Here is a 67598-nt window from a genome sequence, read left to right as displayed (position 1 = left end):
ACCCAAGCAGAGATTTCTTAGGAGCCTTTAGTTAAATTCTGAATCAGTCAGGGTTTTTACCTGCATAGATTGGAAGCCACACTCTGAAGCCAGTTTGTTAAGGGATGGTCGGTATGTCAGAGAATCCCCTGGAAGAACTCCCAAAGAAGGAGGCTGGCAGGTCATGCAGCTGGAGGAAGTCCCATGCTTGCCATCATCTGTGGGCCAAGGTTCAGTGGCATGTTCTCCTCGGTGCTACCGCTAAGGCTTGGGCAGTACTGCTCTGGGTGTCTCTGTGGCCGCTCCTGCCAGAACGGATGCCATGGACACCTCCTTCCTCAGATTATTAGCTCTTAGTTTGCAGGCTTAGGCCAGAGGTTTAGGTTGGGAGCTGGGGTCAATGTGGAACCCCCCCCCACCCATGGATTTGAGTCATGCATCTTTGTTCCAGCTGCCAGGGAGCCTGGAAGGCTAATTCTGGCTTCTACACTGGGGAGGTACAGCCACCACGTGGAGATTCCCTTTGCAAAGGAGCTGGGTGACAAAGACCAAGAGCAAGAGAAAGGGGCAGGGAGAAATATTTATCAAGCTCTTAGCCATCAGCAAGGCGCCGTGCTAAGCGTTTCCTATATATGACCTTCCTCAGTCCTCCGAGTGACCTCATGATGCCGTTCGTGTTTTCGTTTCATGCAGGAGGAAACATGTTTCAAGGGAGTCAATGACTTGCCAAGAAGATTGCGCAGCCTGTAAGGGGTGGAGCCAAGATGTGAATCTAGAACTCTGTTCCAGCAAAGCGGAGATGATTATGCCCATTTTACAGAAGAAGACACTCTAGCTCAGAGAGCTCAGGTAACTCATCTGAGGTGGCACCGCTTCTAAGAGACTGAGCCTCAAATCCAGCTTGGCCTATCTCCAAAGCTGCTGCTCTTCCCACCCTGTCCCACCTCAAATAATTATTGAGCCTCTGTGAACACAGAGGCAAGCAACGCCGGTAAGCAGAAGCTTGTCAGAGATGTCCTGTGTGGGAAGCAGTGACGGCACAAAGAACTGAGAAGATGGGCAGCCTCGCACATGTGGGCTCTTTCCTGGGACCTCAGTTTCCCCCCTGCCAAGAAGGCCCTAGGTCTGTGCCTGCCAAAGGGAAGAAAGGGTATGAGTGGATGGCGGAGGAATGAGGAGTGACAGCTGGATGGCCTGGAAAACCCTCTGGGCTCCAACGGTTCTTGTTCCAAGACTCGTAACTCTCCGGAGCTTTGATCTCACTGAGGCCCCTGCCCCTGCGAGTCTCTCCTGCGGGTAGAGGCTGCTGCCGGCCTCATGGCTTGGGGCTCTGGTGCTCTCTCCCCACCTCAGGTCCAGGCAGGAGCAATGTTTCCTTCTCTGCTCCTCTTACTAGGCTGGGGACCACTGGGACTGAGGGGGGAGTCTCATGAAACCAAGGGGAAGTTCAAGGAGATGGACACGTCCACCAAGTACAAGCCAAGACGCATGGTACAGCATGAGGTTAGACGTTGGTGAGGAAAGGGCTGTCTGGGTGGCTCAGACGGTTAAGCGTTGGATTCATGATTTCGGCTCAGGTCACGATCGCAGGGTCGTGAGATTGAACCCCGTGTCGGGCCCTTTGCTCAGTGGACTGTTGGCTTGGGATTCTCTCTCCTCCCTCTGCCCTTCCCCACTATGCTTGCTCTCTCTCTCAAATAAATAAATCTAATAAAAAATAATAAATAATAAATAAATAAATATTAAAATAAAGTTAGGAAAGGCAAGGCGGGGGTGGGAGTCTCAAAGCAGCCTCTTTAGGAGACTCTCATTAGAGCTTCTATTTTCATCTCCTCTTCAAATAATTTCATTAATCTATTCCTTCATTCCACAAATCTTTCTGGTGACTTTTCTGCATTGGGGCCAGAAAGAAACAAAACTGGGGGGAAAAGGGATACAGTGTCTTTCCCCGTGGGGCTCTCCATCTCATGCTGGAGGCAGACGTGAGGGTCGGAAATTGCAGAAAGGTGCTGTGAGCTTGGTCCATGGAGGGTCGAGCCTGGCCAAGGCAGCTGGGGAGCATCCTGTGGCAGGAGCAGGACAGGGACGTTCCGTGTGTCACCGTTTCTCAGAACACCTCATTTCTCACAACAGCCATGGGAAGGAGATACTGTTGCTTCCATTTGTTAATGAGCAGACAGGCTCAGAGAAGGGGAGTCACATGCCCAAGTCACATATACCAAGGCATTGCCCACCAGGACTCTAACAATTTTTGGAACTTTCTTAGGTCAGTGATAGGCTTCCGATGTTTTGAGACAACCGTGCAAACAACCAAGAGTGAGATCTGTAGTTTCTGGTCTCAGTTTCCCCCTGAGGGCATTTTGTCTGAACTTGTTAAAGGAATGAGTGAGGGGATGAAGCCACTGGAACAGTTGGTGCCTAAAAATCCCTCTGCCCCAATGGTACCTGCTTTTGACCTTCATACATTGCTGGGTGGCTTTGATCTTCCTGAACTTCCTAGAATCTCTCCCCCAGTAATCTCTGAACCCATCTTTGCTGCCACCAGCACCCTCAGCATCAAGGACATGCCATTTTTACTTGGACTCAGACCAAACCGAGCAGAACATGATCCCTTTCGTGGGTTCCCCTCAGCATGGCTGAGATGTGTTGGGGACCTCAGAGCAGGGAAGCACGAAAACAAAAACCCCATAGGAGAGTGTCAAGTTTGCGACAGACCCAAAGGTGAGGTGGGGGTGGAGAATAAGTTGGCGCCTCCGGGCTCCCTGCTCACGGAGAGCCCCAAGTGGAGCCCTGATCGACTTTGATCAAGTCATTGTCCCTTTCATTCAGCAGGTGCTTATTGAAGGACTGCTCTGTGCCTGGCACGCCACGGGAGTGCCCCATGCAGACACAGGCTCTGCCCTGTGGGGTCTTGTCAAGGAGACCAGTGAGGACCAGCAGCCATCGTGCAGCGTGCTGAGAACCTGCCGGGGGAAGTCTGTGGGGGCTCTGGGACATAGCGGGAGTGCCTGACCTAGTCTTGGAACATTCCGTGGAGGAAGTACTGGTCTAGGACCCAACGCATGATTGGGTTTATCCAGGTTGTGCTGGGCTTGCTGGGGTGGAAGGGTATATTTTAGGCTGGGGGACCTGCACCTGTCAAGGCCTGGAAATGGCACTGAGTGTGGCACAAGAGAGGACCCAGACCATGCTTCCCAAGGCAGAGTGTGAGGAGGGGCTGCTGAGAGACAAGGGGGATTGGTGGGGACGCTGAAGTCTGGGCTTGTTCAACACATGTGCTCAAGTGTGACAGATGCAGGAACCCCTGGCTCTATTGATTAGTGATTCTGAAACTCATCAATTTCTTTTTCTTTCTTTTTTTTTTAGGATTTTATTTATTTGACAGAGAGAGAGCAAGTATACAAGCAGGGGGAGCAGTAGGCAGAGGCAGAGGCAGACTCCCCACTGCAAGGAGCACGAGGACGCGGGAAATGATCCCAGGACCCTGGGATCATGACCTGAACCGAAGGCAGATGCTTAATCTGAGCCACCTAGGTGTCCCTGAAACTCATCAATTTCACAGAAAAGTCGCATTTCCCAAGCTTTCTCCTTCCTGCGGGGCCTCACCTCTCTCTCCAATGTCATAGCTCTCCTCTGTCACAGGGAAACGCTGCTCTAGTTTTCTCTTGGGTCCGAACACCAGGAAAGCAAAATACTCTTTTTTCTTACCTTGGTTCCCTTCCTTTCTCTTCTTGCTGATGTCTGAGATGCTTTGGAATTTTCAGACGAAAGTTTGGCAACCCAGGGAAGGCTTACTAAAAAGCAACGAGTATTCAGAGCGGATGTAACCCTATGAGATGGAGTCAAGCTTGCAGGATTCAGGGATCGGGAAAGGTTTAGAAAACCATGCAAGGGAAGTGGGACCACTGAAGGTCCTGTGTTCGGGCTGTGCAATCTCCCAATGTCAAATTACTCGAAGGCTTCTCCATTGCCCACATTTCTTACTGTGTGGGGAAAATGCTGGGGGATGGGAGATCTTGGTGGAGGGTCCCCTGTTCCAAACACAGACCCACCACCTCTCCCGCAGAATGTCTACTCCCATTGGGCGGTTCTGGGAGGTTCAGTGACTTGTCTTAGACCAAGAGCTATGGAGAAACTCACGATCCTCCTGGATTTGAACCCGAGTACATGGGATTCCGTGACTAGTGGCTTTTCTTTTGGTCTCAGCCCTTTGCAAAAGATTTAGGGCTGTTTCTAGGTCTCCTTGGATATAGGCTCCTATCTGCCCTGCTTTCCTTGGGTTGATCTCCAAGAGTCGTAATCAATTCCACTCCCAATAGAACTGGATTAGGAAGATTGTCCTATTCCTGGAAGTGCTTAACCATTCGGGTCACACTGTGATTCCGGCAGGTCTGGTACTGGGAGGCAGGAGGCTGAGCTGAAGCCACAGGGGCACTAAGGGCAGGGAGTTGGGCTGGGGAGACGCGGGTGCCAGCTTCCTTCACGGCTGTGGCTGCAGCGGCCTCTTGTGGCCATTTTACACACGGGGAAACTGAGTGTTAGATAAGGGGAAGTACCTTCCCTTAGAGAGATGGCCTCCTGCGCTCGTTTGTTGCCCAGAGATGGAAGGACGCATGCCCGGGGTCGCACAGCTGGAATCCAGATCCTTGGACTTCCAGCAGTCCCCGAACTCCTTCTCCTGTTGTCTCTCTCAGCTCAATGACCTTTCGTTGTGCGTAGGAAGGCCGGGGAGTAGCCTGAAGTGTGGGGTCTGCCCTTGCCCACATAGGTCCCCTCTGGTCCTTCTTCTCGCTTCAGAAATGAGCAGGATCAAGGGTCCGCAAAGAGGGGTCAGGTGGCAGGAGGGAGGGCGCCTGGTGGCAAGGCAGCTTCTCCGAGCGGCCTCTAGGGGCCGCTGTGGCACCGAGTTGGCCGCCCCTGGGCTCCCGCTGCAGGGGCGGAGCAAGCTCGGCACGGGGAGGACAGAGGGCGGGCAGCCGGCCTGAGGAGCGTGGGGGAGCCCGCGCAGGCGGCAGCCTGCCCTGTGCAATGCTGTGTCTGGCTCCACAGTGGACACCAACACGTCTTTCCGTGGCTCAAGATGCCAGACCTCTAATCCACCTTGGGACCCCCTCCTCGAAACTGCCCTTTCCAGAAGCTACCTCTTCTTGTTGAGTTTCCCCACATCTAGGGAGGTGGGCAGGCAGGACCACTGTCCCTGTTACTAGGATGGCAAACAGTTTCAGAGAGGCAGAGGTCTTGGCCAGGTCCTCCCAGCTGATAAGGGGGAGGCTGGCTTCCAACCAGAGCTTCAGACTCGAAATCCAGTCCTGTTTTCTACACTCTCAGGTTGCTGTGAGTTTGGCTCGGGGTTAATGGGAAGGTGTGCTGCGATGGGAGAGGGGGCTTTGAAGTCCCCTCCACTACTACCTGCTGAGGGGGCCTTGGGCAAGTCACTCAGCCTTTCTGTACCTCCTCTTCTCATCTGTAGAATGGGTGGTCATCATTTCCCTTGGGAGGTGGTAGTAAGAAATGGACATAATGATGGAAAGAGGCAGCCGGGTACCTGGTCTAGGATGGCCAGTGTTGTAAATGCTGGAGCCACTAGGCCCTGTCCTCTGTATAACCTTCTCCCTAGGGATCCAGGCTGGGAATGGCAGAGCCCTGCTGTGCCTCTCTGAGGCAGGGGTGTGCTGGTCTGGACTCTGGGGTGCAGAGCGTGGGGCAGGCATTGCTCAGATTGCTGGAGCCACGCAGCAGTGGAGCTGAGAGGGGCCAGGTTGGCTGGGGTCAGGGACAGGGCAGGGTGTGAGGGATGCAGGGTGAGTCACTCACCAGCCCAGATGCTGCAGAGTGAAGGGGAAGGAGTGTGGGGGCTGGCCAGGCCTGGCAGCACCAGGCACCAGGATACCAGGCAGGGAGGGTGGCTGCCCGGCAGTGGGATAATCCGATAATCCAGGATATTCTCTCCAGTGCAAGACCCTTAACTTCATTGCATCGACAAAGTCCCTTTTTGCCACAGAAGGTGCGGGTTCAGGTGTTCTAGGGACATGTGTCTCTGGAGGGCCATTATTCTGCCGACTGCAGGTGGCGCTGGAGGCAGGGTGGGGCTTAGCCGTGTGAGGGCTGAGGGAGGGGCCGACCGGGACCTGAGGACGGAAGCAGCACCAACCAGCTCCTGGTGTGTGGCTGTAGGAAGCTGTGTTTTGGGGGAACAGCCCTGGGGAAGCTGAAAGGCCAGGGCCCACTCCATGTCTAAATAAACCCAGCCTGCCTCCGAGGCGACAAGGCCGACTGGCCCCTGAAGGGTGGTGGGGCTGGGGCAGGACTGTTCCTCCAGGACTTAGCACTGCTTTTTTCGGGTACGGTGCCCAGAATACCCTGGTAATTGTTTCCCAGGGGTGCCCTCCATTTAGCCCTGCCCCCTCCCACCCATGTGACTCCCACAGCAGACTTCCTCAGAATCCGCACCATCCACTCCTTCCCTCTCATCTTTCTTTCCTGCTCCAAATGGTGGATCTGAAGCCTGTTTCCCCTTTGTGGCCTGCGCCAGCCTCCAAGTTCGGATTATTTCTTCCAGCTTGACTCCCCAGCCACCCTGAACGGTTCCCTGCTCCTGAACAACCCCCTTCGGCTCACTGGTTAGACCCAGACCATTCTAACAGCCCCTCTCCCCCTTCCCCACTATTCAGCCTCGAAGCCTCAGCTCTTGGGAAGGCTGCCTCGCCCTTACCTCCTCTTCACCAAGCGTGGAAGCTGTGAGCAGCTTCCAAGGGATCTTATATGATAGCCCGTGCCTGCTGAGTGGCCGTCCAGTGCCTGGATGATGGACACATCACCTTCAGTCTTCCTGCCAGGGGTGAGCACTGTTGACTCTTGAAAGCTTACTGTGTGCTGGGCACTGTTCTTCTTCTTCGTCGTCCTCCTCCTCCTCTTCTTCTTCTTCTTCTTTTTTTAAAGATTTTATTTATTTACTTGTCAGAGAAAGAGAGAGCACAAGCAGGGGAGCGGCAGGCAGAGCAGGCAGAGGGAGAAGCAGGGCCCCCGCTGAACAAGGAGCCTGATGCAGGGCTCGATCCCAGGACCCTGAGATCATGACCTGAGCCAAGGCAGCTGCTTAACCGACTGAGCTACCTGGGTGTCTCCCCGGGCACTGTTCTTGATGCACCGTTTTGACTTCTCCCCAACAAACCCTCTGAGACTGATCTTATTGGCTGTAACTGGCCCAGTTATTAAATCTCCCCTATAAAATGGCTTATATGATAGCCCGTGCCTGCTGAGTGGCTTTAAAATAAATAGTGGATCCATGAATTAAATCCAGGCCTCATTTTATAGGGGAGATTTAATAACTGGGCTAGCCTAAGGAAACCAAGGTGTGGCTCGTTTCGAAGGCCACGCTTGTCGCTGTCTCACTACGTGGTCACTCATTAATCTTAATGGCCACACAATGCCACTTAGCCTCTGCCTTGTTGTTTGTACAGATCTCTCCTACCCCACTTTCCCCTTGGCGACTATCTGCGCAGCTGGTTGGGTGCTGGGCCTGGGTCTCTCAGCTCTGTGTTCCATACCCAGCACAAGTCTGGCTCAGAGCACAAGCCTGGTCAGATGAGTGAATGGAGAAGTAAATGATGCTTCCCTGGTCACGGCTCTGGGCAGAGGCCACCAGCAGCCACTGAGATCCGGAGGGGCTGCAGGCTTGAGGTACAGACCCAGGGTTCTGGCCCCTCCACATTTCTTGGCAGATTCAAACATTCAAGTCTGCTTTTTTAAAAAAAATTTACAAATATGTTTTATGCATAGTTCTGGGAAGAGGTAATACACGCTCAGTAGAATATAAAATTGTAAAAGGACAAAAAGGATATACAATGAAAGGGTCATCTCCCTGCCTCCTGTGAATCCTGTGTTCCAGCCCCGGCTACAAGCAGCAGTCTGTGCTGTCACTTTCTTATGTGTCTTTCTAAACATATCCCTGCACTTAAAAACCTGTTTGCGGCTATGTTCTCCCCAGGAGCACGCATACAAGGGGTGGCCATTGATGCACATGGCTCTGCGGTCTTACTTTTTCATTTAATAAAATATTTTGAAAAAATCTTTCCTATCAGTCTGCTGGACACATTCTTTCCGGAGGTTGCACAATATCTTATTGTACAGGAGGTATCCTATGATGAATATACCGGTGTTTTCACTCTCGCAACTACAAATAATGTGTCGATGAATATCCTGGTACGTGGTGTCATTTTGCACGTGTGCAAAACTACACCTGAAAGATAAAACACCTGTAAGAATGGTTGACAGGACAAAGAGTGAGATTTAAAATCTTGATAGATATTGCCAATCACTGTTCATGCAGGTTCTCCTGATTTTACCTCTACTGACAACGTGTGGGTATCTGGCTCCCCCTGTTCTCAACATACAGTAAGATATCAACCCTTTTCCTCTTTGCTGATCTGACACCTGTAAAAAATGAGATTTTAGGATGGTCTAAATTTGCATTTCTCTTACTCTGAGGCCGGATGCTTTCATGTATCTAAATGCCGTTCGTATATTCTCTCCTAGGAACTGTTTGATTTTATTTTATGCTCTTTCCCTCCTGGGTTATGGATCTCTTATTCAGTTCTTTGTAGGAAGTCTTTATATGTGTTAAGGATATTGAACCTTGGCCCATGATGAAGGTTGCAAATACCTTCCCTATTGTCATTTCCGCAAAGTCTGTTGTGAAAGGCTAGCTGCTTATCACTTTCCACCTTTGACTCTGGTGCCTTGCCTCCCTGCCTTATCTCTTCCATAATTATGTCTCCTGGGCTGGGTGTCTTCCTCTTGTGAGACCTGGTTTACAGCTTCTAAGCTCCATGCACTAAGAATTCCCATTTATGTTGGGAGACAATTATCCACAGATCTGTCCCATGTATTCTGTACACCTCGCAACCAGGGGCACTGAATGGCTTTCGATGTGGTCTGTCTTCTCCAGAATGTTTTAGGAGCTGACTGCCTTGGAGGGTAGAGAGAGCACCTTCCACTGTTCCGCGTAATAATGACAATGCTTCCCGCTGGAGCGAAAACCTCCCAGGTCTGCTTGCTGCTCCTTAAAAAAGATCTGGTTTCCCAAAGCTTGGGGTTTCTCACCTGTGAATCAAAACCCATGGCAATATAGAGCACCCAGCTGGGTCAAGCTTTGCATCACCCCATGGTCCCTGATGGACAGGGTGAGGGGCGTCAGCAGCGCAAACACCACACTGCAGCTGCTTGCTATGCCTTGAGCAATCAGATCCTTTGTCTCTGACCCAGGAATCTCTGGTCTGTCAGCACCCAGAAAACTGTGGCAGGCTAACTTGTCAGGTTGCCGAAAGAGTAAATCTCAGACCCTTACGGTTGTTGACAGTTCGGCAGCTGGACAAGGTGAGGCTTTGTTCACCTGAGCCCAAGGTCACCCAGATAGAACGCAGCAAAGCTGGGCCTGGAATTAGGTCTCTTCCTTCTGAGCTTTGGCTATGCATAGCCTTCCCTCGCTGGCAGGGAAGCTGGCTACATCTAGGCTCTTGAGGCAGATTTATCTTCGTGTCTTTCCTATGCCTCCTGCATGGTTCCAGCATGGCGGTTCGATGAATCTCATTCTGACGCTAGTGGTTCTCAAGCTGCAGTGAGCCTCAGAGCCATGGGCATATAGAAGCTGTGGACTGGGGGCGCCTGGGGGGGGGCTTCGTCATTAAACGTCTACCTTCGGCTCAGGTCGTGATCCCGGGGTCCTGCAATTGGGCTCCCTGCTCGGCAGGAGGCCTGCTGGTCCCTCTCCCACTCCCCCTGCTTGTGTTCCCTTTCTTGCTGTGTCTCTCTCCCTGTCGAGTAAATAAATAAAGTCTTAAAAAGAAAAGAAGATGGGTACTTATTGAAAATGTAGGTTCACTGCCAGGGATTTGATTCAGTAACCCTGGGGCGGGGTGGGGGGCACCCAGGCATCAGCGTTTTAAACAAGCTCTTCTGGTGATGCTCCCGCAGGGGGAGTCTAAGGACCCCAGGCGGGGAGTCACTGCTGTGAGCTGGCGGCCACTGCAGTTTGTGCGCAGAGTGACTTGAAGGAAGCTGGCTGGAGACAGAGGAGCCTGGTACTGGGAGAGGCACGGGGGATCAGCCCTGAGGGAGGCACCGCTGTTGCTGGCTCTTGAGGTGATAAGGCTTGGACTGGGGGGGGCGACAGAGGGAAGGAATGAAGGGGGGTATGGGGATGCTTAGCTGGGATCATGGCCCTGGGGTCCCAGCTTCAGGGCATCCTGCAGTGGCTGTCTGAATCATCTGACACTTTGCATGTGTCACCTTGCTTCTGCATTCCAAAAAAAAAAAAAAAAAAAAGAAGGAAAGAAATCCGGTAGTCTGGTCTGCAAGGTCCTTCCTTGTCTGAGTCAGCTCTGCAGCCTCCACTGTGCTCATCCTTTTTTGGCACAGAGGTTAGACCATGAATCATAGGGCCAGGCCTCCTGGGTTCAAACCCCAGCTCTGCCACTTACCAAACTCTAAGCTTAAGCCAGTTGGCCTCAGTTTCCTAGTCAGTGAAAGGGGGAGGTTGCTATTGGCCACAGTGTCGACAGCATAGGAGGCCTGATGATTTAAACAAGTCAGTGTATGTCGTGCACTTAGAGAGTCAGGCCCGTAGTAAGGACTTGATAGATTTGGATCCTTTGTTCCTGGGACTTTCCGCCCATCTGCCACCTCCGTGAGCTCACTCCCTTCACTGTTTATGGTGGTTCGCCCCGGGCTCTACTCAGAGCCCTCCTCCTCTAGGAGGCCCTCCCTGCTCACCCTAGGCCTCCCTTGGGGCGTTGTCCTTCCCTGAGCCCCAGGAGCCCTCTGATTTGCATCCCTTCTCTAACCCTTGTCCGGAACCTGTGGTGTTTACCTTACTCTTCTGTGAGCACGGATCTTCCCTTAGGGGCAGACAGTCCGGATCTGGGACACCTGCCTGTGGGGCCCAAGTTCAGCGGGAAACCAGCTGTGTGAGCAGGGCCAGGTGGAATATCAGCTGCTGCATCAGTTTTCTGATCTGCAGACAGAGGGAGTTGGGCTGATGCACCAGCTACGGGAGTTTCAAAGAGGGAGACCTTCTGCTTAAGCAAAATCCTATGGGAAGCGGTATGTATGTATGTATGTATGTAGCGCAAGGGAGGGCTGAGCTGCCCTGGGTGAGTGTGCACACGTGTGTATGAGCGTTGAGGTTGTGAGTGAGCGTGTGAGCATGTGAACACATAACAGTGAGTGTGGAGGGTAGGCGAGGGTGTGCGAGCGTGTGTGCATGAGTGAGTAGAGTGTGGGCGAGTGTGTGTGTGACTACACGTGACTACACGTGTGTGTGAGTGTGGCTGGTCAGCAGCTGCTCTCTGCTGTGGGCTTTGCGGGCCACGCTTGGAAACCTCTGGGTGAGGAGGTTCCGACACTCCCATCTTACAAGGGTAGGAGTTTGTCTGATTCATCTCGCTAGGCTCCTAGTAGATTTTTTTTTTTTAAAGATTTTATTTATTTATTTGACACACAGAGAGAGATCACAAGTAGGCAGAGAGGCAGGCAAAGAGAGAGGGGGAAGCAGGCTCCCTGCTGAGCAGAGAGCCCGATGTGGGGCCCGATCCCAGGACCCTGAGATCACAACTTGAGCTGAAGGCAGAGGCTTAACCCACTGAGCCACCCAGGCGCCCCTCCTAGTGGAAGCTTAATGCTTCTCAGTGGTCAGGAGGAGGAGAAGGACAAGGGAAAACAGGCCTGGCAAAGCTGGCAAGTTCTATGTTCCTGAAGCCTCCCCCTCCCCTTCCTGAGCTCAAACCCTTCCTTCAGAAACCGCAGATACCGATCTGTGTGTGTGAAGGCGTCTGTTTGGTTTCTGTGTGCCGGGGGCCCTAGCTGTGTGTTTACTGAGCTAGGGCTGATGTCTTTGCTGGATGTTCTGGTCTCCGCAGGCCCCTGCCCTAATCCCAGATGAGGTCTGCAGAGGAAGTATCCCCTCCCCAACTCTAGCACATTCCAAGGGTGGGGGGCTGAGTCTCAGGTAGGACTGGAGGGCTTCCTAGCTGCTTCCCAATGCCTTTTCAGTGTTGGCCTGGTCGGAAGGCCTCAGGCTGGTGCTCAGGCACCTTGGTGAGGGCCGGGCTGGATAGGTCCTGCCTCGACTAGCCGTGAGGTGCCCATGGGAGCCAATGAGGCTTTGTCCTCTGGTAATGGTGTGTGTGTGTGTGTGTGTGTGCGCCTTGGCTGGGGTATAGATACCCTTTCTCTCCCAATCCACTGTCCACTGATACCAGGCGCCTGGCAGAGGGTGGGGCCTCAGCTGTTCTTTCTCTGAATAAAGGGCATCTCACCCATCAGACCCCAGACCTGGGCACTCCTAGTGTTCCCAGCTTCTGGCAGCCCACCTTGCCATGGGATTCTTTGCGGTGTCTGCTAACAAATGTTTATGCTGCAGCCGGCTGGAGCCAGGAGGGGCCAGGCGAGGCCAGGAGAGGGGGGCTCAGCATTTTGTCTCTAGAGCAGCTCTAAATTCCAGCTGCTCTCAAGAATGCCCCCGCGCCCCCCCCCCCCGCCTGTCTTCCTTTCGGAGGAAGAAGCAGCTTTTCCAGAAACTCAGCTAACCTGACCATCCCTACCCCAAGGCTGTGGGGCCCCACTTGCCAACTTGAAGCCAGTGGAACGTGGGGCAAGTCAGAATTGAGAATATATAAACGCCCCTCATCTCGGATTATAGAGGTGATACCCGTTCATTGTAGCTTTGTTGACAATGGAGAAAACCCTAGGTCAGAGATCACCTCCCTACTCTTTCCCCGATCTGTGGGCTTCCTGGGTGGGTACAGCCTTCGTCCTTCCTCTCCTTCGGGGGGTGTCAGCGTTGCCAGGCTTGGGCACAGTGAGGGCTTGGTGCTTGGTGAGAGGAACCCAATGAGAACCTAAGGCTGCTTGAGGACCCAGCTCTGGGGATGACCCTGGGGTGACCACTGTCTATCTGGAGGGGCATCAGAGAAACCGTGGCCCCTGCCGACCTGTCCTCTGACTACAATGCAAAGGCCAGCCTCAGACCTCAAGTTCGGAGTCACCTGGATGCCTCTTCTTCCCTCTGCTGCAAGGGAACGCACCCGTTCCCCCTGTTCAGAATGCCCCCAAACCACCTCTCACATGTACGCATGCACGGTTTCCCCCATGGCTCCAGAATAAGCTCTCAGCATCTCTAACTTTATAAGAGTCTCTTATTAGATTTCCAGCTTCAACCCTTGCCCCCCACCTAGCTCCAGAGAGCAGCCCCAGCGGTCCCAGTGCTGCTCTGAACAAAGCTCTCAGGACAAAGTCCAGCCCTTGAGAACAGGACTGCAGCCCCTGCTCTGTGCTCTGGCTTGGCCTCCTCTCCTGCACACCCCTCCGACAGGGTACCCCTCCCAGGCAGGGGGTGATGGCAGTTCCTGGGACACACCCTGCTCCTTCTTCCTCCAGGACCTTGCCCCTGCCTTGCTCCCCCAGGGGCCTGCAGGCTCCTTTGCCTTATTGAGGTTTCTCTGTCCATGTGCCACTTCCTCTGTTCTGGCCCTCCCGAATTCAATGGCCACTCTCCGTTAGTGGCTCTTCACCCCTTCCCCGATCAACTCCTCCCCATGCACCCTTGTATGTTCGCCCCACCCAGATTGAAAGCTCAGGAGGGCAGGGAGTTTTTGACCATTTTGTTCCCGATGCCCAGAATCTGAAAGGTGTGTGGCACAGAGAGGGTGGTCCATAATTATTGGTTGAATGAAAAAAAAGGGTTTCTCCGTGTCCTCCTTCTCAGCAAATCTTCATTAATCATTCGCTAGGGCTGGAGTCAGCCCCTGGGCCAGAGGTGGGGTAAGCTCCGAGGTCATCTAGTTGGGGAGACAGGGCTGTGCCTCTAATGTGGAGAGTTCAGGGGTTGTTGGGGGAGGGGGGCAGTAGTGGGAAAAATTGGCCTGGCCTGAGTGCATCAAGAAGGACGTCCTGGAGGAGGTGATGCCCAGGCTGGGCTCGGAAGAGGAGCTGGAGTTCCTGACATGGAGGGAAGGGGAAGAGGCAGGTGAGGAGCAAGGATTCTCCAGGCCTGAGGAAGGGCCTGGTCCCTCCTGGAGGGCAGGGATGTGGCCCTCATGGCCACATGTTGGCCTCTGGCTCACAGTAGGTGTTCCCAGAAGCAGCTGAGGCAGCCAGTGTGATGGAGCCACACCTGATCTTGAGGAAGACCATGTCAGCTGCCGGATGGGAGTCCTGTGGGGGTGTGGCTAGCAAGGGCTCTGTAGAGCTTTTACTTAACGGGATCCGGTGAGCTTTGAAATGGACAGTGCCCCAGGTCTGAGAGTCTCTGTCCTGGAGGGAGGCAGCGCAGCTTCCCTGGTGGGAAGGACTAGCTGGCTGGAAAGGGAGGACCATTCGGACAGAATCAGGGCAGACACCAGACACTCTTCTTTCTAGACACTCTTCTTTCTCTCTGTCAGTCTCGCGTCTGGCCCTCTTGGTGTCCCAGCCCAGGTGGGATGGGCTGAGGTTTGGCACAGAGCTCCAGATGGGGCCCAGAGAGCCCACGGCCAGGACAGATGCAGAGAGACGCACCCCTGGCCAACAGGACGCCTAGTCCCTCCTTGTGTGCGGAGGAGCCTGAGGCTGGTCACGTACTCTGAGCCCCTCAGGAGGGGTGGGGTGGAAGGGAGAGGCAGCCGGTCTTCCCAGAGTGTGGAATGTGGCACCTGGGGGGGGGGGGAAGCTGACCCTCTCCCTTCCCCCACTGCCTGGACAAGGGGCAGTTCCCTAGGACTCAGAGAGCTTCTTCCCTTCCGCCAGGATTGGCTCTGGTTCCTGTCAGGCTGGTTTTTCCTCCCCTGGGGCTTGAAGAGGAACACCAGGGGCCATCCTGACCTGGCCTGCCCTGCCTCACCTGGCTTCCCATGGTGCGGGGAGTGACTGAGATGAGCTACCACGGAGGCAGCCAGACCTGGGTTGCTGGCCTTGGGGCCCTATAGCACCAGGCACCTAGCTGGAGCAAGGTCTTGAGTTCCTCCACCCCTGGGTGGGGGGGGGTCTCTCTTTTCCCCACATCTGCTGCTGCCCTTTCCAAAACTTCCTCCCTAGTGTATGAGACAAGGATGTCAGTGGTGCACCGATGGAGAGGAGTCAAATGAGGTTGGTTCTCAATGTCAATCGTATAATGTTTCTTAAGATATTATTACCTGTTCATACATAACATGAAACAGGTTCCACATGAATACATCCTTATAAAAATAAGAACAGCAGAGATAAGTGTGGGTTCCCCTTGACACAAACCTCCCCTTGACTATGAGCCTTCATTCGGCTTCTCTCAAAGGAATCCCTTGTTTTCAGGCTGGTGCATCTCCTCCCACATCTATATGCTTACATGCATAATCATATGTATATCATATATGTTTATGAGCACAATCATATGTACACCACATGTACTTATGGGCACATAGGCACATCATATGCTTACATGCATTATCACAAGCAACCATATGTGCTTATGTGCATAATCATACTGTGCATATGTGCATAATATGTACATCTATATGTGCTCACACACAGTCATATGTATATCACATATGCTTACACGCACAATCATATGTACACCATATGTACTTATGGGCACATAGGCACATCATACATGCTTACATGCACAACCATATATAATCATATGTGCTTATGCGTCTAGTCATATGTACACATGTGATATGTATATCCATACGTGCTCACATGCAGTCATATGTACATCACATATGCTTACATGCACAACCACATGTAATGTGTGCTCACGTGCATAATCATATGTACACATGTGCATATGTGCATAATATGTACATCCATATGTGCTCACACGCAACCGTATGTATACTACATATGCTTACATTCACAATCATATTACATCATATGTACTTACATGCACAATCACATCATATATGCTTACATGCATAATCATATGTACATCATATGTCACTGAGTGCATAATCATATGTGCATCACACACATATGTGCATAATCATATGTACATTAATGCCAGCATTAATTTATCATGTGTGTTGCTCTCTTGCCGCTTTTATCTACAACTTCATTCTTTAGGGATTTCTGTGTCACTGTATATTGACATTACTCATTCTGTTTATGTTACCCAGTTGACTCAACTGTCACCAGCGGTTCGTCTTTCCACCCTGACAAACGGCGCTTCCGAGAGCATCCTTTCATACGCCTCCCTGAACACAGGGTAGAGCGGTTCTTTGGGGTAAATGAGAAAGTGTGGCACTGGTGGACTTTTGTGGGAAGAACCTGCCCAGTCAGCCCGCAAAGTGGCCACAACAGACCCCCTCCTGCCATGTTTAAGGGAGTTCATTGGCCCCCCAGCTTCCCCAACACCTTCCATGATAGGACTTTGTAACTCTGCCTTGGCTGATGGGAAAGAGTGAAGCTGCTGTCTTCTCCTGGCTGCCCTTGGTTGGGGAGGGAGTCTGGGAAGGGAGCCTGGTGCTGTTTATGGAAACTTACAGCCAGACTGTTCAATCCGAGCCTCCACGGCCCCACTCAGGGGACCTGGCACCCCAGTTCCTGAGCTCTGAGCTTCCTGCCCCGCCCTCCTCTCCCTATGCTCCCAAGCTCTGGTCTCAGCTTTCTCCTGTCTCTTGTGAGTTATCATTTTGGGGGTTTCAACGTTTTGTAGGAGTTAATCATCCTCTCTTGCCTCTTGTTTTATTCTCTCCAATATTCCTTAACTGTCAGCTTAACACGGTTTCAGGAAGGAGTGGAAATTAATGTGAGTATTCAGTCTAACACATTTCATCAAAACTAATCCATCTCTATAATCCCCTGTGGGGATTGTTAGCTTCTGAGAGGCAGCAAAAGCTTGTATATCCTTCTGTATCTCAGCACCTAGTACTATGCCTGGCAGACAGGGGACAGATACAGGGTCGATGAATGGAGGCACAGGTCAGAAAGTACCTTTAGCATCCGTGCTCACCGTCCCTGGAGAAGGGGATGGTGTCTAGGGAAGGGTTGCCAATTTACACAACAAGCAAGTTCATGAGATCTCCACTTTCTTTCTTTCCTCCAGCTTATGAATTCTGTTCATGTGCACGAGCCCACCTCCTCTGTGGGGCTGATCTTAGAGCTTCGCTTGAATGACTCACTGACTAAATAAATAATTGCATATTGGAATAGGAAGGACAGGTTAGGATCTTAACAGGTGACCCTATGTCTTTCCCGGCTTGATGGCTCTTGCTCCAGGCCAGTGGATGAAGGACCCGACCTCCATCCTGTGAGAGGAACACAGCTTTCCTTTGGTGCTGTGGCTTTAGGGTATTAAAGGTCTGGGCTTGAATACTTATAATGATAATAAACAAATACATGTAAGTATTTATTATATAATATTATGAAATATCGTGATATTACTATTTCAGATTATATAATAACATTTTTTGGTACTCAGTATGTGTCAGGCACCCTTACAAGCACCATCTCATTTAACCCTCAAAACAACCCCATGAATCAGGTTGTTACTATTATTACTTTTATCTCTATTTTATAAGTGACTCAGAGCATCAGAGACTTGGGTACCATGCACTGATACTCTCTAATGAGCAGTGTTTCTGATCTTATTGGATGGAGCCCCACTTTCCTGAAGGGACCTCATGATTTCAAATTCCTGGGGCAGCCGGTTGGGGGCAGCTGGGAAGGATCCACTGTGGGGTCCCTTCATGCTTTTATATTCCCTTCCCCCTCCTGACCCTGTGTGCACCTGCCATGGAGAAGACAGAATCCTGGCTCAGGGACCAGAGCTTGGGAAGGGAGTGTCTCTGGTCAGGTTTTGCCTTCAAACAGCCAGGAGCAGATCTGAGACTCCTGGTGGTGGGCAGTCCATTACTGAAGCCCTCAGTTCCATCTCTGGGGAAGGCAGCCTGTAGAGATTGTTCTCCTGAGTTCTTGATGAATCAGAGAACTGGTCAGAAGCCACAGGTCATGGTGGAAGATGCTGGGGACTCTGCTGGGAAGAGACTGGGAATGGGGGATTCCTGCTGACTCCACCTGCATTTCAGTCTGGGGCTTCCTGCCCTGGCAACTGGTATACGACTTTGGAAATGGGACCCAAAGGAGTGGTTCTAGAACTGGGACCTCTTTGGAGGGGAAAGCAGAGCCTCTGTCACATTCAGGAACCCAGGCCACAGGGCTGAGGGTTGAGAGGCTGGAAGCCGGACTCTGACACACCTGGCTGGGGACCCAGCAGGTCACTGCTCCTCTTGAAGCCTCTGTTTTCTCTTGTGTGAAATGGGCGGGGCTACCAGAGGATCCGATGAGACCTACGGAGACTGTAACCTGGACACCCCCAGTCAGTTGTTCTTAGGACTATGGCCCTGGGGTGGGCACTGGGACCCGAAGCTCCTCTGGAGTTTAAGGAACTCACAACCCCTTAATATCTGGGGGTGGGGATTGTTGGTTCTGTTATTTTGTTTCTTAACACAAAGTCCTTCCTATCAGGCCAGAAAACCAGAGATCCCAACTGGGGCTTGGTGTGCGTAGCAACTATCTGGCCCATGAGGAACAGGCCTCCTTCTCAGGGTCAAATAAAGGGTTACTCACCTCAGACCAGCCCTGGCGGCTACAACCTTTGTGAAGGCCCAGCCGCACCCTACTTTCATGGCCAGCTTGGATCACGCCCGTCTCCTTTCCCTTTCGGGCACCTCGGACCCACTTGTAGGTCTGATTCACTAGTTTAAACAGCCTCAGGCTGGCCTTCCTGAGTGGGTCAGGGCTGCTCCGATGGATTACGGGGTGTGTAGGCAGTTTCCTGCCCCTGTTCCTGGATAAGTGGGTGGCTGGAAGGCAGTTTATTGGGGAATGGTGAGGCTAGGACAAGTCTTCCTTTAGCCACAGGTGATCCAGGTGATGATGTGTAAAAGGAGGGCTGAGATTTCACTGGGGGAAACTGAGGCCTGTTGCTGGCCCACCTCCCTAACAGCGTCTCCAAAGGGCTTGGGGCCCCCATCTTGCAACTATGTGACTGCTCTGACCTAAGGAACCACTGGAGCAGTTCTGAGGAGGGGTGAGGTCCTTGGGGACAGGAACTGGGGTGAGGCGCAGGCAGTGTCTGGTCGGGGGCCCGGCCCTTTCAAGTGATCAGAAAGGATGGGTAGAATTATTGAGCAGGGTGAAGAGCGGGGATCATGGAGAGGAGGGCTCCTTCCTCTTATTATCAAAGCTGTTTGCTTTGTCTGGGAGCACCCTGCAGGGCCTAGCAGCCCACTCACTGATCCAGGGACTAGATCCAGGACTGAGCCTGACACACTCCTTCCAGATGCTCACAAGGAGGGAGGGATCCCAACCTGTTTTCCCTCTCTGGGTGGCAGGTGCTACATGTCTCATGGGCAAGTTATTTGCCTCCTTTAGGCTCAGATCCCCCCATCATGATTTCAGGAAATCTGTGATGAATGAATGCATGATTTTGGAGCTGGAGGTTGGGGTTGTTCTGGAGGGGTGGGAGGTAAGAGGCCCCCAGTGGGGGTAGGTGGGGGCAGGCTTGAGCTTGGGGTTGCCAGGAAGTCCCTTACAGTCCAGGGACAGAAGCCTCCCTGCAGCTGTCCCCAGGAGCCTCTGGTGGCCCCTGGGCTTTGTCTGGCTCCAGCAGGGTGGGGCAGCTTTGTCTCTGGAGGCCAGCGGCCAGGGCACCCTCCTCTGGAGGACTGAGAGGAAGTCAGGATGTGGGTGAATCCCCAAGGGGCAGGCTCTGAGAGGTGTAATTCCAAGTGGGGTTTAGGAATCTCCTGAATGTATTGAAGGAAAGTGTTTAACTCCAATCCCCAGAAAGGGGCTTCAGAACACAATTCCAGAGGGGGGGGGGTCTCTGAGTGACGCGGGTTTAGAGGGAGGACAGGGTTTAGGAGTCTACTCTCTGGGGCACTTAATTCCTGGGGGGTTTCAAGCCTGGGGAGGGTCAGAATGTGAACGAGGGCGTCTCTGTGTGTGATGGGGGCGAAGAAAGGAATGAGTGCGCTGGGAGGTGAGGAGCAGTGCAGTCGGGGCTCCGGAGGAGTTGGGGTGGGGCAGTTCCCCGCAGGGCCGCGGGAAGGAAGAGCTGGAGGTAGAGCCGCCAGGAACTGACCAATTGGAAGAAAGCCCATATTTGTACCCAGGAGCCTGCAAATTCCTCGGGGCTCAGATATCCGCCCCTTCTCCCTCCCCCTTTCCCCGCCCGCCCCGGGCATAAAAGGCGCCAGGTGAGGCCCTCGCCATTCCTCTCGCCTACCGCTGCTCCTCTGACCAGTGTCGGCCGAGTCCTCCTTCGCCATGACTTCCTACAGCTATCGCCAGTCGTCCGCCACCTCGTCCTTCGGGGGCCTGGGCGGCGGCTCCCTGCGCCTCGGGGCGGGAAGTGCCTTCCGCGCGCCCAGCATCCACGGGGGCTCGGGCGGCCGCGGCGTGTCTGTGTCCTCCGCCCGCTTCGTGTCCTCGTCCTCCGGGGGCTACGGCGGGGGCTACGGCGGGACCTTCGGCAGCAGCTTTGGGGCCCGGTCCGACGGGCTGCTGGCGGGCAATGAGAAGCTCACCATGCAGAACCTCAACGACCGCCTGGCCTCCTACCTGGACAAAGTGCGCGCCCTGGAGGAGGCCAACGGCGACCTGGAGGTGAAGATCCGGGATTGGTACCAGAAGCAGGGGCCCGGGCCGGCCCACGACTACAGCCACTACTTCAAAACCATCGAGGAGCTGCGGGAGAAGGTGGGCGGCGGCCCAGCTGCGGGAGGTGCACCTGTAGCGCAAACCTGGCCAGCCCCGCGGGCGGGGCGAGGCCGGAGGAGGGACCCGCGCCACCACCCGGCCGGGCGGGAGCTAGCCCGTTAGAAGGTGGGAGGGCCGCAGGGTGGGGCCGAGAGCAGGGGCAGGTAAGGAGGGGTTGGACAATGGGGCAGGAAGTGGAGGTCTAGGTATCGGGAAGGGGGCGGGTTAGTGGGTGGGGTTTGCCGAGGCCGCGGGGGCGGGGCTGGTGGGTGGGGAGGCCTGGGAGATGGGGTCCGGAGGAGTGGGAGGAGGTGGGACCAGGCTGTAGGCTGCCCAGGGGCCTTGGCTGGGGGCGCAGTTGCAGCAGGGACAAGCAGGAATTTGGCCTGAGAGGAATGCAGTCCACCCCGGGCCGAACCTACCCTCTGCTGCCCCCGGTATGGGCCCGTCTGCATTCCTTTTCTCTGGTGGGGCAGCTCTGGTTTCAATCAGGCTCAGGCTGAAGCCCCTCCTGCCCCGCCCGGGCTGGGGGCAGGAGGGCACCGCATAGTTAGAAACTTCAGAAAAGAATGGGAGGGGACATATGCTAATGGCCTAAGGATCTGGTAAAGGCGAGATAACACACGCAGAGCCACCCCCCCCCCCTCAGCCCCGTCCTTTTCGGGGTTGGGGGTGCTGGAGCCATAGGTCTAACAGGGAGCCCCTAAAGGCATGCAGGGTGACTGGAAGAAATATATCAGTAACCAGCGGGACATGTAATGATCCCACGTGCTGGGGCTCCAAACATGCGGCTCCCCACGATGTCGCCCAGTGCTGGCCAGGTGCTGGGTGCCTCGAGCATGGAGCAGGTTAACCAGACGTGTGGACAAGGAGGGACAGCTAGAGTGGTAAACAACAAAATAGAATACTGCTTACACACTTTAAATTGTAACCTGACAATAATACATTTTACCATGTATCTTCTTCACCCATTCTCTGTCCTACACACACCCAAAATGGAAGCAAATTTCCTTTTTTTTTTTTTTTTTAAAGATTTTATTTATTTATTTGACAGACACAGTGAGAGAGAGAACACAAGCAGGGGTAGTGGGAGGGCGAGCAGCAGGCTTCCCTGCCTGGTGCAGGGAGCCAGGACCCTGGGAAGTTCAACGACTGAGAAAGCCTGGCTCCCCCTACTTTTCTTTTTTTTTTCTTTTCTTTTCTTTCTTTCTTTCTTTCATTGATTTATTTATTTGAGAGAGAGAGAGAGGTGTGGGTAGGGACAGAGGGAGAGGGAGAGAGTTTCCTCAAGCAGATTCCCCTCTGAGTGTGAAGCCCTGTGCAGGGTTCCATCCCAGGACCCTGAAATCATGACCTGAGCAAAGCCCAGGTGCCCTAGCGAAACTTTCTTGAAACAATACTTACTGTACTGTGGGTGATCTCATATTTTATATTCTGTTCAAGTTCATTAAATAAACTATGCAAATTACCTCCCAGTACAATGACTAATGAGTCATGATTTGCTCTTTGAAAAACATAAACCCAAGTACCTTAATCAATGGCGTAAATATGTCCATCACAGCAGAGGGACTTCAGGCCGGGGTGAACTTGGACAAGGAATCCTGAGCTTCATTTCTTGCCTCTATAAAATAGGCATACCCACTGACCTGGCGTGAAAGATGAGGGGCACAGTGCTTGGCACATAACTGATGCCCAAGAAATGGGACTTTCCTGAGGCAGAATGTGCTTTGAATGGGGCTATGGACAAAAAGACCCCAACACTGCATCTGGTCGGCAGATCGCTAGACACTGCCTCCCATAAGACCATTTAGAGTTTCCCTGGGTACAGTTCTCAGACACTTTCCTCCCAGACTTACCTCCCTGTCCTCCTGCACCCGTGCTCTACTGTCGTCTCAGCGTCCCTGATGATGGTTTCTCCTGCTGCAGCTCCCGGGCCTGGACTGATTTCGAGACCTCCCAGAGAGCTGGCCAACGGACGGCTGAGACATGGCTGGGCTTTGGTCTCTAGGGGTTAGAGGCATACTCATTTGCTCTCCTCTCTTTCCTAGGAAGAAAGGGGGTGGGCAGTGCCAGTACACTAAACTGGTGCCAACTTCCTGCCTCTTATCTTCCAGATTCTTGGTGCCACCATCGAGAACTCCAAGATTGTCCTGCAGATTGACAATGCCCGTCTGGCTGCAGATGACTTCCGAACCAAGTGAGTATGTTTGCCTTGGTGGGTTGCTGAAGCCGGGGCAGAGAAGGAGGGGCGATCCCAGGCCCTTTGGGGGCTTAGTGCAGTGGGGGGACCAGACTCTGTCCTCACTCCCCCTAGGTGGCATGAAGCAACTGCCCCCCATGGACTCCTGAACCCTGCGGGAGATGCGGGGAAGTCTTCAGGGGTTCAGAGGAAATGCTGCTCTGACCGTATCTATTTCCTTTGAAAGGTTTGAGACGGAGCAGGCCATGCGCATGAGTGTGGAGGCTGACATCAACGGCCTGCGGCGGGTGCTGGACGAGCTGACCCTGGCCAAGAGTGACCTGGAGATACAGATCGAGAGCCTGAAGGAGGAGCTGGCCTACTTGAAGAAGAACCATGAGGAGGTGGGTTTCAGGTTGGGTCATCTCTCCATCCCACCCCAACTTCCCAGGGCTGAAGACATTTTTATCCTGTATCTTCTTGACCTTGGCCGTACCTGCTGCACCCTCAGTATGGCCCCGGGTGTGGAGTGGGGCTCCCAGGGCTCCAGCAGTGGATGGACGGTCCACTAGTTTGTCTTGTCGGTGGTGCTGGCTCTGAGGTCTGCCCCTGAACCAGCGCCTTCCATCTGGGGAATGGGGGAGTGATCTGGCCCAGGCCCAGCAGGCTCTGGGCTCTAACATGCCCATCTCTGCTGTGTCTTTCCAGGAAATCAGTGTCCTGAGGGGCCAGGTCGGGGGCCAGGTCAGCGTGGAGGTGGATTCCGCTCCAGGCATCGACCTTGCCAAGATCCTGGGTGACATGAGAAGCCAGTATGAGGTCATGGCTGAGAAGAACCGAAAAGATGCTGAAGCCTGGTTTATCAGCCGGGTACGCAGTGGGTAGCAGGTGTCCTTGGGGGAGGTGGCAGGGAGAGAAAGCTTCATGCTTTCAGGCAGAGTTCTGCCTCAGTGTTCATTCCTTCTGCCTCTTCTCTTCTTGCAGACCGAGGAGCTGAATCGGGAGGTGGCTGGCAACACAGAGCAGCTGCAGATAAGCAAGTCGGAGGTCACGGATCTGCGGCGCACCCTCCAGGGTCTGGAGATCGAGCTGCAGTCTCAGCTAAGCATGGTCCGTATGCCCAGCCCAGTGGGATGCATAATGGAGCCCACGAAGCCTTGCATGGCCTGGGCTGTGGCTGTGCCCATGCCCTCTCCGGGAACTAGTCTCCCCTGAGTCTCTTTCCCTCTCCCTGCCCTCAGAAAGCTGCTCTGGAAAGCACGCTGGCAGAAACAGAGGCCCGCTTTGGAGTCCAGCTGGCCCAGATCCAGACTCTGATCAGCACCCTGGAGGCCCAGCTGAGTGAGGTGCGTGCGGACACTGAGCGCCAGAACCAGGAGTACCAGCAGCTCATGGACGTCAAGTCTCGGCTGGAGCAGGAGATCGCCACCTACCGCAGCCTGCTGGAGGGCCAGGACGCCCAATACAACAACTTGCCCACCCCCAAGGCACTCTGAGTCCAGCACCTCCTGGCTTCCCGCTCTCCTGCAGAGGGGACCCCTGGGTAGGGCCATGGGAAGGGAGGGACCTTACCCCTGACTCTTTCCCCTGACCTGCCAATAAAGTTTTATGGCTTGAGGATGGTTGTTGGGTTTGGTTTTTTTTTTTTTTGGCCGTTAGAGATGGGCCAGAACTTCTTGAGCCTGTTTTGGTTTTATTTAGATCAGAGTGCACCCTGCCTGTCCCAGGGGCCGGTGGGAGGGTGCTCATCAGCAGCTACTGTAGGGTAATTCCTGTTTGCGGAACTCTTTGTCTATCTAACCTGTTCTTTAAAACAGGCTTGTGAAACAAGCATTGCTCCCCCGGCTCCCGCCCATTTTTGAAAGATTTATTTATTTGAGAAAGAGAGAGGGAGAGCGCGAGAACAAGTGTAGTGTGCATGACTGGGGTGGGGGTGGCAGAGGGAGAGAATCCAATCCCTAGGCAGACTCCCTGCTGAGCACGGAGCCCAGCGCAGGGCCAGGTCCCAGGACCCAGGACCTGAGGCGAAACCAAGAATCAGAAGCTCAACAGGCTGAGCCACCCAGGCACCCCACATCGGCCCCATTTATGGATGGGTAAAGTAAGGGTCAGCGATTAAGTGTTTTGTTATATATGTGACTCTTCTAACATGGCAAAGGTGGGATTTGAAACTGGGTTTTTTTTTTTTCTCTTCAGATTCAGTTTTCTCTCCACTTCACTTCCTCATGGGTTGGTATATATTTGTGTGTCTGAAAGTAATGCTTAATTGAGCACCTAGTATATAACCATTTGATCAAACAACCCTAAAAGGCAGTTCAGATGAGTAACATCTTATAGAGTAAGAAACAGGTTCAGAGAGGGTAAGTAACTTGTCAGAGGTCACACAGTGACTTAATGGCAGAGCCAGGACCAGAAACAAAGTTTCCTGATGGTGCCACCCTATACCCCAGTCTCCTGGGATTGATGCACCTTATGCCAGGTCCTTAGTACCTGTCAATTTTGCTCCATGTGAGGGTCTGGGACTGCAGTCCCCTGGGCCAGGTCCTATCGATCCATTCCTCCACCTAACCGAAGGAGAGCCTGGGGTTTTGTGGGTCAGAGCCTGAGTGATGGGGGCAGGCCTCCCACTTAGAAAGCCAAAGAGGGTATACCTGTTGGTATGTGTGTGTGTGTGTGTGTGTGTGTGTGTGTGCATGCACTAACACATTCATCCATCCCTGGGCAGCCCCACAGAAGCCCCTTACGCCCACCACCAGCTCATACCTGGGCCCAGAGCCCGGAACGGGACCCAGCTGTGACCCAGACCTCCCGTACAGACCCCCAACCTGGCTTGCCTGAAGTTGGTCCCAGGCCAGCAAAGGAACCTAAGTCCCAGCTTCTCTGTCTAACTCTGCCCTTGTGTGGGTATGGTCTTGCCTCTGTGGTTTACAGTTCAGCTGCCAAGAACTGAGGCCAATTAAAGGTGAATAAGTAGTCCCACTTCCCCTTGGCTGAGAGGTTCAGGCTGAGTGGGTCTGTTAGGCCCCATGGATCTGTCTGATTCTGTGCTGGAGGAGGCTGGGGGGGGGGGAACACTGCACCCTGTGCCCCCGGAAGGTCTCTTGGAGGGGCACACGTGGCCGCCGGGAGTGCCCAGCGCTGTACCAAGGAGGCTGAGATCCAGTCGTACCCTGTGCTGAGGACCCTGAAGGAGGCGCTCTTGTTGCCAGTTTCCTATGGGTCTTAGAGACGTTCCTTAACTCGCTTCTGGTCACAGAACTGGGGACCCCAGAGCCCAGCTCTTCCTTCCCTCCTTGGGCCAGGAGCTCCTTCGGCCCCTCCCTAGCTATTCTGCTGTGGCCTCCGGCAACCACAGCCACACCCTGCCCCTGCTTAATGTTAGAGGTCTGGCTCACCCCCAGGCTGGGACTGCCCAGAGATACTTGTCCCCTGTTCATGAAAGTCTCTGTTGTCACAGCTGAAACCCTTCCCTATACCCCAGAGGCCCCTGGAATGTGGCTGTGGGGCGGGCTCTGGGCCCCACACAGGTGGGACAGGTAACCGGGTAGCGGGTCTGGGTGTCAGGAATGAAGCCTTCCTTTGTGTGTGTGTGTGTGGGGGGGGAGGGGGGGGAGGCAAGAGCTGGGACACTTGTCTGTCTCAGTTACGGAGCTGAAACCAGGGGTGCCCTGTTGACAGAGAGGCTGGGATGGAGAAGAGGGAGAGGGAGGGAAGGAGAGAGGAGGGGAGAGGATTCAGGGGGCGGGTCTTTCCCTCCTTGCTGGTCCTTGTGACCGCTTCAGTTTGCGGAGCGTTTCCTGTCAGTCACAGGCATCGCTCTACCCCTTGGGGGCAGACAGGGTGGGGGGTTATTCCCATTTTCCAGATTGGTAGACTGAGGCTGAGAGCAGCAGCTGGATTACTAAGTAAGCCACATACCTAATAGAGGAGGAATTATCCAGGCCCTGGGGAGTGGGGAGTGAGGTTGGATGTCGAGGACCGAGCTGCTGCTGTGTGTCACTGGATGCTCAGTGGCACTCCCCAGTAAAACTGAGTGTTAATGGCTCCATTGTCTTTTTGTGTATTCCGGCAATACACACACTGTAATTGACCATCTCAGCCATGGTTAAGCGGGCAGTTCTGTGGCCTGAAGTCCGTTCACGTATGGTGCCACCAGCATCGCCGTGCGTGCTCAGGACGGTTTCCATTTTGTAAAACCAAAACTCTAAATCTGTTAAACAGTTAACTCCTTCTGTCGTTCGGACTATCCTGAGTTCCTCATATATGTGGAAAGATGGCCCAACGTTAAGTTGGGAACCTGGCTCAGAGAGGTAGTCACACCCAGAGGTGGAGTCCAGCCCAGGCTTTTCCACTGGGCTGTACATGCCATCCCCAGGAGAGAAGGCCCCGGGGACGGCACGTCTGCAGTGGGCCAAGGACAGAAACTGGTACAGCGTCCTGGGCGTGCTGCCTGGGGCAGGGCCCTGGGCTGCAGCCTGGGCTGGAGCCAAACAGAGCTGGGTCCCCACCCTTGCCCAGCCTCCCCACCTGGGGCTAATGAGCCCAAGACCTTGAGCTCACAGGAGCTGTTTGCATTGAAAACAGGGATCTGTGACTGGGGCAGCTGCCACGCCAGATAGCGTGTGAGAGCCATCTCTCGAGGGGTGCTAGAGGGGAGTCAGGGTGCAGAAGAGGGGCTGGCTGGGGCCCAGCCCTTGCGCAGCCTGGGGCGATGGCGTGTAATCGTTCCCTTGTTAATTGCTGGGGCCGTGATGTCTGCAGAGGCTTTAATGAGCTGAGGCTGATCTGAGTTTGATTATTTTTCTTTCGGAGGAAAAGACAATACCCACCCACTCACGAGACAATACCGCCCTGTCTGCGCTCAGTGCTCAGAGGCCGGCTCATCCACCCCCACTCACCTCGGCCTGAGCTCCTTGTACCACCCCAGCTCGCAGGGGAACCGCAGGTCCTGAGCCCCACTGTCTGCTTCTTTAGAAGATAGGGAGGCAGGAGGAGGCAGGCTGGGGGCTCTCAGGCCTCTGGTGGAAGCTGAGAGTGCCCCTTGCCCCCGGAACATGCCACGGGTTTCACAGGTAGTAACTGATGGAGCCAGGATTTGAACCGCCGGAGGGACTCCAGAGCTCACTGCACGTCAGCTCTGGACCAAGTATCCTTCTGATTCTTCAGATCAGCTTTGCTTCCCTCCCTAGCACCCCCGCTCCCCTGGAGCCCTGGAGCCGGTGCTGGCTGGCCAGGATTTGTATATTATGTATCCCTGAAACAGGCCCCTGGTCATTCAGCTTCCCTCTCTGGCCTCAGCGTCCTTCTCTGAGAAGAGGTGTCTTCCAATCTGCCTGCCAGGCGTCCCCGAATCCTCCCTCCCAACACTCAGGCACATAGAGCCCTCGGAGTCAGGTCCCTCCCCAGCCCCAAAGCGCTTGATGGGACAAAAGGAGTTCATGTGGCCCTGCTCTGCAGGAACATGCCTCCCTCTGGAGAAGGCAGGGGTTTTCTGGACTGTGCTTCAGTCTTATCTGCAGAGGTTTGCCCCGACGCGTCCCGGGAGCAAGCAAAGGTTCAGGGACATGTGCGGTTGGCAGGTGGCGGGATTATCAATCAGCGCCTTGTCAGCCCTGAGCCTCCTGGCCTTTGTGAGAGTGCCAGGCCAACGGGGCTGGGGGCTGGGGGTGGGGGGTGGGGAAGGGGAAGAGGCTTGGCGGAGGAGAGTCCTGATCTGTCAGGGAAGTGACATGTGTAGGCCTCTCTGATCACCTTAGTTGGAAATTGACCCATGACCTCCCACCCAGCCTGTCCCCAGAAGCCCTGCAAAGCTTCCCCCCACTCATCCCCCCACCCCCAGGCCACTGCTTTCCCTGGAGTCTGAGAGTGGGACAACACAGAGCACTCTCCCCAAACTGAGAGAGGGGAGCTAGCCGCCTTGGGGGGAGGGTCCTGGCCTGGTGGCAGCAGAGAAGTCTGGTGAGGACAGATGGGGCCTGAGCTGCTCCACCCCTGGGAGCTGTAGGGTGACACGGCTTTGCTCCCCGCTACTCTCCCCACTACTCGCTACTCTCCAGGTTCTCCCAGAGTGTGGAGATAACCTGCCAGCGAAGTGTTAAAACCATGGCCCTGGGGGCAAAACACCATTCATTCTGAATCATCTCTTTTGTTGCATTGAAAAAAAAAAGAAAGAGAGACTCCACTTCAGCCTTGAAGAGGTGTGCAGGCAGTCCCGTTTGAACAAGGGAGTTGGCCTCCCTTTGGGGGAGGAGACGCGGTCCCACAACCCCCTCGGAGGGGTATATAAGGAGCCCCAGGCTGGGGGGTGACAGGGCAGCGCTCCGCTCTCAGCCCTGCCTCCTCCTCGCCAGCGCCTCTGTGCTTGCTGAGAACTCCCCAGCCACCCAGCCATGAGCACCACATTTCTGCAGACCTCTTCTTCCACCTTTGGGGGTGGCTCTACCAGGGGGGGCACCCTCCGGGTTGGGGGAGGCGGCTTTGGTGGGGGGAGTCTCTGTGGGGGCGGTGGAAGCCGCACTATTTCGGCTTCTTCTGCTAGGTTCGTCTCCTCGGGGTCAGGAGGGGGCTATGGGGGCGGCATGAGCTGCGGCTTCGGTGGAGGAGCTTGTAGTGGTTTTGGGGGTGGCCTTGGAGGTGGCTTTGGTGGGAGTTTTGGCGGTGGCTTCGGTGACTACGGTGGTGGTGATGGAGGCCTCCTTTCTGGCAATGAGAAGATCACTATGCAGAACCTCAACGACCGCCTGGCCTCCTACCTGGAGAAGGTGCGGGCCCTGGAGGAGGCCAACACAGAGCTGGAGGTCAAGATCCGGGACTGGTACCAGAAGCAGAGCCCCAGCAGCCCGGAGCGGGACTACAGCCCCTACTTCAAGACCATTGAGGAGCTCCGTGACAAGGTGAGTCCTCAGGTGGCAGGGAGACGGGAGCAGGTGGCTGGTGCGTGCCCAGGTCTGTAACATCAGCGCTCCAGTTGCCTCAAGGAAATGCTTTCCTGCCTGGGCAGTGAGTGTCGGTGTATAGCTTGGAGAGCAGGGAGCGCTTTCCCGGTGGGGATGCTGGCACACATCCGCTCCATCTGGTGGTGTGGGAAGATCCCAAGACTGGTCAGGACCAGGGGGTCCGAGGTGGGGGCAGTGACACACGCCAGCAGGGCTCTGCATCCAGTCCCTCTTTGCTTCTTTTGCAAGAATGGTTAAGTGTTGCCTCAGGAGCCCAGAAGGTCAGGACCACCTGCCTCACCCTTTGAGGATATCTTTGGTGCCCAAAGCAGTATTCGGGCTTAGAATACCTCGAACTCATGATGTGCTCTGCCTGTCACTTACTCACCCTTCCAGCCCACTTGGACCAGTTTCCTCAGCTGCAGCATGCCTTTCTGACCTGCCCTCTGGGGTTCTCCTGGCTGTGGGGATGTTCTGTGGGTCCATGGCTGTGTCCAGGTGTGCTGGAGTCCAGTGACCGGGGCAGGCTGGTGGACTATCCCTGAGAGGGCTATTGTTAGAGCCCCCTGAACCCCACCACAACCCCTCCTGGCCAGACAGTTCCCACGGGGGAGTCTGGGCACTCTGGATTCCTTGGTCTTTCACGGCCAAGGAAGGGTGGCGTGCAGGAACACCTCATGTGGGTACTTGAGGGGCGTCTGAACTCTGTCTTGGGGAGCCTACAGGCTTCTGGGTCTGGTGTCAGTGGGGAGACTGTCGGCCAGGGGTCTGACCTGGGGCACAGGGTGGGGAGACACCAGGCAAGACAGAACACTGCTCCAGGGGCCGACTCCCTGTCTCCTGCAGATCCTGGCGGCCACCATTGACAACAACCGGGTCATCCTGGAGATCGACAACGCCCGGCTGGCGGCGGATGACTTTAGGCTCAAGTGCGCTCCTGCCTCCTTTCCCCTCCTGGATACCCCGCCTCCCCGCCTCCCTTCTCGGCCTTCTTTCCTTCCTGCAGCTCCAACAGCCCCTTCCTTCCTCTGGGCTCCCTCTCTCTTCCCAGGTACGAGAACGAGCTGGCCCTGCGCCAGAGCGTGGAGGCCGACATCAACGGTCTGCGCCGGGTGCTGGACGAGCTGACCTTGGCCAAGACCGACCTGGAGATGCAGATTGAGGGTCTGAACGAGGAGCTGGCCTACCTGAAGAAGAACCACGAGGAGGTGAGGGTTGGCAGGGCTGCTGGAGGTGGGAGGCAGAGTGGGGCCCCGGCACCTCCTTCTAGTTAGCAGAAGGGCTTAGTGATTCAGATATGCTCCCCTCTAGCAAAACAGGGATCCCCATGGAGAACAAAGGGTATTATCCTTTGGGGACCCAGGACCCCTTTCCTTCTCAGATCCATAGCTGGGTCAGGGGGCCAGTGTGACCTGCTGTCTTGATTTGTGTCATGAGCTCAGACAGGGGGTTACACTGTCTTGAGGTCCTCCTGTAGCATCTGGCAAGGAAGAGAGGCCCTCAGAGCCAAGGGGCCCACGTGATTGAACCTCTTCACCTTCAGCAGGAAACAGAGGCTGGGGTGGGTACACAGGAATGCGAAGGGTGTGCAGTGAGTTAGGGACAAAGCCAGGATGGGCCTGTGGGAACCTAGGCTCCCAGCTCTCCCGTCAGCCCGCTGTCCCTAAACGGGCCCTGTCCACCCTGCAGGAAATGAAGGAGTACGGCAGCCAGCTGGCCGGCCAGGTCAACGTGGAGATGGACGCGGCACCAGGCGTGGACTTGACCCGCGTGCTGGCCGAGATGAGGGAGCAGTATGAGGCCATGGCGGAGAAGAACCGACGGGACGCCGAGGCCTGGTTCTTCAGCAAGGTGGGCCTGACCTCGCAGCCCTGCCCCAGCTCCCCAGGTCTCCTAGGATGCCTGTGGGCTTCATTAGTCTTGTGTGTGACCCACAGACAGAGGAGCTGAACAAGGAGGTGGCCTCCAACACAGAGATGATCCAGACCAGCAAGACGGAGATCACAGACCTGAGGCGCACGATGCAGGGGCTGGAGATCGAGCTGCAGTCCCAGCTCAGCATGGTAGGGCCACCTGCCCCCCCAGCTCACCTGCAGCCTGCCCCAGCCTGCCCCAGTGCCACCTGGCCTTTCCCATCATCCAGGGCTGGTTAAGTCTTGGGTTCCCAAGCCCCGGCCGAGGGGCTCCCCTGTCCTCCATTCAATGCTGGTTCACATGCTGCGGCAGCTTCTTTCCTGGCCTGATAAGTCTGTTGATCTGCTGCCCGCCCCCAGAAAACCGGGCTGGAGGGCTCACTGGCTGAGACGGAGTGCCGCTACGCCACACAACTGCAGCAGATCCAGGGGCTCATCAGCAGCCTGGAGGCCCAGCTGAGCGAGCTCCGCAATGAGATGGAGTGCCAGAACCAGGAGTACAAGACGCTGCTGGACATCAAGTCGCGGCTGGAGCAGGAGATCGCCACCTACCGCAGCCTGCTGGAGGGCCAGGACGCCAGGTGGGGGCGAGAGTGCAGGGGGGAGGGATGAGGGAGGGGCCGGCTGGTCTTCCCCGGACAGCAGTGGGACAGCGAAAAGGAAGCGGATGGGGTGTTAGTGTGATTCGGAATCTATCTGCTTGAGGGTGGCAGGTGTGGACAGGCTTTCAGGATGTCCCAGCCTCTAGAGAAGTCACATGTGCGGCTGGTGGTGGGGGCCGCTGGAGTGGATTGCTTGGCCAGCCACCGGGGACTCCCTTCCGGAGACCCGGGCTCACGCCCTTCTCTTACATCAGCTTCCCCTCTCTTTCAGGATGGCTGGCATTGGCGCCAGAGAAGGTAAGAAGGCTTCAGGCTTCCTGAGTGGGGTGGCAAGGGGGCTGTTGAAGCCACCGTTCCCTCTGGAATGGGCTGGAAGGAGAAAGACACCCAACATGCCAGTTGGGCAGGGACATGCCCATCTACATCTCTTCCACAGGGACCCTCTATCAGCCCCAGCAGAGTGGGGGTTAAAGATTTCTTGAGAACCTTTCAGCTTGAGCAGGCTTTGTCAAAGGAATAGCTTCCCAGGGCCCACTCAGGGCCCACCTTCTTGCATTTAATGCTAAGAGGCCCCCAGTCACTTCCTGTTCACTTGCAGTTAAATCCCTGGCTTTCTTGCTCACTGCGGGGCATAACTTGCTACCAGCTGCCTCTATGATGAGTGACTCAACACCAGACCTCCTGGCCACTCTGGAAGGATCGGCCAGTGGCCATTCTCCGGGGTGCTGTCCAGTTCTCCCTGAGCTTAGCCAAGGTCCTGGCTGCCTTGGGAGGGAGAAAAGTGAGGGTCCCCCACTCTGAAGCTTGCTCCTTCTTCCTACAGCATCCCTGGGAGGCAGTGGCGGCGGCAAAGTTCGCCTCAATGTCGAGGAGACAGTGGACGGGAAGGTGGTTTCTTCTCGCAAGAGAGAGGTCTGAGTGCCCGGTCTAGCAGAGATGTCCCTCGTCACCTCCCCGATTCCCAGGCTGAGTGGAGGACTGGCTAGAGGGGCCAGAAGAGCAAACCCTAGTCCCTGCTTTCAAAGGGTGAAGCTCTCTTTGTTGAGTGCTCCCCCTCCCACTCCCCTCCAGCTCTCCCCATCTGCTTTTGAGCAGCAACCGGCAGGAAGCCGCTGGATTGTGTAACAAGGTTGTTTGTGCCATGTGTCCATGCAATAAAGAATTGCTTTTCCTTTTGCAAATATCTTTGGTAGTATGTCCAGTTTTTCTTGTTGGGGACCTTGTGGGTCTAGGACTCACAGGCTGACATCTCTTTTTACTTTGGCTTTTTCCCTGTATGGTCCTAATTCACTCTTTGGGGTGCCTAGGGCACCTAGGACCAACTCAGGCTGCACAGGTGACTTGCTGTTCTGGCTTATTCCAACCAGTGATCATGGAAGCAGGAGTTGGGGTTGTCCTCAGAACATCTGGGTGCACCCAACACTGTACTTGTCGCTTTGAACAATTATTTACCAAACAATTGACTGTATAGATTGTATTGGTTCACCCTTGTGTGGGTTGGCACTGTGCTAGGCAACCCCACCCATGGGTCTTGTTTAATGTGATTGTGGGTGGTCAGGATTTATGATTCCCATCTGAGAGATGAGGAAGTCAGAGAGGTGAATGACTTTGCCAGGGACCTCATGGATTATAGTGAACAACAGGGCTGGGACTGGCCCCATATCTGCATGACTCAAAGTCCACCGCTTGTTCCGGGAGCCCAGGCCTTAGCCCTTCACAGGTCATTGCCAGGACCTTCCTCCTTATTTCTGGCCCTCCCACATGTGTTCCTAGAACCTCCCTTTTTTCCCCCTCCAGGCACACCTGACCTCCAGAGTGACTGAGCCACCCAACATCTCTGCCTTCTGCAAAGAGGGACCTTATCCACCCTCTCACCCCCTGAAGTCACAATCTCCTTCCCATAAAGCAATTAAGGGGAAATCAGAGGGAAAGACACCAACTCCAGGAAGCCCTCCAAGATTTTTCCAAGCTTAAGTCCAAAGAAACATCAACCCCTATTGTCCTCCTCAGTCCAAACCCTGATCCCCCATACCCAGCATCTCTGACCTTGGGCTCACTGGAGCAGCCACATTCACACACACTTAATTTGCTGCCTCAGGTCTGACACTGGTTCCTCAGGGATTCATAACCCCAGACAGAGGGCAAGGAATGAGGAAGCCGAGAACTCTCGGTGCTGTGGCTGGGCTAGGCTCTGGTGAGGACTGAGGGGAGAGGGAAAACCGGTTTCTTAGTCCTGCTGGGAAGAGGAGGTTGGAGGTTCCTCTCTTCTCCTGAGAGTCAGATCATTTTCGGGGGGAGATTCAGGCCCTCTGAGAGGGCCTCCATGAGTCTTGCTGGGTGAAACTCCTTGTCCAGCAATCCTGTTTGGAGAGGGCAGGGCACCTGTTTTTTTTTTCTGGGGAAGATTTAATCTAGAATACATCTCCTGAGTACACACTCTGAGGCCAGACTTCTCTGGGGCTGGAGGAACAAAACAGAACTTATTAAACATCTACACTATGCAGGGCTCTGGGCAGAGCATTCAATGGATAGCATCTGATTTGCTCCCCCAGAGGTTTTGTAAAAGTGTGGTATTGAGGGCATGAGCCAGGAATCCGTGAGGCTAGGCCTGGGACTGGTCTCTCTGCGTTCAAACCTTTGCTTTTTCCTGGATGTCGTGCAGGTCACGGAAACTGGCAACATATTTCTTTCTTTTCCTTCTTTCTTTCCTTCCTCCTTCCTTCCTTCCTTCCTTTAAAGATTTTATTTATTTATTTGACAGAGATCACAAGTAAGTGGAGAGGAGGGTGGGGGGGGGAAGCAGGCCCCCTGCTGAGCAGAGACCCCCCCCCCCCCAATGTGGGGCTGGATCCCAAAACCCCAGGATCATGACCTGAGCCAAAGGCGGAGGCTTTAACCCACTGAGCCACCCAGGTGGCTCTGGCAACATCTTTCTTAGGAGGGTGTGTTAATCTGAAGCCCCTTTCTTCACCTCTTGGGAAGCCTGTTCAAATGTCATCCAGCCATTACTGCTAAAAAGATCATTCTCAGTCTCTCGCAGACAGGGCTTAAGCTCCTGCTGAAGCTGTCATGTCCCTGACATCCTGAAAACGGCCAGACCCCTTCCTGGGTCTCCCAGGCCCAACGGCCTGATTGCTGCTCCTGCTTCACTGGCCTCCGGGGCTCTCTTGAGGAGTCTCAGATCTTCAAAGCAACCCACCAAGGGTTTCCTCAGCCCGTAGTTTGCCAAAATAACCTCTGCAAAGCTGCAGAGACGCAAGGTGGGGTTCCCCCCCTCATCCAGCGGGCTTTCTCTCAGGCCAGACCCTGGGCTGGAGAGGGGAAGCTGCTTCTGTTCCTTGGAGGGCCCATTCCTGCTCTCCAGGGATCCTGGGGTCCGAGAGAGGTCCTTGGACTTGCTGTATCCTGTTTCCTGCCTGACCCTGGAGAGAGACGCTCACACCCCAAGATAGCTTGTTCCTGGCTGAGCCCTTTAAATAGTCTTTGGGCAGAGATGGCCCGCCTTCTGCCTGCCCCTGGGCTGAGGTCAGGCTTGGTTTCCAACCAATCTGGGAAGCAGGCAGAGAGAGGCTAGCTTTGGGGCCAGGCATTAGGGACGTAGGCTAGTCTCAGGCGAGGCTAGTCTTCCCAGAGGAGGCACAGGGACATGACTACGCAGCTCCCTGGGGACTTTGCCAGGTCCCTGACCCTCTCCAGGTCTCAGTGTCCTCAGCTTTAAACTGGGGAGGCTGGCTGGACCAGACTCAAGGTTCTCTATGAGTTCATCTGTATCGTGGGACCTCCGAGGGGAACCTGGCCTGTGAGATCGGTGACAGCAGGGGCAGTGTCTTCTCCTTGCACTTCTGAGCTCTCGGAGTGGGAGCTTCATAAATATTTGTTGAATTAATGCATGACCTTGCTTCTCCTTTGTTTTTTCCTGCCTTAGACATGGCTCTGGACATTCCCTAGTGTGGGCCTGTATTTGGGTGAGTGTGGGCCTGGTGGTCACCTGTCCCTGCACAGGCAGCTGACAGCATAGGGGGAAATCAGGGGTTGGCAGCTTCTTCCATGAGATTTGCGGCGCGGATGACCCCACTGGATACTTGTCTGGGTCCCCATCTCCTCTCCCCTAAAGCCAGCAAAGTCTCCCTGAACCTGCTTCTTAGGCATTTGATAGCTTCCCTCTGCCAGGAGTAGTATTAGGGGCTGCTACTCAAAGACCTTTTCCTCAGGGAATGTAAAGCTGAGTTGGGGAAATAAGATACGAATGCCACCAACTGTCACTTGTCTGGTCCTTGTGGGCACCTTGCTGGCTGAAGGGACCAGAGAGGGAAGCACAGCAAACTGGCCCAGAACGGAGGCCCAGGACAGGTCACGACCCTAGGATGAGTTTGAAATTCCTCCTTTGTAAAAGGAAGAGCCTGGCAAGTTTTCCCACAAGTCAGGCGCTTCTCCAATGCTAACTCATCTAATGTCTGGTTTTCAGCTGTGGCCACCAAACCACTGAAAGGTTGAGTAACTTTCCCAGGGTCACACAGCCAGTCGATGGCAGATACAGGGTTGAAACTCAGTTCCACCTAATTCAAAGCCTCTGACAACCTCCCTGGGTTCCTGGGAACCCCGGGTGGTGTAAAGGATTTTAGAAAGCTGGGGATTATAGGTATGTGAAGACTGGGGGCCTTGACACTTGGCAGGAGAAGGCTGCTGAGTACTGCTATGGGAAGCAGGTGTTTCTGAGGGTGAGGGTGGCTGACCAGATGGCCCAGCTTCACTGTCTGGGGAAGGTCTGCTTTTCATGAGTGGCTCCTTTTCTCCGTGGGGGAGCCTCGAAACATTTTGGGAGGTGGGTCAGCCATCCTGGGCTCTAGACCCTATGTGGTCTAGGGAAACAGGAGGGAGGGAGGAGCCCGATCCAAGAGCCAATCGAGGGTCCCTGAATTCAGAGCTGGGGGGACAGGATTGAAGCCTCAGCTGGGCAGGTGAACAATCTGGCAACTTTGGACAAGTCCTTGAGAACCAGAGACCCAGCAAGGCATTGCACAGGAAGACTTAGAAATCATTCAACATAAGGCCCCCGGGGAGCTGGTGGTAGAGATGGAAAGCCGCATCTTTCTCCTTGCTTCCTACTGCCTTGGGCCTTGGCATTCTGGGTCTGGCACAACTCTGTCTTTGACATTCTGCACTGAGTACCTCGCAAGCCCCCAAGCTTTGGAGCTCACAGTAGGACAGATAGAAGTCAGGCTGCTCCGTCAGGCCTTCAGCTGCACAGGCCCAGCTGCTGTGGGAAACAGGACCCTCTAGCTGCTGGGCCTGCAGTGTCAGGAAACCTGGGAGCATGGTGGGTGACAGAGGACACTCCTGCTTGGGTGGGGTGGCGCTGAGGCTGGCCTGAAGGGGGGTTAGCAGGCAGGCGGGAAGAAGGATGCAGACCCTGGAGCCAGAGGTTTGCATCTTGGGCAAGGAATTTAGACTTTTCTGGGTTTCAGCGTCCTCAGGTGAAAAGGGGTTGTGCCCAATGCCATAGGGTTCTTTTGAGGTTACACAGGTAGAGTGTCTAACACAGCATTCAAGAAATATTAGCTAATGTCATCTTATTATCTTTAAAAAATACAGAATGTAACATTCAGAGATCATCTACCGAGTTCACATCAAGGCTCCAAGGCACCATTAGTCGGGGTAGAGAGAGCCAGAGACGAGCTTTGAACCTTGCCTTCATGGTGACCTTGAGCAAGTAACTCAGCCTCCCCGAACCTCAGCTGTAAGATGGGGCCAAGAACACCCCTTGCCCACTGTCGTGAGGACCCAGTGACAGTGTGAGAAGCCCGCCTTGTTTGTGGGGCTGCTCACACATGTGCTTCCCCTCCTCTTACGACGTTGGTGTGATTTTGTCAGAAACCAAAGAAGGGGGTCTCTGCCCCAGGACTTTTTTCCTGCCCCATCAGGAGCAGGGCCAGGAGCGGTGAAACTGGGGCCCCAGGATGGGTCCTTGCACAGCTTCCTCCAGAAGGGCCCTGGGGTTCACCGTGGGTCAGAGGAAGACATTCCTGTGTTATGCACTGTAAGTGCCTGCTCAGGGAGGGGACGGGAGGGGAGGGGAGAGACCGTGCCCTGACCCTGCAAGGGAGGCATGTCGCCACCCCCCTGTGTTTGTACTACTGGGACTTTGGAGGATCTGGGGCATTGTTCCTCTAAGAGGCGTTGGTCTCAGCCCACTGTCAGCCCTGGGGGGGAGGATCGTCACTCCAGGCCTGGCAGGTTTTATTAATCACCTTTTTGTCAGTTTTGATCCTCTACTGAGAGCGAGAAGAGAGGGAGAGCCTGAGAGCTCCTGCTTTGGGCTGAATCACACAGCTTTTCAGAGAGAGGGAGCGCTGAGCTGTCAGTTTGGGGCAGGAGGGCTGGGCAGGGTCAGAGGTCAGCCTGAAACCCTGGCTTCCCTGTGAGACCCCAAGCATGCCGTGGCCCCCTCCCTGGTGCTGACAGCTGCTGGATGAAACACAGGCCTCCTTCCCTCCCTGCAGAAGACGAAGGGCAGGAAAGCCCTGACTCTGAGCCTTGTTTCCTGGCTTGCTGAATCAGCAAAGGGGTTCTCGGGATCACTTCGAGCCTGGGTCACCCTACCCTAGTCCTTAGCCTGGTGCAGACCCCCTGGCTGCTGTGGGCTAGCAGGCTGCCCCTGAGAGGCCATTCATGGTAAGTTTGGCCGCCTTGGTGAGTGGGAGTTGGAGCCTGAGTCCAGAGTTCTCTATTCTTAGCCCTGGAAACTTCTCCATTTAACTTGGGCTCTGAGAGGCCACCTCTAGGCCCTTTTATTCGGGCCTGAAGCCTTCTCTGGCAGGGAGATTAAGCAGTCCTTGAGTTTTAGCTACATCTGAGGCTCCTCGGCAGAGACTATATCCTCCCATGTGGCTCTTGGTCAAGCGCTCACAAGCTGGACAGGTGTTCCGTGACCGGGGGGCTAGAAGGAGCCCTGTTAGGCATTCCAAGACTTCCTTTCCAGGCTCAACCATGCCTCGAAGGCAGCTGATATGAGGGTATGATTGAACCCCGGGGGCAGTCTGATCCAGCCCTTCTCAACTCCATACCATTGACCTTCCGGGCTGGGGAATTCTTTGTTGTGGGGGCTGTCCTGGGCATGGCAGGATATTTAATAGTATCCCTGGTCTCTGTCCTCCAGATACCTGTGGGATCCCCCTGTTGTTGCAACTGAAATGTCTCCAGGCATTGTCAAACGTTCTCTAGGGAGAAAAAGAGCTCTTAGTCGAGATCTTCGAATTAATCTAGGGGGGCAGAAGTGGGAATCGTGGTCTCGTTAGAGGCAGGGGGTGTAGGTAATTGACTGGGAAAGGGTACAGGGAGCTTTATGGAGCGCTGCAAATGTTCTGGGTGCTGGGTACGCGTGTTTGAGGCTTCCTACATAGGTAAGTATGCATAGAGTTGGACACTAACAGTTTGTACAATTTACCGTATGAATTATATACCTAGAAAAGGAGTCTTTGTGTCAGTGTGAACCCAACTTGGGTTTTAGTCCTGACTACTCTTAAGCCTTGATTTCCCCCTGTGTAAAATGGGGTAGTTGTAGGACCTGCCTCACCAGTTTGCTACAAAGATTGAATGACACAGCGAGTATATGTAGCTCTGTGCCTGCTTATGGTGAGGGGTCTGAGTGTGTTCTCTGTCATGTTATGATGTGCCGGGCTGCTTGCTTCTGTATTCTGTGCCTCAGTTTCCCCCGCTGTGTTAGAAGGTCCCTAAGTTCCCTTGTCACTGGGACTTTATCGGATTGTCTTGGCGCTCCCCCGTTGCCCGCCATCAGCCTAAACAGCTACAAGGGGGTCAATTCTACAGGACCAAGCCAAGTTTGTCCACAGATTCGCTGGGAGCACCGGAGTAGGAGAAATGCTAAGAAGGATGTAGAACATCTTAGTCTGAGGGTTTAGAAATAGAAAGAAGGGGGCTGAGGGCTGCCCAGTGTAGGAGAGATGTCCCTCGTCACCTCCCCGCTTTCCAGGCTGAGTGGAGGACTAGTAGAGGGGCCAGAAGAGCAAACCCTCTGTCCCCATTCTAGTACTGGGTGGAGCTGAGAGCCTGTGGAGTGAGCTCCCTAAGTGCAGAGCTGAAGTGGAATTCAGCTGTCAAAAGGGTAGTCTCAGGCAGAACACTGTGCCCTCTGAATCATCCCTTTTGTTAAGGATTTAAAAAAAAAAAAAAAGCCACCCCCAAAGGCACAACCCACCTTGGAGAGCAGAGGTAACTGGGCTTGTGGGAAACAGAGTGCAGCTGGCAGCAGTCAGAGGGTGGGGAAGGGAGGAGAGAAGATGGGGCGATTGTTCAACCTGCTGGAGGACAGTATAAAAGGCACCCACTCTGGGGAAGAGCCACAGTCTTCGGCCCAGGCCAAGCCCCGCTCCTGTCCACACCTGCTGCTTCTTTTGCTCTCACCATGAGCTGCCGCCTGCAGAGCTCTTCCGCCAGCTATGGTGGTGGTTTTGGGGGTGGCTCTTGCCAGCTAGGAGGAGGCCGCAGTGTCTCTGCCTGCTCAACCCGCTTTGTCTCTGGGGGCTCAGCTGGGGGCTATGGGGGCGGCATGAGCTGTGGCTTTGGTGGAGGGGCTGGTAGTGGTTTTGGAGGTGGCTTTGGAGGTGGCCTTGGAGGTGGCTTTGGAGGTGGCCTTGGCGGTGGCTTTGGTGGGGGTTTTGGCGGTGGCTTTGGTGACTACGGTGGTGGTGATGGAGGCCTCCTTTCTGGCAACGAGAAGATCACTATGCAGAACCTCAACGACCGCCTGGCCTCCTACCTGGAGAAGGTGCGGGCCCTGGAGGAGGCCAACACAGAGCTGGAGGTCAAGATCCGGGACTGGTACCAGAAGCAGAGCCCCAGCAGCCCGGAGCGGGACTACAGCCCCTACTTCAAGACCATTGAGGAGCTCCGTGACAAGGTGAGTCCTCGGGTGTTGGCGAGCTTTCTTCCTGCAGGGCAGAGCTGCAAAGGCCAGGGAACACGGCATCCCAAAGGACCAGAAGATGGAGTGTGGTGGAATCCTCACCCCGCCTTTGGAGGAAAATTCTAGTCTTTTACTACCAAGCGTCTCTACTCCTGATAAGCTTTCTTTCTTTCTTTCTTTTTTTTTTTTTTTAAAGATTTTATTTATTTATTTGACAGAGAGAAATCACAAGTAGACGGAAAGGCAGGCAGAGAGAGAGAGGGAAGCAGGCTCCCCGCCGAGCAGAGAGCCCGATGCGGGACTCGATCCCAGGACCCTGAGATCATGACCTGAGCCGAAGGCAGCGGCTTAACCCACTGAGCCACCCAGGCGCCCCCTGATAAGCTTTCTTAGGCCACTGCTCCGCAAACGCGTTCTTTTACTGTTATTACTCACGTCAACATTTTTACTGCTTCCTAAACAGTTATGTTATTATTAATGACTTGATCCCTATAATTCCAACCCACGGAGATGTTTGGAAACCATGACAGTTTTAAAAACCATGAAGAATGACTCAAATCAGCAGAGAAAGGAATACTGGTCTGGGAATACTAGTTGATTTTGTAGGGGTCCCATTTAAACTGTTATTCTCAGCTGGCTAGGAGGAGCAGGAGGGGGAGGCAGAGGCCCAGGCCGTGCTAAGCTGAGCTGAGATTGCTTCATCAAGGCCTGTCTGTCATGCTGGGGTCCCAGCTTGTTGGAACAGAAATCCACCAGCCTGGGCTGGGTCCCAGCTATGTGGGGTGGGTTTTAACTGCTTCGGTATATGAGAGTTTAGACAAGGAATTCAAATGGACGGGAGTGTTTATTGGCTCTCTCTTCTGCTCAGCCAGGAGGCCAGCTCCAGTGAGCTTACTATGAGCTGTGTGGACCCAGGCTGACCCCCTCCTGACTTTAAGGAGAAGGCTGTCCCAATGGTGAGCTAGAGAGGTCGCTAGTCCGAGGCCTTCAAGACATGACTAACCAAAGAAGTCCTGGGCAGGGTCATTCCCCTGAAATGTACATTCCGATCTTCCCCATCATGAGCAGGCATAGATAGAATGTCAGAGTGACAGACTCAGAGGAGGGACCTGCTCTGCCCCTCACTTCACCGAGCTCAGAGAGCAGGGCCTTATCCCGGTGCCTTATCAGGCACCCAGGTGTCTGAGGTCAACAGCCCTGCCTGTGTTTTCTCTTTCTCCTCCTCCAGCTCTTGGACCCTCCCGTGATGACCCTTTGTATTTTGCAGATCCTGGCGGCTACCATCGACAACAACCGGGTCATCCTGGAGATTGACAATGCCCGGCTAGCGGCGGATGACTTCAGGCTCAAGTGAGTTCCTCGTCCCCACTGGTCTTTCCAAACTGTCTTTTATTTGAGACAGAGGCTCATCTGAATACTGAAATCGGAGCATCCCAGGCATGAAGGTCTTGGAGACTCCAGTGCAGAAGTAGGGGAGGGTCTAATATCATTTCTGTGTAGCTTTTCCAACAACAACAACAACAACAACAACAACAAAAATCCTTTAGGTACGAGAATGAGCTGGCCCTGCGCCAGAGCGTGGAGGCCGACACCAATGGCCTGCGGCGGGTGCTGGATGAGCTGACCCTGTCCAAGGCCGACCTGGAAATGCAGATTGAGAGCCTGAACGAGGAGCTGGCCTACCTGAAGAAGAACCACGAGGAGGTGAGGGTCGGCAGAGGCTGCCATGGCTGAATCACCTCTAGTGAGAAAGGGGAACAGCCAGACTTAGCCTTCTGCTGGGTGACCCGGAAGCACTTCCCGGAACATGCTGGAAGCCCTCAGAGCTGAGGAGGAGGAGGACGGGCGGGGAGCATCATGTGTATTCCTCTTCTGTCGCTGTAGGAGATGAAGGAGTTCAGCAGTCAGGTGGTAGGCCAGGTCAACGTGGAGATGGACGCCACCCCGGGCATTGACCTGACCCGCGTGCTGGCCGAGATGAGGGAGCAGTATGAGGCCATGGCGGAGAAGAACCGGCGGGATGCCGAGGAATGGTTCCACAGCAAGGTGCCCAGCCCTCTTACCCCACGGAGCCGGGGGCTGCCAGGGCCTTCCACGGGGCTCCTCCATGACCTTTTTCCTGCTCTAATTTCAGAGTGCAGAGCTGACCAAGGAGGTGACCTCTAGCACTGCCATGATCCAGACCAGCAAGACAGAGATCACGGAGCTGAGGCGCACACTCCAGGGCCTGGAGATCGAGCTGCAGTCCCAGCTCAGCATGGTACACCCGAGGCCCTCCGTCCGGCAGCCACCGCCTCTCAAACTTAGCCTGGCCAGGCTCCCCTCATTGCTTCTTTATCGCCCCCCCAGAAAGCCGGGCTGGAGGGCACCGTAGCAGATACGGAGTGCCGCTATGCCACGCAGCTGCAGCAGATCCAGGGGCTCATTGGCAGCCTGGAGGCCCAGCTGAGCGAACTCCGCAGTGAGATGGAGTGCCAGAACCAGGAGTACAAGACGCTGCTGGACATCAAGTCGCGGCTGGAGCAGGAGATTGCCACCTACCGCAGCCTGCTGGAGGGCCAGGATGCCAGGTAGGGGCCTCTCAAGTCTCCCTCTTGGGAATGTGACCACAGGGCCCTTGGACAGCCGAGCGGGCAGGGCCTTAGGGATCAGGTCCTCATGACCCTCCCAGAAGTGGACCTTCTGAGCTTAGACTGGATGCAGATCCAGGACCAGAGCTCCCTGTTTTCTAGAATCAGGCTGTGGGGCATTTCCTCAGCAGGCCGCAGGGTCTGTCCCTTTAAACTCTGTAGCTTGGGCCTTTGGATTAGATGGGCAGGAATAGGGACCACGGACAGAACATCTCATATTGGAAGAATATTACCTTGGGTTCAGGTCAGCTGAACAAAGCTATGAATATGGTGATTTAACTCCCTTCAGACTGTTTATACGGACCAGGCCAACCTTGTGGGCCCAGGGAGAGGGATTGTGGGAAGGGAGTGGTACCAAATGGACCAGAAGGAGGACAAAACTTCCAACAAATGTGCTGGATTTGGGGCCCGAGACAGACAGCGGACAGGCCTGGCAGGTACCAGCTGCTGCCCCTTTGGCTAAGGGCAGAGTTGGTAAAAAAGCCCAACTCAGGGGCTCTGAAGGATGATCTGAGTTGCTCCCCTGGGGACAGGTGAGCCACTGTCCTCTGGTGCCTTCTGCTCACATGACCTCTCTTCTCTCTCCCAGGATGGCTGGCCTGACCTCCTCAGGAGGTAAGGAGACAACCCCAGGGGAGGGTGGGGAGGGATGAGTCGGGCTCCTGTTCACTGCCCTGGGGGGCTGGGAGATAGGCTGTGCTGGACTCCCCAGTGTAGGGAGGGAGGGAGAGGGCTCTGCGGGACGTGGCCATTTGCTCGTCTCTTTTCTTTGCAAAATAGCTAGGTCTGCCCACTGGGATATATCCCACTGGCATATTTTGGAAGGAACTAGCTTTGGGGACAATAACATGAATCCCTATCAACTGACCTTCAACTTGACCCATGAGGGGGGCTTGGGGCTCTCCTGGGGGACCCTGACCTGCCGAGGTGGGTCTTCTCCAGCTTAAGTATGTCTTGCCTCCTCCATGTCTCAGGGAACTCCAGCGTCACAGTCACCACCACCAGCAGCAACTCTTCCGGTCGCCGCACTTCAGGCACCGGTAGGCTTTAAATCCACTCGGCATCTTCTCCCTCTGTCTTCAGCATCCAGAGGAGAGAACTGATGGGTCCCCGCTGGAGAAAGGGGGAGACCGCAGGATGCTCCCTGGCCCCGCACTTTCCTGAGGGCGGGCGCTCCCTGCTTCTCTCCCCGTGGGCTTCCTCTTCTCCCTTACCTGGTTCCTCAGGCTTCTCAGCTTCTCTACTAAAAAGAAAAGATAATTCAATAAAGTTTCCTGCTTTTTTTTGCAACTGTATTTTGATTCCGGTCTGGTCTCTGAGGGTAGCACCTGCCAAGGTCCTGATCTGGGGCGGTGGGTGAATGGGTGCCGTTGGCTGGGTGCCCCCCCCCCCAACAAGTCTGGCCCAGGGAGCTCCTGGCTGGAAAGGACACAAGGCACCCGGACCAGCCATCGGGGCTCATCGATGATGGTGCTCAGCAAACACAGACAAATGGGGTGAACTGGAGACATGGGGGAACACGTGATCCAGTTCTACACCTTGTAGAACATACGTCAGCAACGGGTTCTGTCAGGTGATGGGGAGATGTGGGAAAGAGGCACAGAGGGCTCTGTGGCAAGCTTCAAGGAGCCAGTGCAGGGCTGATTGAAGGAGGAGACAGGAGACCCAAGACAATTACCCCAGGCCCAGCATTCTGCCTCCTTGCTTTCTGCAGAGCCCTTCCTCCTTTTCTTTCTTTCTTTTTTTAAAATTATTTATTTATTTGAGAGAGAGAGAGAGAGCATGCACACACATGAGTGGGGGTAGGGGCAGTGGGAGAGGCAGACTCCTGCTTGAGCAAGGACCCTCATGGACCCTGGGATCATGACCTGAGCTGAAGACAGACGATCAACTGACTGAGCCACCCAGGCTCCCCCAGAGCCTTTTTCTTTTAAGATGAGGGACATCCAGACCTTCAGTTGCCCCTAGCTCCTGGCCTACCCCAGCACTCAATGCATCAGCCACATGACTCAATGAGAAGCCTCCATCTGAGCTGACCTTCCTCCCCAATTCCCCTCCGCAGCCCAGTGCCCCTGCCTCTCTCGGCCCAGCTCAGACTTGCAACCTCCTCTTGCTTGGCTCACTCCTTACATGGAATCTGATCCTCTGAGTTCTGGCACAGGCAGACTTTTTCCTTTTCACTCTTCCCTTGGCCCATCTGGAACATGTTCTTGGTCACAACTGTCAAAACATTCTGATGACACGCCAGGGAGGCCCCTTTCCTCCGCGCCAGACTCTCAGGCCCACTACACTGGCCGTTGCCTCCTCAGATCTACTTGTCGGAAGGAGCACCCCTCATCCTCCCAGATCTGTGCCTTCCTGGTCCCCCATTCCAGAGGACCTGGTAACCCAAGCCAGGAGCCCAGTAGTCACCTTGGTCTCTTCAATCCCTACTTCCCTTCCAAGTTCATCCTGTGGTTGCTGTTAGCTATAATGTCCTCACAGCCTCCCTGGCCTCCCTGTCTCCAGTCTGAACTTCTCCTGCATCTCTGCTCCACACTCCAGTGCGGACGATTGCTGGAAATGGAAAGTCTTCCTCCTGGCCTAGCAAAGCTTCCGTAGCTACCCCCCACCCCCGCCACGGAGGAAAACACCAACTCCTCCCTGGCAGAGGGTCCCCGGGCCTCTTCCTGCCTCTCTCCAGCTCTGAATTCTATAATTGCCTCCCCACTCTCTGCTGTCCTGCCAGGGCAAACCGCTCTCGGTGACCCAGCCATGTGGCTGGGAACCTTGGGCCCTTGTTCTGTGAGTGATCTCGGTCTGACCTTCCTGCACTCTTTCTCTCTGGATCCCCATCTTAGTGTTATTGGAGATGACCAGGTTTTTATTCAACATTCTGCCTGAGATGAACAGCCCCTCCCCTGTGGCCCCCGGAGAGCGTGGGGTGTGTTCAGGTGTGTGCAAGCCTGCGCTTGTACAGTGTTGACCCTGGGCTCGGAGGGCCCGGCTGTCTCTCTGTCTCAGGGCTGCTCTGCTGCCGGGGTTCAGCCCCGCTAACCAGCAGGAGGCACAGACAATGAACTGGGCAGTGTCTGTTTCCATTATGGGGTTTAGGCCAGAACGTGGGTGGGCTCTGCCACCCCTGCCAGCTGTCCCCTTTCCCTGCCCCTCCTCATTTTCTCTCTCTTCCCTCTCCGGCCTCCTGCCCAGTTTACTCCCCTCATTCTCTGCCCTTCTTCTCCTCCTCCAATCCCCAGACTGTTGTGGGCTCAGCTGGCTGGCTTTGTCCCGCAGGGGTCCCTCAGACACGGCCCACCCCGGCTGACTAAGTCAGATGGTTTCAGATCCCACCTCCAGCAGAACAGGCAGGGCCGGGTTCTAGCTCCCATGCCTAGAACTGTGCTCGAGCTGAGGTGGGTGTCAAAGAGAAACAGGACCTGGTCTCCACTCCTCACAGCTTTGTACCTTGTCTGCGATTCAGTTTCGTCAGCTGCTGTTTGTTGAGTGCCTGCTGTGTGACAGGTCCGGTGTGGGGACCTGGAGAGAAGAACAGAGGTGGCGTCTGTCGTCAAGGAGCTCATGGACTGACTGACGGGACAAAGGGAGTAGACACCCCCCAAAATAAATGATTGTAACCTTCAAAGCTCAGCGTATGCTTCATCTTCTCTGGTCTCCCCGCACCACTCCCAGCATTTCCGATCTGTCCCCACAGCCTCCCCATGGTCCCTATCTGTCCCCCCTGTGTTGATGATGATCGCAGCAGTTATTGGAATCACAGGTTCTGGAGAACATCTGTGTGTCCCAGCTCTGCTGCATGCTGTGTTCCTCACCCTGGCCAAGAGACTTACCTTGTGGGCTCACTTTCCTCACCCCCGCCCCCAGAGCTATTGCCCTTGGAGGCTCAAAGTCAAGTGCTTAGTCCCCAGCACACAGCTGGTGCTCAGTAAATGAGAGCTTTCCCCCTCTCCTCCCTAACCGTGAGTTCTTGCAGGGCAGTTCTTTGTGGTCATCCTCCTCCTCATACCCAGAATGTTCTAGGAGCTCAGTAAACCTGCTGGATGGAGGATGGGAGAGCAGATCCATGACAGAGTGGTTAAAGACGAGCCCCGGGGATGAAAGAGGTAAGGAGGTGCACTGCACTGAGATCACCCGGGGAAGGGGTGTCCCCCAGGCTGAGGGAGGGGCCTGGGCCAGAGGAGCTCCTCAGGGCTGAGCCCCATGGCTGATCCAAGGCCCCTGGGGTCCATATCCCAGGCTTGCTGGGCCAGGAGCAGCCCCTCTCCCCGAGACGTAGGCCAAGGCTCTTTCCGGGGGCAGCCCCACTTTTTTGAGCTTGTTTTGAGGAGCCTGGTGGGGTTTGAGGTTAGTGGTCCATGTGGAGCAGTGAAGTGAGCTGGACTCTGGGCCCGGTAGGAGCTCTGGTCTGGGACCCTTTCCTCACCCAGACCCCAGGGAGGACCCTGAGGATCTGGACTTCCCCCAAAGTGAGGCCCTATTGGGAGTCCCAGGGAAGCCAGGAGGGAAGCCCAGGAGGGGCTGTACCCGTCAACCCAGGAGGCTTCCCAAACTGGGAAGAGGAGGTTACCTCAGTAGTGCTGCTGAGGGGACTCAGTCCCCAACCGGGACTCCGTTTTCTCCCCATCATCTGCAGGTGGTGGCCATTGGAAGGGGACAGCTTCATCAGGGCTGCTGGGTCCATATTTCCCTCCCCGGTTGTCTAGGTGCCCCCTGCCCACCCTGGACTCACACCCCTGCTCCTCAGGGCTACGGCTATGAGCGACTGGCTAGACTCCGTCATGATTGCCACGGAGCACACAGGAAGGCAAGAGATGCCAACCCAGAGGGGGTAAAAATAAAGGGGAGAAGAACAATGTGTCTAGCACTTGACTCTTTACAAAACTCCTTTTCATTCTTTATTTCATCTTTATAACAGGCCCATGAGCTGGCACCATTGTGCCCATTTCACACACCTGAAGACTGAGGACCAGACTGGTGAAGTGGCCTATCGTGAGAGCGGGGATCCGTGTTCCAAGGCGCTTTCCAAGACCGTGGCTGGCCTTCTGTCAGAGTCAAGTGATCAGCCCTGGGAATCTAGGGAAAGAAGTGAGGCTCCCTTCTAAGGCCAGTGCTCAGGGGACAAGGGCATCAACCTCGGAATGTTCCTGTGGCCTCCCAGTGCCTCAGAGCTGGCCAGGCCCTGGAGGCGAGCGCTGCCACACGGTAGGTGCCACCCAAGGGTGGCTAGTTGCTGTGTTGCCTCTGGCTCCTGGCTGCTTCAGCCACCTTGCCCTGCACCAGCAGCAGAAGGTGCCTCCCTGTCCCTCAGGCTCCACCCCACGGATGCGGGCCGTGAACTTGTGGCGCTCAGTGATGGGGCTGTAGGTCCTGCCTGGGCCCTGCAGGGGGCAGGCTCACCCCAGGAAGCAGATCAGCTCCTCTTGGGCCACCTGCTGGGACCCAGGCTGGAGGGACAGAGCCCCAGACCCTATCCTATCTGGGCTTGGTCTCGACACAAGGGCCTGGCCAGTCCCTAGCCTCGTGTTGGGCAGCTCTGGAGAACAGGGCATGGTGGAGGCTAGAACTGTAGCCCCAAGAAGCCTTGGGTGCCTCTTTTCTCTCTGTTTTGGGTGGCAACCTTCGAGGGTCCACAAAAGACCCAGAGTGTGAGACGAAGCATGCCTTGGGCTTTCTGGGAAGGGGAATCTCAGGTCCTTCCCAAGGGAAACTTGAGGGAAGAAGAGGAAGGGGTATCACAGGAAGGCTGTGGTGAAGGACGTGTGACTCTGCACAGTTCCATGTTTCCCATGTCAGCTGCTGGAGCGTCTTGTCTCTCTGCCTGGGTCTGCACATCTCAGGGCTGCCCGGGGACCTGCCTCCTAGTGGATGGTGTTCCTGGGGCTGTTAGTGGCTGGAGTGGAGCAGGGTATGTGGGTGGTGTCCCTTTGAGCCGTTCCTCTGGGAGGTTCTGCAGGAGCTGAGCACGCATCAGACTCCATCCTCTGCAGAGGCTGGGAGGGGTGAGGTTGGTGGGTGGGTGCTGAGACCCATACAGGTACCCACGGGGGGTGGGGAGAGGGAGCAGTTGGCAAAGAGCTGGTATTCACTCTTCTGGCCCATTTTTATGAACTGCTATAACGACTCTGTGGCTTCTTTCATCCAGGGATCTCAGACTAGTTTGAAAGTGGAATCTACAGTATAAAGCGTAGTTAATTACAACCTGGTGCCCACAACCTGGTTTGCAGACATGCTGTTGTGAGGAGGAGATTCTAAGACCAAGGGCACACCAGGTCCTGTAAATGTGGACGGGGGAATCCAATTAAAGAGGCTGTTTGGGAAATTGGCTTTGTAGTTCAGTTAAGTGGTACCTGAATCAAGGGGACGCGGGACACTGAGGTTCTGTTTCTTTCTCCCAGTGGGCTTGGCTGCGCGTCTCCCACAAACCACAGGTTCTCTAGGCACACTGGGGAGAGCAGTGACAGCTCTGGAATTTTCCATAAAAGCTGGGTGGGGGGAGTTAGGGGCTGAGTGGATCCAAGCAGGAGGCCCTGGGCTCTTCCAGATGGGAACTGTCAGCCAACACAGCTGTGCAGGAAAAGCTGGCTGTCGGTGAAGGACGTGGGCCCTGGGACGCCACAGGTGGAGTCCAGCGAGAGAGAACTGGAGAGGTATGGCTGAAGATGGGGGTCAGGGTGGCTCTCTGGGCCTCCTCCAAGGCCACAGAAGTTTGGAGCTGGATCCTGAAGCCTTGGGCAATCGCCAACATTACACCACAGGGAGACAGAAAGCACCTTTGTATTTTGGGGGGAAATGAGAGTTCTGGGGGAGTTCCAGGGCTGGTGAAGTGGGCGTTTCAAGGTCTAATCTGGGTGAGGTCCAGGCCCAGTGGGGGACTGATTCAGGACTGTGCAAGGAGCAGCAGGCTGGGAAGCCACATCCCCAGAATCCCTGTAGAGCTCTTGAGACCCCGAAGGGGCCACTACTCAGGGTGGTGGTCTACTCCTCAGCTCTCCTGAGGTCCCTGAGCATGGGTTCTGAGCCCTTTAGACGGGGAGGGAGGAGGTAGGGACAGATCACCCCAGCCACTTAGCATGTGTCCCGACTGTCCTGAGTCTGGTGAGGGCAGGCAGCAGCAAGGGGTAGGTGGAGGTCTGGGGCTCAGACCGGGAAGGTGAAAATGAGCAGAGACGGACTTGCCAAATCTTGCCTAAGAAGATCTGAGTCACCTTGCTCAAGGCAGCTGCTCCGAGGGTGGAATGCCACTGAGGTGGCCAGGACGAGAGAGAGGACAACCCAGCGGGGTACATCTGAGTCGAGCTCTCTGTTGCCCGTGAGGGCAAAGTTGGCAGCCCTGCCCAGTTAATTCAGAATTGCAGATAGACAATAGAATAATTTGTAGTACAAGTATGTCCCAATATTGTATGCATTTTTATTTGCTGAATCTGGCAACACTATCCTTAGCAGGTCTGGGAATAGCTCTGAGTCTCCTATCATCAAGACTAAAGAAGCAAGACCTTTCTCTGATTCTTTGGACAAATCAAACTGGTGCTTCAGAATGTCTTAATTGAAGGTTTTTTTTTTTTTTTTTCCTCCCATGATGCTTCCTTCAACTTTGTGTACCTGTTACTGCATGTCTACACTAGAACCCTACAGCTGGCAGCAGATCTGGCACGAGCTTTTGATGTGGTTATTAGAAACAGAATATATAGTAACTGTGCTTTTCAGGGAGGAGCCAGGAACCCCAGGCACTTTGTTGCTTGGAGAAATGGAGAAGCAAGTTGTGTGGGGGAAAGAAATGAAGATCAGTGTGGGTCTCCCCGTCTCTGGGTGGGAGGGGGCTGGGTAGGGTCTAAAGTGTTGAAGAATTGGGATTAGCATTTCTGCTTTAAAAAAAATTATTATTATTATTTTTTAAGATTTTAAAAAAGATTTTATTTATTTATTTGACAGACAGAGATCACAAGTAGGCAGAGAGGCAGGCAGAGAGAGAGGAGGAAGCAGGCTCCCTGCTGAGCAGAGAGCCTGATGCAGGGCTTGATCCCAGGATTCTGGGACCATGACCTGAGCCAAAGGCAGAGGCTTTAACCCACTGAGCCACCCAGGTACCCCTTAAAATTATTTTTATTAAAAAAATATTTTCTGAAGTTTTTGTTTCTTTAAGTAATCTCTATACCCAACATGGGATTTGAACTCACGACCCCAAGGTCAAGGGTCACATGCTTTTCTGACTGAGCCAAGCCAGGTGCTCCTGGGATCAGTATTTCTTAGATGCCTCTTAGAGTGGGAAATTCTGCAGAACCTGTGTGTATGGGTGTCAGAGATCAAATAAGTACCAGGAGAAAGCTGGGAAGCTCAAGCATAAGCCAGCAGTCCACTCTGAGAGAGAGAGAGAGAGACATTGTGCTTCTACAATGATCTTACTCCTTTGGGTGCCCATTTGTAGGTGACCTGTTTGCCCCATGGTCCATTGTCTGCTTCTTCTGATGCCTTTGGTGATGGCAACTGGCACCTTTTAACCACAGCCCTGAGAAGCAGGAAAAGAGGAACGCTGATTTCTTCTTCAGGCACACTGACAGGTTGTGCCTGGTCCCTTCCACGTCGAAGGGACTGATCCACTGGGAGGGAGACTCAGGCTTGATTTCTTGGGTTGCTGCCCACGGAGAACCTTGGCTTTCAGACAGAAGCTCATTTGGGAATGGAAACTTCTTTTTACCAAAGGAGGACCCCACAAATCCAGTGGTTGATTTTGAACTTGATGGCCTTCCAAGGTGGGCTTGGGCAAAGCTAGGGTGTTTCATGCTCCCACAGCAGCATCTCCTTTTTGCCTCTTGACCCTGAAGCTGGGGCTACGGTGGGCAGAGAGCATCCTGTCAGCTCCATAGCCCTAAACCCAGCACTTTGTGCCAGCAGGAAGTGGAGGTGGCTTTGGAAGCTTCTAGAATAAGGGTCAGAGGGCTAATCTAGGGGTTCCTGCTGCTCTGGACACAGTCCCAGCCACAGTCTTCCCTTGCACAGCTGGGCTTGGTCACTATCCCATGAAGCCAGGGTGAGTGGTTTGTGCCCTTGGATATAGCATGGATATAACACTCAGACTAGATGGGCTCTAAGAACAGGATTTTTTTTTTTTCAAGATTTAGAGTATTTTATTTTTTCCTTTTTTTTAAAAATTAAATTTATTTCTTTTCAGTATAACAGTATTCATTATTTTTTCACCACACCCAGTGCTCCATGCAATCCGTGCCCTCTATAATACCCACCACCTGGTTCTCCCAACCTCCCACCCCCCGCCACTTCAAACCCCTCAGATTGTTTTTCAGAGTCCATAGTGTCTCATGGTTCACCTCCCCTTCCAATTTCCCCCAACTCCCTTCTCCTCTCTAACTCCCCTTGTCCTCCATGCTATTTGTTATGCTCCACAAATAAGTGAAACCATATGATAATTGACTCTCTCTGCTTGACTTATTTCACTCAGCATAATCTCTTCCAGTCCCATCCATGTTGCTACAAAAGTTGGGTATTCATTCTTTCTGATGGAGGCATAATACTCCATAGTGTATATGGACCACATTTAGACACAGGTTTTTTTTTTTATAATTAAAAAAAAAAAAGATTTTATTTATTTATTTATTTATAAAGTTTTAAAAAAAGATTTTATTTATTTATTTGACAGAGATCACAAGTAGGCAGAGAGGCAGGAAGAGATAGAGAAGAGGAAGCAGGTTCCCCGCTGAGGAGAGAGCCTGATGCAGGGCTCGATCCCAGGACCCTGGGATCATGACCTGAGCTGAAGGCAGAGGCTTTAACCCACTGAACCACCCAGGCTCCCCCTAAGAACAGTTTTGATCTCTTAAGTCCATGACTCCAGTTCCTATTTGTCATGCATGTTTCTATTGACTTCTTTTTTTTTTTTTTTAAAGATTTTATTTATTTATTTGACAGAGAGAGAGAGATCATAAGTAGGCAGAGAGGCAGGCAGAAAAAGAGGAGGAAGCAGGCTCCCTGCTGAGCAGAGAGCCCAATGTAGGGCTCGATCCTAGGACCCCGGATCATGACCTGAGATGAAGGCAGAGGCTTTAACCCACTGAGCCATCCAGGCGCCCCTCTATTGACTTCTCACAATCCCGTGAATGTGGTGCTTCTTGGGGAAACCCGAGGCTGAGAGTGGCTGAGTGGCTCAAGCCGAGGTCTGGCTGCATTCAGGCCCAGGGCCCCCCTGCTGTCCAGCCTGACACTATTGGAGCCCCTTTTTTTGCAAGTCTGTCCTGGCTCAGGTGGCCAGAGATGTCATTCCATCTTGGACATGCTGGGCTGCCCACACGTCATTCCGGTGACGCTGTCCCTCCGAATGGGGGCTCCTGGGAAACAGCCCTGGGAGGTGGCTCAGTGTGGCTTCTGCCTATGAGGGAAGGACAGGGGGAAGCTCGTGCCATAGTCTTGTGCTGTGTAGGCTGGAGGCAAAGGGTGACCTGGGGTCCAAGGGAGGGTGCAGAAACAGAACAACAATAAGAGATGAAACTCTATGTCATGAGCTTGATGATCCATAACTTTATTCTTTTACTCTTTTTGCTGTATTCTTTTATTCTTTATTATTTTATGCTGTAGGTCAGCGGCAAAGAAAAGGATGGTGGTTGTGAGGGGTGGTGAGAGTCACCAACATATCTGGTGACGTTTGGGCCCCTGCACAGGAAAGGCCTATAATGTCTGAGATGGAAGGGCCTCAAGCTTACCTTGTCTAGGCCCTTCCTGTTCAGACTGGGACTCTGGGGTCCAGAGTGGACGGGGCTCACTCAAGGAGTTTGGGGCTGAGCTTGGCCTGGAGTCCAGGCCCTGACTCTTAGCCCAGTGTATTTTAGATTAACGTTAGAAAGAATGGCCTCAGAATAGGGACTTCCTTTTGAAATAAAACCTGATGAGTGGGACTCCTGGTTTACTTCACACCAAACAGGTGGATTTTCTCCAAGGTTGGGGAGTGGAATGGGCAGATCTCCGGGCCTGTGCTGGGAGATAAGCAGCTCTGTGAGTCCCGGCTTCTCTTCCCTGACACAGGTAGAACATCTGTTCCATGTGATGGTCCTGGCTCCTGGGTGGAAGAGAGCAGAGGAATTCCTCCCAGGAGGCCTCCTCCACACTTTCCTCCGAGAGGTGGCCTTGTGGCCTACAACATGGAAAAAAGGCAAGGGACCTAGGGGGGCCAAAAGCCCTTCTCTGGTCCTCTCTGCAGAAGGGGAATGTGCCTTTCCTCACAGCTTGTAAGACACCTGCCTGGACTCTGGCCCTCGGGGGTCCTCCTGGCACAGCAGCTGAGAGTGATGGGAAAAGCCAGAGCAGCAGCTGCCCTGAAGGAAACCTGGTGTCACCTTCAGATACAGATGGCACAGCAGAGGGGCTTAAAAACCCCAGAAAATGAAAACATCCCTTTTAGATGCCTAACAGTCAGACACCCCAGAGAAGAGCCGCTTCGGGGCTCGGTGAGGGCTGCCCTGAGAGTGAGTGCCATGTCGCCCATGAAATATATCGAAGCCTTAAGGACTTGCCTGCCTGGGCCCCGCAGGGACAGCCAGACTCGGCACCGGTTTTCCTAGGAGTAAAAGGCAGTGTCTGTAGGAGGTCTGGTCAGAGCCCCCGTTCCTGTCCTGATGGTCCAGTGGTTCTCAAACAAGGGTGGTTTTGCCTCCAGGGGATACCCGGCAATGTCTGGAGACAGTCTGGGTTGTCACAGCTGGGGGAGGACGTGGCTATTGGCATCAGGTGGTGGAATCACAACTAAGTGCCCACCGCGAAGAATTCAGCAGTCTACGATGTCAACAGGGCCGAGGCTGAGAAACCCTGAGGCCGTGCTGGGACAGCAGGGACGCTGGAGCTGCTGTAGGAGCCCGAGGTCCTCGCTCTCACTCCCAGGAGGGGCTGTTCTCAGGCTTCCGTCAAGGTGCCCACTGTGCTGGGCGAGGCGTGTGCCCCACAGCCAACCCTCCTGAGTAATTCCAGAGAGAAGCTTATAAAGCGTTTTAAGAGGTTGCTAAATTACAGCTTCAGAAGCACATAAACGCTTCCATAAACGCCAACCTTGCAGACCAAGTCCGTGTGGGAGAAGAGCAAGCCGGTTGCCGGAGCCTTGGGAAGTCCCACTTGGTGAGGCGGAAGAAGGAACTTCCCCGGGGCCGGGGCCGTGACTTCTCGAGTGCCCCTCCCGTCTCGCTGGTCGCCCTGGCAGCTCTTTGTTTGTCCTTATTATTCCTCCCCTGTCCAAAGAGTCTGTACGGACCCATGACTTGGGGACTAGGGGGTCAGGGCAGACTGCCCCAGGAATCGAGGTCTCTACTCTTCTAGGTTCAAAGAACTGTGGGTCACAAAGGAAAGTGCCTTCCAAAGCAACCCTTCAGAGGGCTCACACTTGTGGTCCTTGGCCGGCCACAGCCATAAACCATCACCAAGGACTGTCCCGTGTAAGCAGTATTTCTATAGGGCACAGTGGCTTTCAAAAACACTTTTACTTCTGTTCTGTTGATGTTCCTCGTATCCGTGTAAGGCAGGCAGGGTAGGCTGATGACCTCCACCATCCTGATGAGGATGTTCCGGCATGCCAGAAAGGGACATATGCTCACATGACAGAGTCACCATTCAGACCTAGGTTTCTGGTCCCTAAATTCTGGGTGCCTACAGTTGCCCTTGGTTGTAGGAGAGAAGTGTTGGGACAAGAGTGTAGGATCTGGGATCGGAGAGCCCTGGTCTCAGTTCCAGGCTCCATCACTCATTGCCTGTTTTCCTTGAGCAAGCTTGTTCTTGGCCATTTGGCGTCTGTTTCCACGTCGGTGAAATGGAGACAGATCGGTCACCTCCCAGGACTGTTGCGAGGTATAGAGGAAGTAACCAGGGCCTGGTGCGTAGGAGCTCCATGAATTGTAGTTCCCTTTTAAACATCCCGGGGGTCTGGGCATCCTTGAGCACCTGTGAGTGCAGGGAAAGTGGGTGCGGGTGACAAGTGGGGTGACCAGGATGCTCAGGGGAAGGCACAGGACAGAGAGGAGGAACCAAATGTCATTTGTGAGGCCGCTCCCAATTTATGGGATCTGGTGCAAAGACTTTGAAGAGGCAATAAAATTCATATTCTCCCAGGAAATGACAACAGATGAGAGTCCTGACTTAGCAAACGAAATTTAAAAAAAAAAAATTTTTTTTATAAGGTAAGAAATTCTGGATGGGTGGCAAAATTCACATTCTAATGAGATTAGCTTTCTGGAAGAGGAACAGGCTTTCCCAAGACTAACATGCCAACACCCCACAGAGAATGTGTATAAATACTCCAGAGAGGCCTTGGGAGCCTAGAACCCAAGCTCCTTGCTAAATTATAACCTGCCTCTGCTAGGATCATGGCCACCCAGGTCTGCTCCCCGGGCTTCTCCTCTGGGTCTGCCAAGGGCCTATGCAGCTCAGCAGGCGGCCTCTCTCGGGTGTCCTCCGTCCGCTCTGTGGGCTCCTGCAGGGTCCCCAGTCTTGCTGGAGCTGTGGGGTCTGCCTCCTCCATCAGGATGGGCCTGTCCAGCCTTGGGAGCTGCTTTCCTGGCTCCTACCTGTCTGCTGGGTGCCACCCCTCTGGTTTTGTTGGGAGTGGGGGCTGGTTCTGCGAGGGCTCCTTCAACGGCAGCGAGAAGGAGACCATGCAGTTTCTGAACGACCGCCTGGCCAGCTACCTGGAGAAGGTGCGCCAGCTAGAGCGGGAGAACACAGAGCTGGAGAAACGCATCCGGGAGTGGTACGAGTCTCAGATTCCATACATCTGCCCAGACTACCAGTCCTACTTCAAGACCATTGAGGAGCTCCAGCAAAAGGTAACGGGGACCTGGCCCCTCTCCAGCATCCCCAGCCCTGGGGGTCGCTGTCTCATCTCAAGAGACTACCCAGAAATGGTAGCTCTTGGGGAATTCTCTGTCCAGGGCAAGCTCTTCTGTCTGGGGTCCTGGTTTCCTGGGAGACCCACACGTCTGTGCGAGTCCTCTGCTTGCTTATAACTATGCCAGCCATCCTCTCCTCCCCTCACCATCTCAGCCTTAGGAAGGGCAATAGCCTATACCCAGCGACTACAGGATGTAGGCGCCATGCCTGATGCTTGGTATCCATTGGATTATTTATTCCTCATCTTGGAGAGATAGCTATTACTGGACCCATTTAACAGATACAGAAGTTAAATATCAGGGCGGTTCAGTAACTTGCCCAAGATTGCACAGCCTCTGAGTGTTAGATGCAGAATCAGAATCCAGGCTGGCCTGGTTTTTTCCACCTCGCCCTGAGGCATCCTGCCATGCCACTCTGGGGCCTACTTCTAGGGGTGGCCCTCCTGGACTGGTGATCCCTCCATACATGGGCTCAGGGCTGGGGCTACTGAGGGTACTGGTGGGATTTAGAAGCATGGCCTTTGTGAGCTGGGCGATCCCCGCCCGCCCACCTCACCCTGAGGGGCCTTTCCTAGCTCACGGGATGCCCCTTGTTCCTCAGATCCTGCTGACCAAGGCTGAGAATGCCAGGCTGGTCCTGCAGATTGACAACGCCAAGCTGGCTGCTGATGACTTTCGGACCAAGTGAGTGGGCCCCAGTGGGGAAGGTCTGCTGTGCTTTCCCTTGCCTCTCTCCTCGGCCTTGGGAGCTGGTGAGCCGGGAGGAAGGCCAGAGGGAACCGTAAGTGGGAATACAGCACAGGCCCTGGATCCCTTCTGGGTCCGAGGAAAGGCTCACTGTGCTGCTGACCCCAAGTCAGCCCCCTCAGCTGATGGAGGGCAGCCTGTGCCTGGCTCCCTCCCTGCAGACTCAGCAGGGCTCTGCGCATGCAGGTACGAGACAGAGCTGTCCATGCGGCAGTTGGTGGAGTCGGACATGAACGGGCTGCGCCGCATCCTGGACGAGCTGACCCTGTGCAAGGCCGACCTGGAGGCCCAGGTGGAGTCCCTGAAGGAGGAGCTCCTGTGCCTCAAGAAGAACCACGAGGAGGTGAGGCTGGTGCTGTGCAACCTTCCAGCGTTTCCCAACCTGGGTGACCCTTGGGCTCAACGACAGTGACCATGGCTCCCATAGGAACTCCAGCTGGCATCTGTTGAGGGCATACTGTATGTCAGGAGCTATCTGAGACTCTTTGCAATAAAAAAATTTTATTTATTTATTTATTTATTTGATAGAGAGAAAGAGAGCACAAGCGGAGGAGGGTGGCAGCAGAGGGAGAAGCAGGACCCCACTAAGCAGGGATCCTGATGCAGGGCTCCATCCCAGGACCCCGGGATCATGACCTGAGCTGAAGGCAGAGGCTTAACCACCTGAGCCCCTCAGGCACCCCTAAATACTTTGCATTTTGTTCTCACTTCATTTCATCCTCACAATCGTCCCATTTTACAGATGAGAAAAACGAGGCACAGAGCAGTTAAGTCACTTGCTTAAGGTCACACAGATCCCATATTCCTGCCCATGACACTAAATCTTCCTCTGGACGTTAGTGCCTGATAACATTTCTTCTATTTGCCTGACATTTGCATCATCTTTGACTCACCTGTATCCCCAGAGGAGGTAGGTGTATGTCCATGAAGGGACCTAGGCTCAGAGAAGTTAAGATCCAAGTCTGAGGTCACACAGCCGGCCGCGGAGGGAGGAGGATTTGAACCCAGCCTCCTGTACCCTCAATCCAGCATCCTTTCCACAATCTTGGTGCCACCATGCCTCCCCTCCACAGGAAGTCAACGTGCTCCGTTGCCAACTTGGGGACCGACTGAACGTGGAGGTAGATGCCGCCCCCCCAGTGGATCTCAACAAGATTCTGGATGATATGAGATGCCAGTATGAGGCCCTGGTGGAGAACAACCGTAGAGACGTGGAGGCCTGGTTCAACACCCAGGTAGGGCTGGGGCCGCCTGGGACCATAGGCTCCTGGGGCAGTGGTTCTCCTTGAAAGGAGCGTCCCTTGGTCTGACCACACTCTGGGGCCTCTTGCGTTTCAGACCGAGGAGCTGAACAAGCAGGTGGTGTCCAGCTCGGAGCAGCTGCAGTGCTGTCAGACGGAGATCATTGAGCTGAGACGCTCGGTCAATGCCCTGGAGATCGAGCTACAGGCCCAGCACAGCCTGGTGAGTGGCCTCTGCCTGAGGGACCAGCTGCAGCTCCTGGCAAGCCCAGACCCACCAGCCTTGGCACAGGACTTATCCTGGGGTGTGATCATGCAGGATGTGGAGATACCTGGGCAGGATTTGGAGATACCCGGGGCTTTGGGGATCTGGGTGGGACTACTTCCTGTGAGCAGCCCTTCCTCTCTCCCCTTACAGAGGAATTCCCTGGAATCCACGCTGACGGAGACTGAGGCCCGCTACGGCTCCCAGCTGGCCCAGATGCAGTGCCTGATCAGCAACGTGGAGGCCCAGTTGGCCGAGATCAGGTGTGACCTGGAGCGGCAGAACCAGGAGTACCAGGTCCTGCTGGACGTCAAGGCCCGGCTGGAGTCAGAGATCGCCACCTACCGCCGCCTGCTGGAGGGCGAGGACTGCAAGTGAGTGGCTGTGGGTCCTGGAGAGCCAGGTGTGGGGACAGGGCTCCCTGGACCACCCCTCGGGGCCTCGGAGAGGGTGCCAGTCTCTGTAGAGGTTAGTGCACAGAGGACGGGGATCTATTCAAAGCCTTTCTCTAGAGATCCCTTGTCGTCCCAGCTTGGTCATCACAGTGGGGACAAGCTGCCCCCTCCTGCTGCCACAGCTCATCCCCAACCGTCGTGCTTGGGTGGGGGCTCCTTGTCTTCATTCCTGTAGCCCTTGGGGTTTTTAGAGGCACTGAAGCCATTCGTCGTTGTCACCCACCTATAGTCACTCTATCCCCTAAATCTATTTAACGGGGGATCTCAGTCCCATGCCCCATGCCCAATGCCCTCTGATTGATTTCATTTCCTCAGGCTGCCTGCGCACCCTTGTGCTACGGAATGCAAACCTTCCATGAGGGGACCTTACGTCTCGACCGGGCCCTGTGCTCCAGCTGTGCCCTGCGGCCCGGCTCCCCAGGTCAGCACCCAGATCCGCACCATCACCGAGGAGATCAGAGATGGGAAAGTCATCTCCTCCAGGGAGCACCTGCAGCCCTGCCCGCTGTAGCCAGCCTCGGGAAGGACATGCCTATGGCTCTCAGCTTTAAAGGACCCCCCCCGCCCCCGTTCCCTAGAGAGGCTCCCCGCTCAGCAGATTTTTTTCTACCAAAATACTTCTTATATTGTGTTTCTGGACTTCACTGTTTTTATGCTATGCAAAACTAGTTTCCTCTGGAAATATACCCAATAAACTGTGTTCTCTTGGCATTGCAAACTTGACTCTGTCTGTTCTTGTGAGGTTAGCTAGTGCGGATGTTTGATCAAGGGTCTCAGGTCTGTCTTCCTGCGTCTGAGTGGTAGGAAGTGACAGGACGATTAAAATATTTAAAAATGGGGATACCTCAGACCCTGGCCTGTGCGAACAGATGGGCGTAGCCATTACCCACAGGCTCGGCCCTGCCCATGGGTACCCCCCTGGGGCGGCCCCACAAGGGACAGTCTTCCTCAGTTCCTCAAGCCAGCCTTCCTCAGTTGCCCTGTCTGGATCTGGGGGCCCCCTCTCCTCCCCTTCAGCTTCTCCTCCTTTGTCTAGCTTCCACCACCCTGCTGGCTCATCCCCAGGCCTGACCCTGGTGACAGTTCAGGAGAGCAGTTTCCAGGACCGAGTGGGGAGAGGCAGACCGCAGCCAGCCAGCCTGGACTGACCACCTCAGGGAGGGGAGCTCGGGGACGAAGGCAGGAGGGCCAGCTGACTCCCAGTGCCGGATACAGGGCTGAAATGATACAGGGCGGCAGGGACAAGGACTTGTGGGGGGTCAGACAGGGAGGAGAGGGAAGGAAGCTCGCTGTGGGGCAGAAGGTAGAGCGCCCTGAAGTCTCCTGGCTGAGCCGTGCCCTTCTTGGAGCCCAGCCTAACTGTGCCGGCCCCAGACACCCCTCTGAGCAGAGAAGCATGACCTGTGAGACGTCTGAGAACCCCATGGCTTATTCTTTGTCCCTCTGATTTATTCTTTGTGGAGAACACAGGGCTGGAGAAGGCAGCAGCTTGCTCCGGGCCACACAGCAGTGGGTGACAAAGAAGAGGCCATGGTCCGGCCATTCCTGTTGGGATGCTGGCGCTCTTCTCCCTAGTATTGCCGCACCCCTCCCCAACGACCTGAGTCATTACTACCTGCTGGACAAAGTCAGCGGGGCAGCCCTGCCCTGTCCCGCTCCTCCCTGTGCTCCATACCCTTGAGGTCCGCCTTTCTCCGTTCTGGCCTGAGGCTCCGGACAGGAGAGGTGGGCTGCTGGGGGTGCAGAGAGCGTGTCCCACCCTTGCGTGCTGGTGCACGGAGACAACCAGGGATGGGCAGGGATGGACGTCTGTTCTGATTTCCGCCCGAGCTGCCTCCCTCCTGCTGCTGCAGGCAGACAGACCACACAAGGCTGTGTCCGGACCAGCAGTCACAGCCAACTCCTACCCCTGCTCCGAGCATTGTCTGAATGGGCTCACTCCACAGGGTATGGGGTGCCTCATCTCGGGCGCTCACACCGCCATGTGGGATTGTGGGTGCTTTCTCTATGTAGCTTTCTCTAGCTTTTCATGAAATTTTCAGAGCATCTGCACTGGGTAAGGAAGCCCTCCTAGTCTCAACCTCGTAACCTACCCTTAACTGAGTTCTAGCTTAAACTCCTCACTACTGGGCAGACCAGATCTTAGCACCGCCAGGGCCCACACCGGCGCAGCGAGGGGCAGGCTTAGGATGCCCTCTCAAACTTTTAGATGCCCATGTCATTGCTCTTTTCTCGATAGCAGAGAGAGAGATGATAGGACACATTACATTTTATCGAATTTCCCCAGAGTGAACATAATCCTTTTTTTTCAAGGCATTTCTGATCTTGTGGATACTGATGCCAAGATGCCACCTGGCTCATTGACACACACTCAGGTCAATTAGTCAACAGATAGGTACTGAACACCCCGCGTGTGGGAAACCCAGTGCTGAAGCAGGGGCACATCTATGGAGAAGTGGGGACGTTGGAGAGGCAGCTGGACCCAGTGTGGGATCCCAGGCCTTGTCCTCAAGAACCTGATGGCCCAGCTGGGGACACGACGCCTGTGCTGCCCCTCCCAGCACTGGGCATGGCAAGTGTGCGTGTGGGGCAGGCTCTCGGGTTCTCAGGACAGGGAGAGATCAAGGAGGGCTGGGGGTGTACGGGAGATTTGGAATTGGGGGGACCTTGAAGGATGGGCAGAGCAGGAAGGAGGAGAGCAAAGGGTTTTTAGAGCATGGCTATGTTCTGGAGACAGTGCAGAGCCCATCTCAGCAGAGGACGCAGGTCCTGGAGGGAAAGTAATTCAGAGACTTACTAAGCAAGATTGGTTCTTGCCAATAAGGGGTTCCAGGTAATTATTTTGTTCTAATAAGAAGAGTGCTAAGGAAGAATGGAAATAGTCCAGAATGATTTAGAGGTTATCTCATAGTATTAATGATTAATATTACTTTTTTTTTTTTTAAGATTTATTTAAGAGACAGAGCAAGTCAACGAGTGAGCATGAGCAGGGGGAGGAGTAGGAGGGGAGGGGGAGAGAGACTCTCCCGCAGACTCCCTGCTGAGCCCGAGTCCAGATGTGGGTCTTGATCTTGTGACTTTGAGATCATGATCTGAGCTGAAACCAAGAGTTGGAAGCTCAACTCATTGAGCCACCCAGGCATCCCTAAACATATTACTTCTATGTTTTATAAAATTAATCTCTTTCCATCTCTGAGCCTCAGTTTCCCTATGTATAGCAGTAGAGAGAGTAAGACTGACTTTGGAAGTGTCTTTCTCTTCCAGCTCCCTACCCACTTTTTTCTCCTTCCTACCTTATTCCTTCTCTCCCCTTTTCTTTATATTCCCCTCCCTCAAAATCTTTCCTTTGCTTTCTTAATTAGCACAATTCACCACAGGCAAAGCATTCATTCATTTATCCTTTCCCTATGAGACATCTGGAAGCCAGCACTGTGCTTGAACAATAGAGATTTCAAGAGAAATAGGAGGTCTGTCCTTGCCCTCGAGAATGTACAAGTCTCCCTGGGAAGATAGGGCTCCAACACCAGACAATTTGAGCACATCAGTGAAGGGAGGGTCAGCAGATTAACCACTGGTCACTGCCATGGATGTTCAGAGCCCGGAGGGCAAAGTGGGGCTGGAGCAGGGGTAGGCTCCAGAAACATTCCAAGCCTCAGTTTACTCATCTACTAAATGGGGCTATTGGCGATGCTAGTCTCATGAGATTGTTGTGACCTGTGAATGAGACAATGCCTGGAGACAGCTCAGTACGAGGCCTGGCAGTCCTAAGCACTTAGCGACGGATGGCAGGTACCATTAGACTTGTCATTAATTGGTCTGTGTCGGGGAGACAAACCTGTTCTGGGCAGCCCACGTGTGGAGCCCTGCCTAGGAACCCATGTGACCCCCAGGGGTGTGTAAACAGCATGACGTTTCCCAGGCCTTGACTGCTGTGGCTTTTCTGGGTCCTGTGGATCCAGGGTAACCCTCACTGAGCCCAGAGCACGGGAGGCTGTGACTTAGCAGGGCGTGGGTGGAGCCCTGTACGCACATGGATGGGAAACATGAACGGCAAAGGTGGCTCATCCGGGCTCTCAGCTCAGCTGCGTCCTTTGCACTGGGGCATGGATTTCCAGGGAGGAGAAGGTGAGGCAGCCAATGGGTCCTGGGATTTTGTTGGGCAGGTGCCGGTCTCACCACGCTCCTGGGTGTGGGAAGGGCATGGTGACTCATGAGAGTTCTAGATCTGAGGCCCCCAAACACAGGCACCCGGCCTGTGGGATGGTGGCCCAGGTGCTCAGAGCCCATCCACACTCCCCAGTGACAGCTTCTTAGCCTTGTCACCTTGACTACAGCAAGACTCCACCCATGTGGGGACCAGTAATCATAGTGGTTGCCGTTCCTGAGCACTCACTACGAGCAGGTGCTGTTCTAGATGTTTCCTTGGCTCTGAGGTGGGGGTGACAAGCCTGGGCTCACAGGGCAACATGAGGGGGAAGTGAGACCATGCATGGCAGAGCTGTGAGTCCCACACCAGGAAGGCTGCTGGAGCTCAGCTTGCTGCTGTTCTCCTGACAAGAAGGTAAAAGCTATCCCTAGAAGAGCCAACAGGACCCCAAACCGCAGGGCTGCCTGGAAGGCAAGTTACATGGGGCTCCTCCTGATGAGGCCCCATCCGTTGAAGCTCCACCTGTCCTCTGGCTCAGCTCTTGGCCCCTCTCCCAGGCCTCGCTCCCTTGGTACATTGGGTTTTCTGGAAAAAGAACCCACCCTTGTCAAGCTTTCTGGACATCTGCCCAGACAACTCCTGTAGCAGAGCTGAAACTCTGAAGTTCGGACTGTGTCTCCTGAGGAGGTCTGTGATCATGCCCCGGCATTCTGTCTCCGTCCCCAAGCAGCCGCAAGAAAGGCTGCCCCACTTCTCATCCAGGGCCTGGGGAGACATATTTCCTATGTAGGGTACGTGTCACCACGGGCTGGTGCTCAGTTAGCTGACCTCTAGTTTTTTTGGCTGATGTCGGGGCTATACAACCAGCCAGATTTCCTTGTGAGGGAGGGAGGGAGGGAGGAAGTGGGGGTGTATCTGTCCCCCAGGGCTCTGCTCTGTCTGGGGTGACCAACTTTCCCATTTTGCATGGGACTGAGAAGCTCCCAGGGTTAGGGGACTTTCGGTACTAAAACCAGAACAGTCCTGGGGAAACGGGGATAACTGGTCGCCATGGCCCTATTTCCAGGGTCATTCTAGAGCCTTCTGTGTCTCCTTGGGCATGAGGTCTCTGCTTCCTGCAATAACTAGGCTTGCTCTTCCATCACCCAGGGGCCAACCCAGGAGCCTCCTCTACACCCCCCCCCCCCCCCCCGCTCTGGGCCCATAAAAGGAGATGAAGCTAGAGAAAGTCAAGACTGTGGCTGTGGGTTCCCACACCTCCTGAGGCTGAGGCTGAGGCTGAGGTCTGGGCTTGGATGACAGGCCCCTTTGAAGAACTGAGGATACTGGGTCTTTTCGGCAGCACGGGGCGGAGGAGACGTCGCGACGTGGCCGTCAGTTCAACGGGACTCCCAGTTTACGAGGCCGGGAAATGTTCATGGGAAGCTAACTAACAGGGTAATGAGGGGTTCTTATAGAAAGTGGTATTAACTTTAATGAGGAGAAAACCCTTTGTAAAGGCCAACGCCCACTGGAGCAGAGGTATAAACCTGGGGTGAAGAGCGGCTTCTCTGCACTGGGGGGCATCCGGCCTTGAAGACCTCTCTCACTTGCGTCTGGGCTGCTGAGGCCATGGCTTCCAAGTGCCTCAAGGCCAGCTTCTCTTCAGGGTCTCTCAGGGGCCTGGGGGGAGCTGGCGGCGGCTCTGCTCGCGTGTCCGCGATGTACTCCAGCAGCTCTTGCAAGCTCCCCAGCCTCTCCCGCGGGGCCCGGAGTTTCTCTGCGTGCTCCGTCGGGCTGGGTAGGAGCAGCAGCAGGGCGGCTGGCTGCTTGTCTGCTCTCTGCCTCCCGGCCGGAGGCTTTACCACCAGCTACAACCTGGGTGGGGGCTGGTTTGGGGATGGCGTCCTCACCGGCAGCGAGAAGGAGACCATGCAGTCCCTGAATGACCGGCTGGCCAGCTACCTGGAGAAGGTGCGCCAGCTGGAACGGGAGAACGCCAGCCTGGAGGGCCGCATCCGGGAGTGGTGTGAGCAGCAGGTGCCCTACCTGAGCCCTGACTACCAGTCCTACTTTCGGACCATTGAGGAGCTCCAGAAGAAGGTAAGGGACTCAGAGTGTCTCTGGCTGCTCGGGAGTCTGAAGCCATGAGCCCCGGACTGGAAGCTAGGACACCCATGCTGTTGGCTCTGCTCCCATGGGACACTTCAGAGGTCATGGAGCGTGTGCACATTTGCACATCTGTGGTCTCATCTGCTCCTCCCTGTCATCTGATGAGGAAGATATCATTAGCCCATTTTACAGATGGGAAAACCAGAGCTCAGGCTGATTAAGTGACTTATTCTAGGTGGTCCGGCTGGCAGCTGGTGGAGCCAGGCTCTGTGAACTCACTGACTGTATAACCTTTGCTAGCATGGTCTATCTCTATGAGTTTTAATTCTTTCCCCCCTCCTTTTTTTTTTTTTTTTTTTAAGGCGAGGGGATTGGACTTCATTTCTTTGGTGCAGGTCAGATTTTCTATAAAGAACTCAGGGAAGGAAAAACCCATCAGCAGTTTCCTTTTTGCCCAGCCCACATCCTCTGAGGGTCCCTGCTGGCTCCTGGGAGGGACCATTTGTGACCAAGGAATCAGAGAGTATGCTGCTGTTCAGGACCTGCCCTGAGGCCCCAGTGGCCTGGGAGTTAGGAAGGCAAGAGTTAGCCCCCCTGCCAGTCTTGGCTGCAGCATTTCCTCATCTCCCCTAGTCCATGCCGGGTTATGGGTCTCAGAGGCTCTACACTGGGTGGGGCTGTAGAGGCTTCCCTGTCTGGTCCCTACTGTGTGTCCTTAAGACTTCACGGAGCCTCAGAAGCCAGGAATCCAGAGATGGTTGATTCCTTCCCTCTGGAGGTGGCTCTTGCCAGCTTTGAGGAGATCTGGGGAGCTCTGGCTGGCAGACTGTCATTCCTTTCACATGTCACTTCTTTATTTTCCCAGACCCTGTGCACCAAAGCAGAGAACGCCAGGCTGGTGGTGCAGATCGACAATG

The 67598-nt window shown here is 54.5% G+C and overlaps 5 protein-coding genes across 5 annotated transcripts in view; all 5 read left to right on the top strand.

Moving 5' to 3' along the window:
• Nucleotides 1–20176: 20176 nt before the first annotated feature.
• Nucleotides 20177–24485, top strand: KRT19 (keratin 19). Its single transcript, XM_004772748.3, has 6 exons — nt 20177–20688; nt 22803–22885; nt 23115–23271; nt 23576–23737; nt 23852–23977; nt 24109–24485. Exons 1-6 carry the CDS (start codon nt 20257–20259, stop codon nt 24361–24363), a joined length of 1215 nt encoding a protein of 404 aa, XP_004772805.1. The 5' UTR covers nt 20177–20256; the 3' UTR covers nt 24364–24485.
• Nucleotides 24486–29161: 4676 nt separating this feature from the next.
• On the top strand, nt 29162–33498 carry KRT15 (keratin 15). The gene is made up of 8 exons (XM_045080687.1): nt 29162–29760; nt 30649–30731; nt 30854–31010; nt 31492–31653; nt 31740–31865; nt 32076–32296; nt 32589–32614; nt 33141–33498. Exons 1-8 carry the CDS (start codon nt 29257–29259, stop codon nt 33233–33235), a joined length of 1374 nt encoding a protein of 457 aa, XP_044936622.1. The 5' UTR covers nt 29162–29256; the 3' UTR covers nt 33236–33498.
• A 7141-nt stretch (nt 33499–40639) lies between these two features.
• LOC101680039 (keratin, type I cytoskeletal 13) lies at nt 40640–45165 on the top strand. The gene is made up of 8 exons (XM_045080684.1): nt 40640–41234; nt 42508–42590; nt 42788–42944; nt 43125–43286; nt 43375–43500; nt 43590–43810; nt 44460–44485; nt 44845–45165. Exons 1-8 carry the CDS (start codon nt 40740–40742, stop codon nt 44919–44921), a joined length of 1347 nt encoding a protein of 448 aa, XP_044936619.1. The 5' UTR covers nt 40640–40739; the 3' UTR covers nt 44922–45165.
• A 12025-nt stretch (nt 45166–57190) lies between these two features.
• KRT36 (keratin 36) lies at nt 57191–61075 on the top strand. Its single transcript, XM_004772749.3, has 7 exons — nt 57191–57672; nt 58337–58419; nt 58669–58825; nt 59556–59717; nt 59821–59946; nt 60142–60362; nt 60759–61075. The coding sequence occupies exons 1-7, from the start codon at nt 57214–57216 to the stop codon at nt 60952–60954; spliced, it is 1404 nt and encodes a 467-aa protein (XP_004772806.1). The 5' UTR covers nt 57191–57213; the 3' UTR covers nt 60955–61075.
• A 5032-nt stretch (nt 61076–66107) lies between these two features.
• Nucleotides 66108–67598, top strand: part of KRT35 (keratin 35) — a 4480-nt gene continuing 2989 nt past the window's right edge. Inside the window, exons 1-2 of the mRNA XM_004772750.3 lie at nt 66108–66672; nt 67547–67598. The exon at nt 67547–67598 is cut by the window's right edge and continues 31 nt beyond it. Of these exons, the coding sequence (XP_004772807.1) occupies nt 66202–66672; nt 67547–67598 (523 nt within the window). The 5' untranslated portion in view covers nt 66108–66201. The remainder of the gene's footprint in view (nt 66673–67546) is intronic.

Source organism: Mustela putorius, unplaced genomic scaffold (assembly GCF_011764305.1).
Source record: "Mustela putorius furo isolate JIRA1106 unplaced genomic scaffold, ASM1176430v1.1 tig00000487_pilon_pilon_pilon, whole genome shotgun sequence".
Lineage (NCBI taxonomy): Eukaryota > Metazoa > Chordata > Mammalia > Carnivora > Mustelidae > Mustela > Mustela putorius.
The sequence above is the reverse complement of the archived record's forward strand: the minus strand, read 5'-3'. Positions and strand labels throughout refer to the sequence as shown.

Bases quoted from the DNA above. Each gene is read 5' to 3' on its own strand.
- KRT19 (XM_004772748.3), top strand. From the start codon at position 20,257: ATGACTTCCTACAGCTATCGCCAGTCGTCCGCCACCTCGTCCTTCGGG. The intron at 20,689-22,802 runs GTGGGCGGCGGC...CTTATCTTCCAG, and splicing joins TCGAGGAGCTGCGGGAGAAG to ATTCTTGGTGCCACCATCGA. The intron at 22,886-23,114 runs GTGAGTATGTTT...TTCCTTTGAAAG, and splicing joins GCAGATGACTTCCGAACCAA to GTTTGAGACGGAGCAGGCCA.
- KRT15 (XM_045080687.1), top strand. From the start codon at position 29,257: ATGAGCACCACATTTCTGCAGACCTCTTCTTCCACCTTTGGGGGTGGC. The intron at 29,761-30,648 runs GTGAGTCCTCAG...TGTCTCCTGCAG, and splicing joins TTGAGGAGCTCCGTGACAAG to ATCCTGGCGGCCACCATTGA. The intron at 31,654-31,739 runs GTGGGCCTGACC...TGTGACCCACAG, and splicing joins AGGCCTGGTTCTTCAGCAAG to ACAGAGGAGCTGAACAAGGA.
- LOC101680039 (XM_045080684.1), top strand. From the start codon at position 40,740: ATGAGCTGCCGCCTGCAGAGCTCTTCCGCCAGCTATGGTGGTGGTTTT. The intron at 42,945-43,124 runs GTGAGGGTCGGC...CTGTCGCTGTAG, and splicing joins TGAAGAAGAACCACGAGGAG to GAGATGAAGGAGTTCAGCAG. The intron at 43,287-43,374 runs GTGCCCAGCCCT...CTCTAATTTCAG, and splicing joins AGGAATGGTTCCACAGCAAG to AGTGCAGAGCTGACCAAGGA.
- KRT36 (XM_004772749.3), top strand. From the start codon at position 57,214: ATGGCCACCCAGGTCTGCTCCCCGGGCTTCTCCTCTGGGTCTGCCAAG. The intron at 58,826-59,555 runs GTGAGGCTGGTG...TCCCCTCCACAG, and splicing joins TCAAGAAGAACCACGAGGAG to GAAGTCAACGTGCTCCGTTG. The intron at 59,718-59,820 runs GTAGGGCTGGGG...CTTGCGTTTCAG, and splicing joins AGGCCTGGTTCAACACCCAG to ACCGAGGAGCTGAACAAGCA.